Here is a 72,089-nt window from a genome sequence, read left to right as displayed (position 1 = left end):
ACCTGGACTGTACTGGTCCATTCTGCAACCAGTTTTGCGGTCGCAAAAGCACTTTCCCGATCGAATAATTATTCTGCAATCGTAGAATTTGTCGCAAAATCTCATTTTTCCAGCCTTTGGTAATTTGGCCATAACTTCTTGTAGAAGTGTCCAAATGCTAAAAGGTTTGAAGCGTTCGAAACTAGACTCAAAGGGATTTAATTTGATAGGTATATCATCTCCTAAGTAGTTATAGTTCGGTAGCAACATACATTTGAAGTAGGATCTTGTGCGTACTCACTTGAAACTTTATCCCATAATAACATTTTCAACTTAGCCTTGGGGCTCTTCTTAGACCACAAACCATTCTTAATGCACATCATACATATATTATCATGATCAATTGATATCATTCATGTAATAGTCCTTCTCTACACAAAAAATAATATAATTAGCGCACATCAACTTTCTTAATAGAGCTTAAGTACTTCGAAATTTTACGGGGTGTTACAATACTTAGAACTAGAGGCCCTTGAATTCTAACTAGTCCCTAAATATGTGGAACGAGGGGGTGCGCTAGCCGGTGGATGGGCTAGATACCTCGGGTATCATTTTCTCTAACCACCTCGAAACTCACCAGAAGGACCCGAAGATCTCGCTCTCTTACTATGGATCCTATCATGCTCACGATCAGCCCTCTGCTTTTCCTTATGCTCCTCTACACCTTGAGTGTATACCTGAATACGAGAAATATCCATGCCTGGCTGAAGTGAAACCAACAGACAGTCATTAGGCAGGTACGACTCCAACCCCATCACGAACTGGTGAACCCGATCTACCATCATATCTACAATAGTGGGAGCATACCTTGACAAAGAATCAAACTGAAGGTTGTACTCCCGAACACTCATATTACCCTGGTGAAGTGTCAGGAACCTATAAACTCTGGCCCGTCTAAGTTCTGGTGGCAGATAATGACGAAGAAAAGCCTCTGTATACTCCTGCCATACCCTTGGAGGGGCATCCTCACCTCTGGACAACTCCCAACACTCGTACCAATTAACTGCGACATCCTGAAGTCTATAGGAAGCTAGCTCAACTGACTCATTTAGATCAGCTCCAGTGAATACCTGAGGGTCCTCGTTTGGATCAGCTCCAGTGAATACTGGAGGGTCCAAATTAATAAAACCATGAACCCTCGCACTGATGGCCCTGTCTGCATGACCAATACCTACCTCCTGACACCGAGATTGTGCGGCTACTAATCGAGTCAATAGCTAAATAACATCTCTCACCTCCTGACGTGGTGCATCTAGCTGAGGAGATGGGTGTACAGGGCCAGGCGCTGGAGCTGGTGCCCCTCGGAGCTCCTCTGGAGAAGGCGTGGTATGTGAAGTTTGAGATGGAATCTCACTATGAGACTCTCCCTGATCCCTAGTAACTCGTGATGCTCGACTAGTAGTTTCATCAGCCACGGACTTGCCCTTCTGGGCGGCTGTAGCCTTTGTAGGGATCGCTGAAAACATAACATATCATTAGGAAAATGAATCCTTATATTGCACGATCTAAGCTAAGAAGGGAGGATAACATCATATATGTCATGTAGCCTCTTGTTTATAAATGTGGTGCACAACACACTCATAAACAAGACTCTACTAGACACGGTCTGTAGACAACCCTAGGACATAACTTCTTTGATACCACTTTTGTCATGACACGAACCCATGGGAAATGACGAATGCCCGCAGGTACAGGTAGATAGGCTGACGGCCCCCCTTCTTAGGATCCTTGTTCAACGAGAGTTGGTGTGCTCCATTTGATCCGTAGTTACTTTTGGGTTTTGGTACGATATGTTTGTATACATATATCGGTATGAGGGCCTAGTCTTATCCTTTATACAGTTGTACACTCTATTAGAGGTCTGTACATAGTTGGATAGTATGTGGCTTTGTCGGCTTCTAGTTTTGGATATATAGTTGTCTATAGTAGCCTTGTCAGCTCGCCCTACCGTATTCCGCATGTATATGTATATATGTATTTTTTAGACATGTTTTCCTCATGTATGTTATTCACGTGATTCAGCAGTTTATTGATAGATGTTATTCATGACCTACCCATAATTCATGTTTATATCTTAGACGCATGCTTAGGGGTGTACGACAGGTAGGACTCGGGCATTCGTCATATCATCTCAGCCTTAATGGGCAAAATCATCAACGTATACCAACTAATTAGGTGGTGCTGCGCATAAAATGCCGTAACCTTTCCTCATACCCCATATACATATTTATATATGAATATAATGCCATCTGATCATGGGTCAATGTGCATGTATAAATGAATGTAATGAATAGTAAGTCGATAAGATCACTCGGAATGTCATAAAATCAATATCCCTTCGGATAAATTTTATCAACTACATATTTTTCTGAGACCCACGAACAGAAGATATAATAATAAGACACATGGGGAATCAAGAACATAGGTACCCCTAGTGCTTCTATGAATAGAGGCATTTATGAAAGTTGTGCGTTTGCTCGTTTCATTTGTATCATAGGGATCATGCCAAAAGGAAAGAAGGGATAGCCTTAATATACCGGAGCTGATTCTCTTGGCAATCCCTTTAACACATGCCAACCGTGACAAAACACGTAACGACGAGATCGAAGTAGGGAAAAATTTGTATGATATTATTGAGAAAGATTGTACCGTACTCCCTTAGAATCGCAATCTCACGTTGCTATAGTATTATGCAGTTTCATATGAATTCCATTTTGTGACTTCATCCGTTACTTAGCAAACAAGCCCATCCCACTTAATGATGTAGGAAGATCTCTTAAAATTGTGGGTTGTGGGTCCCACTTTTGTGGATTACTTTTGCCCAAAAATCCCCTAAATATGCCACGTAGTCACATGAACCAAGAGTCACCATTTGGTCTTTAGCAATTATAATCCCCTTGCTGCCACGTGGGGTGATGTTTTCACCAAAGAATTATGTCACTAATATCTAATTAATTTATTAATTTTTAACTAAAATTAATAATTAACCCCTTACCAACATAATTAGGTATTATCCTAATTTATTTAAAATACAAATCAATTTTAACATACATTATATATCTTACTATCATGGTCATGTGGTAGCTTGTATGGCACTAGTCCATAAATATGGGGTATTATAGCTTGGACCGTATTTTATCCCAAACTGAGAACCTTCAACAAAACTCATTTTCTTTGATTTGTTTACCCTTTAACCTTCACGGTACTTACTTATCACCTGTTATAAATAGCATAAATATTTATAACCTCAAAAATAATCGCATTCCCGAGCCCACGTCGATTAACTTATGACGAAACTTTAACATACAAAAATGCGAAATGTAACAATAATAGAACTCAAAGAGTATGGCATGATGGACAAAAAAGCCTAAGTGTCGGATAGAAGAACTTAGAAGGGTGTTGCATGTTAAGCATGAATACTATAGCAGAACCTAAATACAGAGTAACAGAACTCAGGAGAATATAACATGATGAATCATGAAGACTTATAGCCGAACATTAAGTGGAACAGAACTCAGAATACAGCATGATGAGCATGAAGATTATAACAGAACAATAAGTGGATGTCACAACCCAAACAGATGGGCCGCGACGGGCACCCAGTACCTTACTCAACCGAGTACCAATCATAACATATCTTTCATATCATTCCATCATAGGTAAATAAACCGGAGTAAAGCATGAAGGAATAAACTTATACATATGACATGCTGGCCTATAAGACCCAAAACGATCACTCGTACACTGAACATAGGCCGATAAGGCCATACAACCTTTCATATACATGTCATCTATCTACAAGCCTCTAAGAATACATAATTGTCATAAAGGTTGGGACAGAGCCCTGCCATACCAAACAATACACATCTAAATCATATTGACCAAGCAAGCAACTCCGGAACAAATAGAGTGCACCAACATCTTCCACTGAGCTGATCGCCTACTTGGAGGACTCTCGACGTGTCTATCGAGACCCATGGGCATGAAACGCAGAGTCCCCAGGCAAAAGGTACGTCAGTACAAATAATGTACTGAGTATGTGAGGAATGAAAATCAGTAAATAATAGACGTGAGAGAAACATAGAGTAAAAGACTCGACATGTACGTCTTCATAGCTCTGTGAATCATTTCATTTTTATAATGTCATGCATATGCGTATAAATGTCATACCATGCATTGGTATATGCGTTCATAATATCATCAAGCCTCTGAGGGCATCCCATCATATCATTTCGGCCACTGTGGGCAAATTATTAATGTATACCAGTTAATCAGGTAGTGGTGTGTATATAACGCCGTAACCTTTTCCCATATCCCATATACATATAATATACGCGTATATAACGCCATCTGGTCATGGGTCAATATACATGTATAAATGCATGAAATGCATAAGAAATACGTTAATAAGATTTTCTCAGAATGTCATAAAAATAATATGCCTATCGGATAAATTTTATCAAATGCGTATTTTTCCGAGACCCATGAACAGAAGATATAATAATAATTCACATGGGAAATCAAGAATATAGACACCCCTAATATTTCTATGAATAGAGTCATTTATAGAAATTGTGCATTTGCTCGTTTCGTTCGTGTAGTATAGATCATGCCAAAAGAAAGAAGGGATAGCCTTAACATACTTGAGCCGATTCTCTTGACAATCCCTCCAACACATGTCAATTGCGACAACACGTAACGGCGGGTCGAAGTAGGGGAAAATTCATATGATATTCTTGAGAAAGATTATACCGTGCTCCCTTAGAATCGCAAAATCCCGTTGCTACTATGCTAAGAAGTCTCGGATGAATTCTTGTTGAAGTGATTCATGTTACTATCATATAGGTTCTTTGATGAAATTTCATTGCTGGAGATCATTACTTAGAATATGGGAGGAGGTGAGCGTTTCTATTTGTGAATTTTGATCATAAAGTTACAAGTCTTTTGTTGAATTTTAATAAGCCTTTTATGTCTTAGCCAAGAGGCCCTCTAAAGGTGCCACCTATCTTCATGACATATTAGTCACATTAGGCTTGATGAGAACATTACACATGTTGCCTCGCTAATTATTAATCCTTATCCAACAAGTATCCACTTAATTCCTTAATTAATTTGTTAATCTCTCATTAACCAATAATTACCCAATTATCCACATAATTAGGAATTATCTCAAATTACATAAAATACTACTCACTTTTAACACACTTTGTACACCTTATTATTATGGTCATGTGGTACCTTATATGGTACAAGTCCATAAATACCGGGTATTTTAGCTCGGGCCGTATTTTATCCCAAAATGTTAAACTTCGATGAAATTCATTTTCTTTGATTTGCTTACCCTTTCACCTTTACGAATTTACTCATCACTTGTTTGAAATAGCATAATGCTTATAATCTCAAAATAATCTCATTTCTGAGCTTCCATCAATTTATTTATGGCATAGTTTCACGTACGAAAATATGGGGTGTAACATCATTTCCCCCTTTGGAACATTCGTCCTCGAATGTTGACTGATGCATTTATCATTTTCATAAATTATGTCTTCCAAATACTTTAATATTCTCCTTACCATTTAGGCAAATGTTCTTTGAATAAATCCAAAGGCCAGGGCATTCCCCCTTTAAGTCTCTTTCTCACACCACGGTCTGTGGTCGAAATTCTTCCAATCTCGTATGTTTTGCTACCTTCTGCCATGCAGCCTGTAGAACATTTTCCTTTGCTCGGTACTTTGTCGAACTTACGAATATTGCTTTATCTTATTTCATAGACCTGGCTATCCATTTGTAAGATTTTACTGCATCTAGGTAGGTCATACTGTACCATAACTATTACTTCGATTTATCGTTGCTGAGGTCTACTACCAAACTTCAGGTTACTTTCGTTGCTTATCCCATATGTATATATCTAAGTCCTTTAATGCTTCCTCTTACTATTCATCTTAAGAATGACGGCCTAATCTCACCACATACTTTGTGACTTTTGTCCATCCATTATTGATTCACCTCAATATTGATCTACCATATACCACTAATAAATTAAAACCGCTTATGTAATCACTAGGGCGCACGTTGCATCGTGGAATATTTGAAGTGATTTTCCTGATCCACTTGGGGTGATACGATATTATACTTCCATAACCATTTTTCATAATATTCCATTGTGGTTTACCTTACGTGGGTATTTTAATCCTATACACTTCATGAAATTATTACTCAATCGAAGGCCCAAACGTTAACCTTTATTTATCACAATTACACCCTTATTCTATTCCCAGGGCAGCATTCCATCTCTTTTAAACGCTGCTAGTCTTAGACTCCTTTGCGTTTATTCAGGCTATACTGAGCTTTCTATAACTTAGAGAAACCATCAGCTCTCTTGTTTTCATGGGCTTAATCCTAAGGACATATCCATTCTCATCCCCTTTGTAACACCCCGAAATTTTTTGAAGTATTTCAGTGTAAAGCCCCATAATTATTGTAAGTGAATTCAAGGTTTCGTGGTGCAAGAGTAGGCTTACGTGTTTGAGGATGGTATAAGATATTTTTACGGTTTGGACTTTTTGGGTTGAACAATGTACCGGAAAGTAAAGGAAAATATTTGGTGGAAAAGTGCGTTTATGCGGCCCATAATCACTCTGCGGACCGCATAATGGCCGCAGAGTGAAGCAATAAGTTTTGCCAACTTGAGGTCCGTTTTGCTGTCGATTATGCGACCGCATATCGGTCACATAATCCCTCTTGGCTTTTCGCAGAGGGAGTTCTGCAGTGCATTATGCGACCGCAGAATGAGTATGCGGACCGCATACTGGTCGCATACCTGGGCCGAAAGTTCAGTCCCCTGAGGGCCATTTCTGCGGTCACTTTGCGGACCGCATAACCATTATGCGGTCGCATATGAGACCACAGACCTGTGTCGGGGCACCCATTTTCTTAATTTAAAATCGAACCCCCATTCCGTTAAAACACGCCTTTAGTATATTTTGAAGCTCATTTCTGATATTTCTAGTGTGAAAGGGAGAGGGTTCTAGAGGGAGGGCCTAATTTTCATCAATTGATCTTCAACCATCACTCAAATCCTTGGAAATATTCAAGTAGAGCACCAAAATTCTTCACCCTAAAAGGTAAGGCTTCATCACCCCAACTCTTAATTTCAAACATAGCTATAATGGGGTATTAGTGTGATACTTCATGTTTATGAGGGTGGTTCATCTTGCATGCATGTGATAAAGAGCGTGGGAAAAATAAAAAGTGAACTAGAACCATGAACGTTTTCCTAATTTTGGGTTAAATTAGTATATTGCTAAAATAGATTGAGGTTGCTAAGGGTTCCGGATAATTATAGAGTCTAAAGAAGTGCGATTGAGGTATGTTGGCTAAACATTCTCTCTTGGAATTGAATTCCATAATGTTTCTGTAAGTTTCAAAGTGTGGGTTACGTATTAAAAGGTTATGGCTATGAGTCGTTTTTCAATGAAAGATAGAATTGTCTAAAAGCTTTTGTACTAAATTCATGCCCATTAGTGGTTGCTTTAACTAATGCTTTGATTTATAAATATATCCAGTGTGATTCGAGTTCTATATACTCATTTATGGGGGAGAGTATTGCAAGAGTAAATGGTGTATTGACTGTTTATGATTTTTCATGTGTGTTTCTATTGTTGGTTGGTATGCTTCATTCTTTGGGAAGAAACCATTTGTGCTTGAAGTTTCCATTTCAAATGGATTTGAAGTATATGATTTCTAAAATATCCTATATGTTGATACTTGACAGTGATCTTTGAAATTGAAAGAGGTGAAAATGTGGAATATGAAATACGGCCATCATGCCAGGAATAAAGAATCTTGTGAATGGCCTAATGAGCCAAGGAAATATTGTCGTTGTGAATGACTAGAAATACTAAAGAGAATTCATACAATGTGAAAGATGTTGAGGTGAGTACAATTGTATTTATGATATTTCTGTTTGCAAATCAAATCAAAACTATTTTTGAGAGAATCATTAGCAATACCAAGGAAGGGTGGGTCATAAGGCCCACACCTGAAACTACACGTGCCGGTGTAGCGGTGGATTGTGATATTATTACCCTTAATTGGGATGAAACTGGAACCTTTGTGGATTGGAAAAGTCAACCTGCACGGCATAAGTGGGAAGGCGGCCTAGCCGATTGGGCGTGATCGGACTCCGTGTTAACAAAGACGGTGGTATATCGGTGCTAATGATCTCCCAACCAAAATTATATATGAAGTTCGTATTTTGAAAATTATTATGTTTTAAATGGACGTTTGGATATTGTTGATTGTGACTTGCTGTTTCTATGTGTTGCCTTTTCTTATATGGGCATTCTATTTTGAAAGAGGATTTTTAGCTATACATACTAGTGCTATTCGACAGTACTAACATCCATTTTTCCGGGGGCGCCGCATCTTTAATGGATGCAGGTGGTTCTTCAGCAAGCGGCATTGATCAGTGATAGCAGTACACTCTTTTCAGCTGATTTGGTGAGCCCCACTTCATTTCAAGGTCATGTATCTTTTGTTTCACATGTATAATGTTTTGAGGTATAGTCGGGGCCTTGCCGCCGGCATTTCCATATTACTCTTCTATTGTACTTAGAGGCTCCGTAGACAGGTTGTGGGTTATGGTTGACGTTGGGAATTGAACTAGAAATGTTGGTACTTGGAAATTATAGTTTTCATTAATTCTATAAACTCATAATATTTTGGAAATTAAGAATGAAGCTACTAATGGGAATGAAAAGGAAGTTGTTAATAAAATCTTTTCAGTGATTGATTAATGGAGTACATCTCCTCTTTATTCATGGATGAGTGTGGGTAGAAGGAAGTCTAATAGGCTTGCTCGGTCGGGTTCTCTCGGTTGAGCGCCGGTCGCGCTCCCTGAGTTTGGGGCATGACAACCTTCTCACTCACCCTTTCTTATCCTTACTCCTGTCTTCCTAAAACCTTGTCGCTTTACCATACTTTAGCTTGGGACCTACACATATCTAGTTATACTACTCGCAACCTTTTTTCAACTTGCTTGCACCATAGATTTCCTTGTATTATTTTGGAACATCAAGCGAGACATCACATCATCTCAAACTCTTCTTTACTCACTTAACTAGGCCTCTCGGTACCTAGAAACCATAGGCTGGAAGATATCTGCCACTGACGACGCCGCTATCATTCCTGGATACTGAATCCTAGCACCTCTAGCCTTCTATCCGAAGTATGGACTATTCACAACCTTCTGCATTTGAGTATCTCGTACGTTGTTCACCTTTACCTTACTTACCTTAAAATCTCGCATTACATCTTCTATCTCTTTTATGACTTCCCTTCCATATAGGTATGATTCACATCCACAACTTGAAGCTATATTATAATACTTTCACCTTTAGTGCATACACAATCCGGTAAGAGCTTCATACTGACTTCTTATGAGGCTGCTACTCTTTTAACTGGCTTTATCATAGAGCCGTTATAGAATATGGCTACTGTACTATCTCACTTGTACCTCTGATATTAACAGTGATCCTGCAATATTCTCAATCATGATTTCCATAATTTTCTAGGTCCAGTAATCAGACTCCTGATTTACTTAGTTGATGTAACTCTTTGGTTTCCTCTTTCCTCTTATCAGCCTTTATGCAGGCTTAAGCTATCTTCCAATTTGTGGCTCATGGTATCAGTTATTACTTATAGCCTTTTTTGGGCGCTATGAAATATCTATGATATAATTCTTTAAAAATTCAATCATGTGTTTATGACCTGGGCTCAATTCTTTCTTTTAACTCATACCGGAGTCTTCTACGGCTGTATGATTGTCAACATATATGCTGCATGGATAATACTCCGAAACTTAAGTGCGCTCATAACGTAACTAACTCTGGATCATTGCTCGAAAATTCCTATTTGTTCCCTCTCAGCTTTCTTTAAACGTAAGCTATTACTTCTTCTAGTCGTTCTGCCACTTGTTGAGTGCATACTTAGCTTATCTTAGTGCCCACACATTTTGGAATTCCATACAACTCATATGATCTTGAATATCACTTCTAATTTTACTCCCCGATCAATAGCCATGGTAGGCGCCACCTTCTTATGGAGTGCATACAATGTTGTTGTGAGACTGTTGTTACATGAGCATTTCTTCTTTAGGTCACTGTGCTTAGGTTGAAGCCTTCTTCCTTATTTCCCAGGCTAGTTTTTCATTGTAGTAATTAGGGAGACCTTCTGGCTCTTGTAAAGTTACAAGCTGGCTGTATCGTTTACCCGACAGAATTTTTGATGTTCGTACTTACCTATAATAATCCTTAGTTTACGCTCATGTGCTTGTAGGGTTGCCTCTGAACTTGATATTTTGACTGTCTTCCCAGTGCCATTCTCTTTTATTTCAGTAACTTTCATACGGTACCTTTAACTACCCTAACTCTTGTCTGAATATTTCTCAAGGGTCACGATGTCGTATCTGCGAGACTGAATTTCCATGTTGGGGTCACTATGTTTATCTTGCATGATCTGGTGATTTGTCTGTAACCTCTTGTCTAGCCATAACTAGACTCTTCCTGAATCAACTACTAACTGCTCGTTGGTCCATTCCCATATTAATATTCTGCGTAATCTTTCTTGGGTTATTTTATTTGTCTTAACTTACATCTCGCACTGGCTCCTTATCTATTAATAACATCTTGGGCATGAATCCTTACTTCCTCTCCTTGACATCATGTTTGCGTAATGTCTTGTAATCGTTGCATATATGTAGGATTTGAACGAGTGCAATCTGATCCCTTTATCATTTTTATCGCATTCTCCCTTTACTATTCCGTAGTTACTAAAACCACTTAATTCCGACTTAATACCACATTACTCCATATTCGCCTCTTTACGGGAGTACTAAGAATTGGAGCTACGTCGATCTACGTATCGATGTTTTACCTTTTCATCTTTGGCATATTTTCACATTATCGATGATCCTTACTCTCCTCGCGGTAATCCTTCTATACCAAGGATAATGAAATTCCTCACTTGCGAGGGTGACACTTAGTGTAACTGGCAAACATAGTCCCTTAAGCTTAACTTTACTCACCTTGCTTGCTTTAGGGAAGCGTCTTCCTGAATGACCTTTAAGGGGTATTCTTCTGTCATCCATTCTATTATCGTCGGGACGCAATCTCTGAAATTCTCATGATGACGACTATTACTTAGTCCCTAGTTAATGTTTAGTTTATCTTGTTCATCAGTCCATGCTGATTTCTTATTACTCTGGGGTCTAACTTTTCCTTTTGGTAATCATGTTGGAGTCACGAACTTATTACTCGAAATGAGGATATGACTTTATGGCCTATACTCTTTTGTTGTCTCAAGGCATGTCACCTCTCGTATTTTTATTCACTTGACTATAGACTCTGTAATACTGTCATCTTTTTGATCTACCGTTGTCATACATGTATCACATCATACTCATAATGCTTCATTAACTCTCTTCTTATTTCACTGCCAACATCTCTGTCTATCACTTTATTCTGAAAACTCGAACAAGATATTCTTTTTCTTTTTAGCTCCATCCATTGGTTCTTCAGGTTGCCTAACATTCTCTCTTTACTAGGGACGGGAGCCATACTAAGGTAATATTTATCCCTTCAGGATTCCAGTGCCTATCTTTGAACATTCTAATATTCATATCTAGTTGTACTATTCTAGAGTGCATCATCTGAGTGTCTCACAAGGAGATCTATTAGCACATTTGCATTATCCTTCGGAAATGTCAACTAACGCAAATAATCCATTCACCATTTTGGGTTACCCTAACCCCAGCTAGATCCTGATATCCTGCCTTCTCTTATACTACTTCTGCTAGCTTCCATAGTGCATAACTGAGATCGGTGTGGCCAATTGTACATACCTTTGTTATTGTTGAAGGTAACTCAAAAGGCTTATATTCCTCAGCCTGAATTGTAAATACTGATAATCTTCATTAGCTGGGTACCTCGTACCCTTTTTCACCTTACTTCTTTTACTTATTGAAACTTATATCTACCTCCTGAATCTCTCATTGTTTTTCACCATATGGATAGATATTTTTACCTTAAGGCTCCTTATCAAGAAGCTTACACACATGTTCTACTGAAAACTTCACATTTACTCATCATAAGAATCATGAAAAATCGAGTTCCTCTGACTCAACTCTTCCACAGCTATATGTCTTACCAGCCATCTTTTTGGATGTAGGCATTGTCGTATTATGAATAAGATAGAGTTTAGGAAATTGAGTTCTTACAACATAGCTCTACCACACGATCTAGAATAAGAAGAAAGAGTGACAGTCCTAAATGCCCTGTAGCCTCTTGCTTATAAGTGCGGTGCACAACACACCCATAAACAAGACTGTACTAGACACGGCTTGTAGACTCCCTAGGACAGAACTGCTCTGATACCACTTTTGTCACGACCCAAACAGATAGGCCGCGATGGGCACCCGGTACCTTACTCAACCGAGTACCAATCATAAGGTATCTTTCATATCATTCCATCATAGGTAAATGAACTGGAGTAAAGCATGAGGGAATGAACTTATACATATGACATACTGGCCTATATGACCCAAAACGATCACTCGTACACTGAACATAGGCCGACAAGGCCATACAACCTTTCATATATATGACATCTGTCTACAAACCTCTAAGAATACATAATTGTCATAAAGGTTGGGACAGAGCCCCGCCATACCAAACAATACACATCTAAATCATATCGACCAAACAAGCAACTCCGGAACAAATAGAGTGAACCAACATCTTCCGCTGAGCTGAGAGGTAACCCGGCCAAGCAAGCCTCCCTGGTGCCTACCAACAAAACTCTCCCACAATTAATTCCAGAATAATAGGAAGAGATAGTAAATCGAGAGGATAAAATGTACAATGCCAATTTCATTAATTAGGAAATTTCATTTATAGATGGAAAAATAACACAAGTTCATAGTTTGTAGGTGAGATCAACTGACAAGAACAATGCTTATAGTTTTCCCCCATTCAAAACATGACCCACAGTATGTCTACGGAGCATGGGCTGGTGAACAAGATAGACTAAACATGACTTAGGGACTGAGTGATTGGATAATAGTCATCATCATAAGAATTTCAAATTTTGTTCCGGCGATAATAGAGTGGCCAATAGAAGAAGATTCATGAGAAATTCAGGGAATGGTCATTCAGGAAGACGCTTCCCTAAAGCAACCAAGGTGAGTAAAGTTAAGCTTAAGGGACTGGATGTGCCAGTTACACTAAGTGTCACCCTCGCGGGTGAGGAATTTTGTTATCCTTGGTACTGAAGGATTACCGCGAGGCGAGTAAGGATCATCGATGATATGAAAAGATGCCAAAGATGAGAGGGTAAAACATCTACACGTAGATCAACGTAGCACTAAATCTTAGTGCTCCCCTAAAGGGAGGAATTTGGTGGTGATGTGGCATTAGGTCAGAATTAAGTGGTTCTAGTAACTATGGAAATGGTAAAGGAGGAATGTGATAAGAATGAGAAAGGGATAAGATTGCACTTATTCAAGTCCTGCAAATACGCTACGATTCCAGAATATTATGCAAACACGACATCAAGAAGAGGAGGTAAGGGTTCCTGCCTGAGATGTTATTGATAGATAAGAAGCCAGTGTGAGACGTAAGTTAAGATAAAGGAAATGACCCATGAAAGATTACGCAGAATATTGATATGAGAATGAGCCAATGAGTAGTTAGTAGTTGATTCAGGAAGAGCCTAGTTATGGCTAGACAGGAGGATACAGACAAATTAATAGATCGTGTAAGAGAAACGGAGTGAACCCCACATAGGGAATTCAGTCTCGCATATATGACATCGTGACCTTGAGAAATATTCGGATAGGAGTTGGGGTAGTTAAAGATACCGTATGAATGTTAAAGTAAGACAGTCAAAACTTCAGTTCGGGAGCAACCGTACAAGCATATAAGTATGGAGGTAAGTAACTAAGAAATTTTATATGTGAGTACGAACATCAAATATTTCGTCGAGTATACGATATAATAAGCTCACAGCCTTGCAGGAATCAGAGGGTCCTCCCTAAGTACTACAATGAAAGACTAGCGGAGGAAATAAGGAAGAAGGCTTTAACCAAGCACAGTCACCTAAAGAGGAAATAGTCATGTAATAACAGTCTCACAACAACATTGTATGCACTCTATCAGCAGGTGGCACCTATCGTGGCTAATGAACGGGAAGAAGAAAAAATATATATATATCAAAATCAAAAGGTGATATTAAAGATCATATGGGTTGTATGGAATTCCAATATGTGTGGGCACTAAAATAAGCTAAGTATGCACGCAACAAGGAGTCAGAACGACCAGGAAAAGCAATTGCTTGCATTTAAAGAAAGTCGAGAAGGAATGAAAGGAATTATTCGATCAATGATCCATATATAATTACATAATGAATGTACCTAAGATTTCAGAGTATTACCCATGCGGCATAGATGTTGACAGTCATACAGCCGTAGAAGATTCCGGTATAGGTTAAAAGAAAGAATTGAACGCAGGTCATAGACAAAATATTTAATTGTTATAAGATTGTATCATGGATATTCCATAGTGTCCATGAAGGGCTAGAGTAATAACTACTGCCATGAGCCGCAGATCGGAAGAGAACTTAAGCCTACATAAAGGTTGATTAGAAGTAATAGGAAACTAAAGAGTTACAACAACGAAGTAAATCAGGAGTCTGATTATTCGACCTAGAAAATTATAGAAATTGTGCTTGAGAACATGGCAGAATCACTCTTAATATCAGAGGTGCAAGAGAGATAATGCAACAACCATATTCTATAATGGCTCTATAAGGAAGCTAGTTAGAAGAAGTACCAACCTCATAAGAAGTCCGTATGAAGCTCCCACCGGATTGTGCATATACCAGAGGTGCAAGTATTATAATAAAGCCTCAAGTTATGGATGTGAATTATACCTATGTGAAAGGAAAATCATGAAAGAGATACAAGACGTGATGCAAGATTTTAAGGTAAGTAAAGTAAAGGTGAACAACGTATGCGATACTTAAATGTAGGAGGTTGCGAATAGTCCATGCTTGGGATAGAAGGATAAAAGCGCAGGGATTCAGTATCCAAGAATGATAGCAGCGTGATCAGTGGCATGACTTCCAGCCTATGGTTTCCAGTTATCGAGGAGGTTAATTAAGAAAGTACAAAAGAGTTAGAGACAATATGATGTAGCGCTCGATGTTCCAAAAATAACGTAAGGAAATCTTTGGTGCAGGCAAGTTGAAAAGAGGTTGTGAGTAGTATAAATGGATATGTGTAAGTGGAAAACTAAAGTATGGTAAAGCGACAAGGTTTTAGGAAGTCAGTAATAAGGATAAGAAAGGGCGAGTGAGAAGGTGACGAGAATGGATAGGTCCTCACGATTAAGCCCATGAAAACAAGAAGAGCTGATGGTTTCTCTAAGTTATACAAAGCTCAGTATAGCCTGAATGAACTGAAAGGAGTCTAAGACTAATGGCATTTAGAAGAAATGGAATGCTGCCCTGGTAGTAGAATGAGGGTGTAATTGTGATGGATAAAGAATAACGTTTGGGCCTTCGATTGAGTAATGGCTTGAAGAGGATTTCACGAATTGTACGGGATTAAAATACCCACGTAAGGTGAATCACATTGGGATACTATGAAATACGGTTATTGAAGTATAGTATCGCCCCTATGTGGATCAATCTAATTACTCCAGATATTCCTAATGAGACGTGAGCCCTAGCGGTAGTGTTACATAAGAGGCCAAGTTATCGGTATTAAGATGAATCAACAATGGATGGACAAAGGTCACAAAGTATGAGATGAGATTAGGCCGTCATTATTAATATGAACAGTAATGAGGGGGCATTAAAGGACTTAGCTTATTACATATAGGATAAGCAACGAAAGTAACCTGGAGTTCGGTAGCAACCCTCAATAACAATAAATCAAAGTAAGAGTTATGGCAGTAAAGTCATACGGATGGATAAACGGATCTATGACAGAAGGTAGCAACAGTTACGAGATTAGAAGGATTCCGAATACAAGTCGTGGTGTGAGAAAGAATTTTAAATGGGGGAATACCCTGGCCCTTAGATTTATTCACAGAACAGTTGCTTATATGGCAAGGAAAGTAATAAAGTATTTAGAGGACAAAAGCTATGAAAATGATAAGTATATCAGTCAACATTCGAAGACGAATGTTCCAAAGGGGGAATGATGTTATATTCCGCATTTTCGTACGATAAAGTTTCGTCGTAAGATAATCGACGCAAGTTCGGGAATGAAATTATTTCGTGATTATAAGAATTATGCTATTTTAAACAAGTGATGAGTAAATTGGTGAAGGTGAAAGGGTAAGAAAACCGAAGAAAATGAATTTCGTTAAAGTTTGACATTTTGGGATAAAATATGGCCCGAGCTAAAATACCCGCTATTTATGGACTAGTACCATACAAGGTACTACATGACTATGATAGTAAGTTATACAAGGTATGTTAAAAGTGAGTAGTATTTTAAGTGGAGATAATTCTTATTTATGTGGGTAAGCTAATTATTGGGTAATAGGACATTACCTAGTTAATTAATAATTAGTGGTTGTCTTTGGTTAAAGACTAAAGTCTTTGGATAAAGACTAAAGTCTTTGGATAAGGTTAAATAACCTCACATGGAAACAAGACATGTAAATCAAAGTGACTCTTACATTCATTAAATAGGTGGCATGAATCAAAAACGTGTCTTTGAGAAAGGGATAGCTGGCGGCAATGTTTAAAGAATGTAACATAGGAGTCATTTTAATTCTTTCTATTTACTTTAGATAGCAACGTCAATTAAGAGTGAGCTGCTTACAAATTTTCATTTCAAAATTCATTATTCATTAAGAGTTATTTGATGCAAAAGTTTTCATTTTATCCTACAAACTTTGCAAACGTGATTTGCTCCAACATTCATATGAAATGGATTAATACTTAGCAACGTGAGATTTTGCGATTCTAAGGGAGTACGGTGCAACCTTTTCCAAGAATATTACGCAAATTTTTCCCTACTTCAGGTATGTTAAGGCTAAGCCCTTTCTTCATTTTGGCATGATATCGTAATTGCACGAGTTTGATAACGAGGCATAAAGAAAATTTCATATACCAAAATTTACGTATATTTTCCTAGTCTTGTAAGTTACAATATTCTCCTTAGTGGGACTTCATATTAAATTGAGTATTTCCTTTTTACAGTCAAGAGAGCGGAGAGTCTATATATACAATATTATAATATTTTCATTACCATCGAGCTATAATCGATGGACAGGCCCCTATTGGACAACCTCTGATCAGATGGTAAATTATATACCGAGCCTACTATAGCCGAGCACCTATGAGCGAGCCTAGTTGGCCGAGATACAGAGCCTAGTATGGCCGGGCGCCTATGAGCGAGCCTACTACGACATATCAATTATATATATATCGAGCCTTATAAGGCCGGACAACTATTTTACGTATTATATTGAGACAGTTGAGTCAGTATCAACAGGAAAGCATATCTTCAGATTATCATTGACTTTCAGTTGCTTTCAGTTATTATATTATCAGTTCAGTTTCAGTTTCAGTATAGTTCCTTACATACTTGGTATATTATTTCGTACTGACCTCCCTTTTTTGGGGGTGCTGCATTTCATGCGTGCAGGTTCAGATAGATAGACGGGTAGACCTCCTTATTAGGTGTTGCCCAAGTTCAGCTTGATCGGTAAGCTCCATACCCTTCGGATTTGCCGGGTCTGGTGCTTTACATACATCTTTGTATATATATATGCTATGAGTAGGTCGGAGCCTTGTTTGGATCACAGTATATCCATTAGTAGAGGCTTGAAGATATATCCTGTTAGTTAATGCAGTATGTTGGGCTTCAAGGCCTTTTATGTACATTTTGTTGGATTGTCAACTGTAGTAGTTATGACGGCCTTTTCGGCCTAAATTTTTATTGATATATAGTCAGTATTCGCAATTGTCTTGCAATGTGGCCCATGGCCAAAGTATGACATTATATGTTCAGAGTCCCGTACTCGCAAGTTGGTGCGCGAGGATAGGTAAGGCACCGAGTGCTGGTCTCGCCCCCAGGTTCGGGGCATGACAAAAAGGCTACAATTGCAATTCCTAATTAAATTACAAGTGACTATTTCCTAAATCAATTACAGCGCAAAGACTAGCCCATTCCGGAAAATAACCAGTCGAAACACCCCATTTCATTCCATCTTGGAAATCAGGGTCACTCTCCCTAAACCAATCATAACCTGCCACGTCACTCGCCTCTCTCACTCACAAAGAAAGCATAATTAATCCGGACCGTTGATCTATCAGATCAACGGCCCACGTTTTATCCCCATTTTTTCCTTTAATTGTAGTACCTCAACAGACTCAATCTCAGCTGTCCAAATCCAACCATCCAATGGCCATGACTTTATCACATTTTAATTTTTTAATGCCCAAATATTCAGGGTCGTTGATCAGTAGATCCAACGGCCGAGATCCCATCTCTCTCTAATAAACCTAAAGACCAACCCAATACCCCAAAACCCAAAAATCATTTCCTCCTGCACCGCCGCCTCTCTTTCCCCTTCCTCAGTCTTTTCTCTCAGCCTCACAACCCGTCAATCACCCAAAACATTGCACTAATCCGTGCAAGGTCACAAATTCACCAAAGATTCATCTCTTTTGCCTTCTTTTGCTGTGACTCTCGCTATACTTTTTTTCTTTCATCATTAGAAACTTAAACCCCCAAATCTGAATCCTAACCCCCAAAGATGAAATCTCAAATCATTTGTGGTTTTCAAATCCTTGGCATGCATGGCATCCGTTATGTCTTTGTACTACGATAGTCATCACTTTGTTTCTATTTTCATCATTTAATCTCAAAAGCCCTAATGTCGAAATCATAGACCGAAGTATGAAATCTCAAATCATCTGAGATATTCTTGTGTTCTTTCAAATCAAGGCGCATAGGAGCCTCCTCAGAACATCATTATGACTATTCAAGGTCCAGAGGTCCAAATACAATGACCTCTGGACATTGGGGCTCTACCTTATGGGTTTCGCCTTCAACGGTCGACCCTCTCCCCTCTCGGGTAAAATCCATCACCAATTTCACCTTTGTCTCTCTCATTTTTACTCGCCTATGCTTGCATGATCCAGTGGTCATCATCTTCCACCACTGAATTTCAATTCTGCTGAAACCCTAAGCCATTAATGGCACTATAAATAGGGCTTTCAATGTTCTCATCTAAGACACAACAAAAAAAGACCTAACATCTTCAACCTACAGAGCTAACACACTCAATAGACACAAAAAGCTATCATGAAATTACTTTAAAAAATCTCACTTTTAGTTTTGAGTAGTAAATTGAACTAGGGTTCTAATTAGTTTCTGATTCCTCTTGGATTATGAGTATTGCATTTATCGGGTGAGTTCTTGATTCTATAAGGATAAACAAGAGCCTTTTGTTTGGTTTGCCGCTCAAGAGGATGTCAGTATACCTCCATCCTCTCTCTCTCTCTCTCTTAATTGCTTTATTTTAAAATCATGAACGTGTTATTGTTTTCCTAATTATCTACTTAGTCTATAATGATTATTCAGTCTTTAAGTGTTTATTTTGTTCACCATGACTTGTTAATTATCTATGATAAGTTGTTGTGTTTATCTAATGTTAATTAGGTAGCTCTATGACTTTAATGACCTCAATTTTTATATTAAACAGCCTATGTGTTTGTGTTGCTTAACCCACCTTGATGATTTCTCACATCTGCCTAAGATCACAGACCTTACTCTAATGTTCTGTTATAATCTTCATGTTCATCATGATGTATTTTGAGTTATGTTCCATTTAATGATCTGTTGTAAGTCTTCATGATTCAACACCTTTATAAGTTCTGCTATCCTATATTTAGGCTTTTCTGTCCATTATGCCATACTCTTTGAGTTCTGTTTTGCTACACTTAAGGTTGTTGTTGCAGCCTTCATGCCCATCATGCTATATCCTTTGAGTTCTGTTATGCTGCACTTAGGGTTGTTGTTGCAATCTTCATGTTTATCATGCCATATTCTTTTGGGTTCTATCACTCTAAACTTGGGATGTTGTTAGATAACTTTAGCTATGGTATATATGAAAATACATAGGATAACCCTGCCTCGCTAGGTTAAGGCTTATGAAACCTGAGTGTTCAAATGCTTTCATAAATGCTTGTTAGTCCTTAAGTATCCTTTGAATCCTCATCATTAATGTTTTACATCCTTGTCTAACTTTTAGCTTGTAAATAGTCCTACTGGGATGAATTTTCCTTTGAATATCAGTGGTATTTGTCATGATCAGTCTATCTCATGTGAGTTAGACTATAGTTGTGCTTGTTGTGGTTAAATGTTGATTATTTATGTAATCTGAATATGACTCCATCATGTTTAGCTATTCAACCCAGTCTGTGTAGCTGATTTAAGTCAGTTAAATGTGACGTTTCCCCGATCCTTAACCCCTAATGATACTGACAACCTAAGTCATCAATGTGTGGGACTTATCTTGTCTTGTGAGGTCATAATCTTGATTGAAATCTCTGTATGTGTGGAAGTTTGGCATGAATCTTTGTTTATCCCTCATGACTTCATAATCTAAACACAGTTTTGGAAACTATATTTCAGTCCTTCCTTTCCCTTGTTAATCTGGATTGGATCTGGTTAAAAGAAACCTTCTATTATTACTGATTGAGTGTAATAACTTGCTTGTGTCATTGTCTGAATCTGTACTAAGGATCCCAAGGGTTTCAGATAATGTCATTAACCTAGGTGTATGCTCATGATAGTGCCTGGTGCCAAACTAATATATGATCAATGTTAAGGCATTAGTATCTGTATCCTAAAGCTGTTACAATTTCAAACTATGTGCCTTATTTGTCTTTGAGATGTATGATTCTTGTTGTCTGATTTTTAGCAATAACATCATAAGTGTACCTGTTGTTATATATGCTTAGAAGTCTGATTTTCAAATTCTGTTCAAATTTGTGCTTCACTTACTTAATGCTGAAGTATATGGACTCTTTCTATGTGTCTATTTCTGTATTATTCTACTAAGGAAAGTAGGCTTCTGTGGTAGGAAATGTCATAGTAGTTGGTTTGCATTGAAAGGGCCTCATTGGCATTCAAACCTATAGGGAAGAGTTAGTCGTTGGCGGTTAAAGGTATTTGGGAGTAGAGTTTAACTCTAGGTTGGGATGCTCTCCCCGACATAATGATTGCCCTGGGCCTTGAGACCCTTGGGAACTTTGAAGTGTCGGGGGATTCAAAGAGGGCATCGGCCTTGAGTAGAACTCTCTTCTTAGCCTTTAATTCATTGACACTTATTACTCTCTTCGGGTTTGGTGTTTAATGGCAATGAAAGGTATTCAGTGTGGATCATTCACTATACACAACCTCCACATTAGCATGATTCCCTTAGCATTTAGATACTGTCAGTAACCTCTTCTTTTAATCTTTGCTTAGTATGATTCCTTTAGCATTTAAACACTCTCATTGATTTCTCTTTAGTCTTTGTTTATGAATTTTATATATGGATATGTATATAATACTGTTATTCTTATGACATTCTGTTTTATTTTTGGGCATGTACAATGATTTGGGCCTGTTGAGTTCTTTAATAACTCAGGCCCAAGTCCAGCTCTACAATGGCCCAAGAGTTTGACGTCGCTCGTCATTGTTACTGCTGTGCCTGCCTTTTGAGGCCCAAACCTCCCAGAGTCACTTCTTTCCCTCCACTTCATTACTTACTGTTTTTGTTATTCTTCAGTTGCACTATATCATTGTTCATTGCTGTTTTTCCTGTTGTTATATCTCATTATGTATATGACAACTATCCATTGGATTGAATGTTTGTCCTTATCTTTTAATTCATAAAATAACTTAGGAAAGCCTTAAAGAAATTAGGATTTAAAAGAAGCCTTAATTAGCAATTAATTCTATAACCACTAATAACGAGCTTGTTATCAATTCATTATGCCTCGTTAACCTTCTCCTTAAAGATTTTTGAAGCCCAAAGGCTTAACAAAGGTGGCATCCCTTTTTTCAAAGAGAAACAGAATTGTCGCGATTTAATCTTCCAAAAAGGGAATCAAATATTTTGAAGGATTAAGATGCCGTTGCCCTAAAACAAAGGCTTTCAAACAGTTTTCTACTTCAAAACCAAGTTATATCTTAGGATCTTTTTCATAACACTCTCACCACAATAGAATAACATGAACGTCCATAATTAAGGAAACAAAAGTGCTTTAATTTTGCTTCCACTTCACATTTATACAAATGTTCCATCTTTTAAAGTTCTTTTTTCCAATTATATATATACTAACACTAATTTCCCAAAGGCTTTTTATTTAAATCCATCTTTTAAAACTATACTCTTCCTTTATAGATATTATATCCTAATATTATGGTAAGTTGTACTCTTTTGAACACTAGTTAAAGCTTAGTAAAAACAGTTAGTCCAAATCTAGTCTAAGTCTTATGGAGCTACCTAATGTAGATTTTAAGGGGTGCCTAACACCTTCCCCTTAGAAGAACAAGAACACTTACCCATAATCTCATCGGTTAGTAGACCAATAAGGAATAAAACTTTTAGTAACTAAATAGGTACCCTAGTATACCTTTAAATATTAGATGGTTGCTCTCTTTCATCGACAACTGAGAAACCAAAAGTTGAATCTTATTTTGACTAGTGTAAAATAGGGAGCAACAACATGGCGACTATGCTGGGGATACACACATAGGTTCTGGCTTAGCAGACTTAGACTGAATTTGGCACTTAGATGTGTTTGTATATTGTTTTAATTATAGCCAAATTTTTAATTACATGCTTACCTATTTTATTTGCTCTTTATGCCTATGCTTATTGTTGCTACACCCTTATATGTTACTGTTTTGCATATACTATCATCACATTCCTTCCTATCGAGTCTTGACCGTACACTATCACACACAATGGCATGTGAGGGTTGTCTTTTACACCCCTCCGAACCTTCTTTCCAAAACTCTCTAGTTTTAGAGAATGGCTTTGTAAGGTCAACTGACATACTTTCTCCTCGTCTTCAGTCCAACTGAAAAGTAGGAAACACTATACTCTAGCAAAAATAGGTCATATTGCATAAACCTTGGGTGATCTAGTCCTTGGCATCGACACATAGTTAGGAAAGCCACCCTAATGTCAACGGGTCATGCACCCAACGACATAACTTATTTGGAAAAACGTATAAACCTGATGAGACACTTAAAGATCCGAAGAAAACACTTAACAAAGCCTTCTTTACCCACTTCAGAAAATGAAAATCAACCAAGACATCCCCGAGATTAACATGGTGTTGGGAGCGCCACACAAGTTGAAGCAACGGTGGAAGAACATTCGCTGGGAACACGAAGATGAGATTCGGACACACCTGGGGGCACTGACCGCTTTGCTAAACATTCAAGCAGACATGGTGCTCCCTCGCCTGCTGATAGAGTTATAGGATCCGGCTAAGGTGGTGTTCAAGTTTCCCGACTGTGAGTTAGTACCGACATTGGAAGAAGTTACTAGTTTCACGGAGCTGCCATTCATAGGAAGGAAGCCAATACTACCAGTCACTATGTCTGGTTACATGTTCTTGACTGCTTTGGCCCTGGATAACAGTCGGGGTCTGAGAAATATCAAGGACAGATGGGTTAGCCTCGACCAGTTGTTCGACAGATTTGGACATTGCGAAAGCTATGAGTGGTATTCGGAAGAGTTTCAGTGTGATCAAGCAACATGGTAGAGTCTCAAGCCTATCACCTTCTTAGTGGCACTATTGGGATTATTGGTCTTCCCGCAGAGGAGGGGTTAGATCAATATCAACTTATTACCCGTGGTTCTAGCGATCATATGTGGCAACCTTCAAGCTACTTCGGTGCCGATGGTGCTAGTTGAGATTCCGAGGGCTTTAACCGCATGTGCACGAGGGTATGATTTCTTTAAGGGTTGTAACTTGCTACTTTAGATCTGGGCCACAGAATATTTCTTCCAGCGAGAGGCCACCATTGACTACCTTATGGGAGTCAGCAATATGATACGCATCTACAACAAGAGGATGAGACATTTGGTCTCCCCATATGGGCAAGAAGAGTGGAAGGAAATGCTGACTAATCTAAATGGAGAATGGGTCAACTGGAAGCTATCATGGTTAAGTGGGAGGGCAATCTTAAGGACTCCTCATAAATACTTCATTGAGCTGATCGGACTTGAGGGCATCCAACCACACTCACCCTTGCGGGTTCTCAGAAAGTTCGAGACGTTCCAGGATGTGCCTCTTTGGACGAGGACAGCGTTATACGAAGATGAGTAAAACAAACATATTCCAATCCTAGGATAAGAAGGCTCCAAGGCGAGTGGAACGATCTGGTTACAATGCCAATGGGTCAAACCTCGTAGTGCACTCTGGAGTATTATGTCTGAATAAGCGAGGAAGATGATCTAGGTCGACCAAGTAGAGACGGTATAGCCTGGCTGGAGGACGCATTGGCTTCTTTGCAATCTTTCATGAGATTCTGCCACATTACCTTGTGACTACTTCAATGCACCGTCAAGTGGTCCCAGGATCTATCGATCAAATATTGCCACCTGCTGAAGATGATGACCGGGTAGTGAAGTGCATCAAGATAGAGTTTGGGACAGAGCCGGAAGAAGATCCAGAAGAAGAGTCTGAGTTCAACGATGACAAGGAGGAGTTTGAAGAAGACCAGGAGGGAGAACCAAAAGAAGAAGAGGAGATGGGAAACGATTCCGGGGATGGTTATTAGAAGTTGGTTGATTTCCCCTTCTTTCCCATTTTGTACCCTTATCCCAGTTTTTCTTACTTTCCTAAAGGGCAAGTTGTTTAAGCCCATGCAGTTCTATGAATATCAGAAATAGCGATGTAATCGTTGTTCCCACTTATCTCAGTCCGAAAATTATCAATGAAAACAAACTTGCTTCGGATCTAAATGTGTCAAGTGTAATTGTTTGTCAAACATCCGCGATTTAGGCCTACCTCCAGCAATGAGAGGTCCCACGAAACCTAGGAAAATGTTCTAGACTTAATGCATGAATTAATTGCTTTGTGTGATTTCTTGCTTGTATAAATGAAAAAACTGACTCCTACTTCTTTTCCTTTTATTTCTTCTTGTTTTTTTACTTTATTATTACTCCCCAAAAGAAAGTTGGCTTGTGTCGACCCGAAACTTGCGGAACCACCGCATAATCTAAGATCAAAGGGTAAGATGTCAACTACAGAAAATCCGACTGAACATGCTCTGATCATAGCCGATAGCCCAGGGTGATGGGGGAAAGGACGATACAAGGAATGATGAACACGTGGCTAGGATGGCCCAGGAGATGGAGTCTTTAAGGGAGAAAGTACAGCATATCAGGGAACTAGCACATCTGGTCGTGACAACGCTTCCTCAACCAGCTTGCTTTCCTACTTTGGATTCAATTTATGACCACTTTCCTTCCACATCATGCCAAATAAGCAACACCCCAACTTTACTCCCCACCACTCAAGTCATACATCCAGTAACCCCCGCAAACCCACTAAATCCCCCTATCCACACTCCCTACGTACCACAGGACGTTCAAATACCACAAAACCCGGCTATCTCTACCAACTCACCTCACACCCCTCCTCGTGACGGAGTCACTTTTACCACTCACCCAAATCAGCACATACCTGTGGCACATACCGCCGCCCATGAGTGATATGTTCCTCCTGTATAAGTCATTTCTGAGCCTATCTTTACAGCGCCTGTCACTGTCAGGGTGCCTAATGAGTTTGACCAATACACCAAGATGGAGAGGGAAGCCAGGGGTAAGGAAGAGGAGTCAGTATTTGAGCAGCTGCAAATCTTGATCAAACAAATGAAGAACCTTCAAGTCACCCGTGTAAGTGAATGTTTGGACTATGAAGATATGTGTATCCATCCGGATGTAGATATGCCAGCATGGTATAAGCCTCCAAAGTGCGATATCTTCGATGGGATGGGTGATCCCCACGCGCATTTGAGAGCACATTGTGACAAGTTAGTCGGAGTGGGGAGGAACAAGAAGCTAAGAACGAAGTTATTTATAAGGAGCCTGACGGGAGAAGCACTTACCTGGTATACTCGACAGGATCCACGAAACTGGAAAACTTGGCAAGATATGGGGGAGGACTTCATGAATCGCTTTCGATTCAACACAAAGATCACTCCTGATAGCTTCGCACTGGTAAACCTGCAGAAAAAGCCATCCGAGTCATTCCAAGAATATGCACTTCGGTGGAGGTCAGAGGCCGCCAGGGCACAACCTCTGCTGGACGACAGTGAATTAACCAAGTATTTCATCAGAGCCTAAGAAGGGATATACTTCGAAAAAATGATGGGAATGATAGGACAGAAATTCCCCGAGCAAGTCAAAATGGGAGATTTCTTATAAGAAGGTATAAAATATGGTAAAGTACAATCCATGGAAATACTGCAAGCGGCCAGCAAGGCAATCCAATCAGGGTCAATCTGTGGCGGAAACAAGAAGAAAGAGGAGGTCTCACCAGTCATCCCTTACTATCAACCCAACTCACATCACGGAAACACTTCATATCCCCAAACAACCATTCACCACCACCCACTTACGCTCCAGTCTATAGCACCCAACCATATTACCACCCCCAACCCCAATACAACACAAACCCACAATGACCATATGCTCCCGTCCAAACCACTACCCACCAAAACCGACCCACTTATGCACCATGCCCTCGTCCTAACTTTGAAGAGAGGGGTCCTAGAAATTATACCCCGATTGCTGAGCCTCTGGCCCAATTGTTCGAGAGATTGAGAAGAGAAGGATTGATACATCCAGTGGAAGGAAGGGTTCCTAAGTATCCCTCCAAGTATTTTGATATAAGTAAAAGGTGCGTGTACTATTCCAATGCGCCTGGGATGATACTGGAGATTGTTTTAAGCTAAAAAATGAGATTGAAACACTAATCAAGAGTGAAGACATTCAGTTCACTCCGACACCGCCCAATGTGAAGCGTAACCCGCTGCAAATCACCGAAACTAGGGAGTCAACATGATCACATTGGACAAAGAATATGATTTGAAAGGAACGATTGTCACAATAATAAATACAGAGGCCGCGAGGATCCCACTTTAAAGGACTCCAATGATTACAGTACAAGTGAGACCTACAGTGACAATTCAGACTTATCAGCGACAACCCGTCGTTGCTACATGGGACGAAGAGAGTCGGGAATACAAAACTGTCCCATGGACGTACCAGCAGAAGGGGAAGGCCAAGATGACAAACTCTACCGCAGAGGCATGGTATGACTAGGTTCGGGAGATGCTACGCTCCCGAAGATGCAAATCGAGGGAACTTGGGAACATAGCAGATTCAAAGAAGGAACATAAAAGACCCATAAGCCACCAAATTTTGGAAGAGAATGTCGACCGAAGAGTACTCCGTGGAGGAGCAGCTGAAGAAAACTCCTGCACAGATACCAATGATGGACTTGCTGATGAGCTCCGACAATCATAAGGATACCCTGTTGAAAGTACTAACCTGGGTAAGTGTACCAAGCAACACCACCAGTGAGGTGCTGGCCGCGAAAATTGGGAAAATGGTCGAAGTAAATATGATCACTTTCAGAAGAGACGAACTTCCCATCCATGGCGCGAGTCACAACAAATCTCTTCATATCACTGTCAAATGTGGGGACAAAGTGGTGTCCCAAGTACTGGTCGATGGGGGGTCTGGAGTCAACATTTGTTCGCTATCTTCTTTACGGGAGTTGGGAATCCATTTGAGGGAAGTCAAGGAAAGCCACATGAGGGTAAGGGCCTTTGATGATTCGCATAAGGATGTTATCAGAGAAATTTATTTAGCTTTGAAGATTGGGCCGTTTGAATTTCCCATATTATTTCAAGTAATGGATATTTCTTATTCATATAACTTGCTGCTGGGAAGGCCTTGGATACACATGGCAAGGGTCGTCCCATCCACTCTACACCAATGCATGAAATTTTAGTGGGGATGTCAGGAGATCGTGGTCCATGGTGAATGGGGCCAATCAGCTTTTTTGGAGCATGTTGTCCCGTTTATTAAAGGACTGGACGAAGTAGCCTTCCATGCAGTGGAAATCATGCAGACCACCAAATTGGAAGAGACTGAACAAAACTTGATAATGCAGTCACCGTATAGATCAAAGATGGCTATGCAGAAGATAATGAAATATTGATACAGACCAGGAACATGGTTGGGAGCCAGGTCGGACGGGATCATAGAGCCAATTGAATCGAATGGGAAGAAAAGAAAGGCCGAAATAAAATATTAGCCTCCGGTGGGTAAAGCTCATACTGGAAGCTCCGGGAAAAGGTTTTTGTGCCAGAGCATATTTCAAGTCCGGACCAGTGTACAGTACCAGAAGATGATATCATCAATGGGATTGGAAAGCTGTTCGTGAATATGATTGAAGAATGTTGTGAAGGGACTAACACCAAGACACCGACCATAAGGGATGCTGAACCAGGGAAAGAACTGTGGAATTGAATTGCCAGTCCATCTTTGGTTTGCCGGGAGTCTTGGTAGTATGGAACTGTAAATGTTTTCTTTTTGAAGAGTTCACGGTCAATTGAGGCTTGCACCGTGTCTGTACCTTTTTTTCATTTTCCTCTTTTGAACGCTTAGACGTTCCTCTTTGATGAAATAAAAAGAATTATTTTCTTAAAATATTGCAACTTTATTTACCGATTCGTTTATACTTAGTTTATCTTTTCAGTAATCAAAATGCTAAAAACCCACATTTCGCGATTGTGGCATGTCACAAAACCGTCGAGCAAAACGATCTAGATTATGAGGAGAGTATGATGCCAGACAATCTCTCACGGGAGATCGAACAGTTGGAGATTCAAAAAAAGCCCAACCTTGAAGAAACAGAATTGGTCAACCTCGAAAATGATGAAGACGTGAAAGAAACCTGAATCAACATTCATTTAGAAGTCGAGCAGAAGGAAAAACTGGTTGAGCTCCTTCGACAATACATCTATGTGTTCAAGTGGTCATCTGATGATATGCTGGGATTAAGTACCAACATTGTCTCGCATCGATTGCCCACGGATCCTACCAGACCGACAGTCAAGCGGAAACCCAGAAAATTCAAAACCTGGTTTAAGTTTGATGATAAAGAAGGAAGTGACCAAGCAGATAGAGGTGAACATGGTAAGGGTCACCAATTATGCCAACTGGTTGGAAAATACTGTCCTAGTACCCAAGAAAGACAGAAAGATCAGGATATGCGTGGATTACCAAGATCTCAACAAACCTACTCCAAAGGACAACTTCCCTTTACCATATATCCACATCCTCACCGTCAACTGCGCGAAGCATGAACTACAGTCGTTTGTGGATTTTTTGCTAGGTACCACAAAATCATGATGCACGAGTAAGATGCAGAAAAGACAGTCTTCACCACACCTTTGGGAGTTTACTGCTATAGAATCATGTCATTCGGTCTCAAGAACGCCAATGCCACCTACATGAGGACCATGACGACCCTTTTCCACGACATGATTCATAAGGAGATCGAATTGTATATGGATTATGTCATCATCAAGTCTCGTCCACATCATCATCAAATTGTAAGAAAGATGTGATGAGTTTCCTGGGTAGACTAAATTACATCAGTCGTTTCATAGCCCAGTCCATGATAATCTGTGAACCTATTTTCAAGTTGCTGAGAAAGGATGTTGCCACAAAATGGATAGAAGAGTACTAGAAAGACATCGACAAAATCAAGGAATTTCTGTCAAATACACTAGTGTTGGTTCCCCCCGAGCCCGGGAAGCCATTGTTACTATATCTGTCTGTAAGACCCCATAAAATTTTGCAAAAGAAAATAATATTTCGTGGCGCCGAATTGGTTTTACGTATTTACGTGTTGGTTTTACGGGCTCAGACCATTTGGGTTGAACAATGCACGGGAAAGTAAAGAAAATTTTTTGGCGGAAAAGCGCGTTTATGCGGTCCATTATGTGACCGCATAATCACTCTGCGGGCCGCATAATGGCCGCAGAAGTGAGCAGGAGAGGACCATTCTGGAAGCAGCTATGCGGTCGACTATGCGACCGCATAACTGTTATGCGGCGCACTATGCGACTGCATAACAGTTATGCAGACCGCGTAGTGACCACATTCACAGACAGATTTTTGATCATTCGTGTCAGCAATTATGCAACCGATATGCGGTCGTACATGCGACCGCAAACCTTGTTCCTGAGCTCTATTTTTGGGTTTTTAAAATTCGACCCTATTTCATTAAATACATTCTTTGGGCCATTTTTGAGCTATAATTTGATATTTTAGAGTGAGAGAAAATGCCCTAGAGTAAGAATTTGTTCTTCAATAATTGTTCTTCAATTCTTGCCCATGTTTTGGAAGATTAAGAAGGGAAACTCACTAGGTCTTCATCCTAGAGGTAAGATTCTATACCCTAACCCTCACTTTCGAATTTTGTGTAGAAATGGATAATTAGCAAGATAATTTCTGGGCAGGAGGGTTGTTTATTTACATGCATGTGTTATAAAAGGGCGTAGGAAGATTGTTGAGCTAAAAATGGTAAAGATTGGGTTTTGGGATGATGGAATTCTCCATAAAAGGACCTTGGAACCTTAATGCACACTTGTTATATTTCTACAATAGATTGAAGTTGCTAAAAATTCCGGAATATTTTAGAGTTTAAGGAAGCTCAATTGAGGTATGTTGGCTAAACTCTTCTCTTAGAATTGCATTCCACGATATTCATGTAATTTATGTACGACCCGAGGGGTTTGTATTGAAAGATATACGTTCCGAGTAAGTTATTGTGCCTTAGACTTTTAATTGCTCACATGTGTATTACACACCTTGATTTGAATTGTTGTTGTTGGTGATGATGATGATGTTTGAAAGTAAAAATGTGAGCATGAAATACTAAATACGGCTAACATGCCAAGAATGATTTTATAATTATGGCCACTAGTGCCAATGAAATGAAAAGATGGGAAAGGAGTATGAAATGTGATGATTGATATAAAAAGGTTGATGTCTCTATTAAGACAGCCTAGACGATCGGGTTGTGATCGGACACCATGCTGCACACATGGTGGTAATTGAGCTGGAAATTGTAACTAAAATGGTAATTATGGTTGATGTCCCTAATGGATAGCCTAGCTGATCGGGTCGTGATCAGACTCTGTGTTAAAGACGGTGGTATTGATATTGAGAGTAATTGTGGTTGATGTCTCTAATGAGATAGCCTAGCTGATCGGGTCGTGATCGGACTCTATGCTGAGAGTACGGTGGTATTGGTATCGTGGATAATGGTATTGTTAACAATGGTATATCGATACTAAAAATCTCCTAATGTGAGATATGGAAATTACTTTGAACAATGCCTTCATCCTAAATTGAGGTTTGATGTTGATTAAAGCTTTCATTGATAATATGAAAATCTTGTTTGTACTATTTGTCATTCTATTGAGAGGGTGTTTAGTTATGCATACTAGTGCTATTCGACGGTACTAACGTCCCTTTTGCCGGGGGTGCTGCATATTTAAATGGATGCAGGTGTTCAACAGCAGGAGATGTTGATCAGTGATAGCAGTACACCTCCTTCCGAGCAGACTTGGTGAGCCCCACTTCATCCTGGGGTCATGTATCTTTTGTTCTTTGTGTATTTTGTTTGAGGTATAGCCTAGGCCTTGTTGCGGGCATTATCATTGTACTCTTCTTTATCTATAGAGGCTCCGTAGACATAATGTGGTTTGTGTATTGGTGTTGGGAAAGACTAACTATGTTATATTGTGGTTGTATTATTTGTCCATTTGAGACTTTAAAAATGATGAAACTATTGGTAATGAATTGGTATTGTAGACATGAACACATTTTTGTCTAATTAATGAGAATATGTATTATGTCCATTGTGGATGAGTTTGGGTAGAATGAAATTTAACAGGCTTGCTCGGTCAAGTTCACTCGGTTGAGCACCGGTCGTGCTCCTCGGTTTTGGGGAGTGACACTATCAGTCTTGGATAACGCCTTCGGTTGTGTGTTGGGCCAACATGACAAAATTGGGTGAATGGAGCAGGCCATCTACTACTTAAGAAAGAAATTCACCCCGTGTGAGGCCAAATATACTTTGATAGAACGCACTTGTTGTGCTCTGACTTGGATCGCCCACAAACTGAGGCATTACATGTCAGCATACACTACACTTCTTGATATCTTGGCTTGACCCGCTCAAGTACATCTTCCAGAAGCCGATGCCGACTGGAAAGCTTTCTAAAAAGAAAATTCTCCTTAGCGAATTTGACATTGTGTACATAACTCAAAAGGCTATCAAGGGTCAAGATTTAGCCGACCACCTCGCAGAGAATCCGGTGGACGGGGATTATGAGCCACTCACTAAGTATTTTCCCGATGAGGAAGTATTATTTGCTGGAGAAGATAACGCAGAATCATACCCTGGATAGCGAATGTTTTTCGATGGAGCTGCAAACTTTAAAGGAGTCGAAATTAGGGCAGTCCTATTTTCGTAGTCCGGACAACAATATCCAGCATCGACAAAGATAAGATTTTATTGTGCCAATAATATGGTTGAATACGAAGCGTGCATCCTTGGGATCAGAAAGGCAGTCAATATGAACATCAAAGAACTGTTGGTCATAGGGGTTTTCGATCTATTGATACACCAAGTCCAAGGGGAATAGTCCGCTAAAAATGTCAAGATCCCTCCATATCTGCATTGTGTGAAAGAGCTATGCAAGAAGTTCACGAAGACTGAGTTCAAGCACGACCCTAGGATTCAAAACGAGTTCGCCAACACCCTTGCAACTCTATCATCCATGATTCAGCATACAGACAAGAACTACATCGACCTATTGAGGTAGATATTAGGGATCAACACGTCTATTTCTTTCATGTAGATGAAGAGTCAGATGGTAAACCATGGTATCATGACATCAGGAAATTCCTTGCAACTAGAGAATACCCGAAGAATGCCACTAATCGTCATAAACAAACCCTTAGGAGGTTGGCGAATCACTTTTTCCTTAACGGGGAAGTCCTGTACAGGAGGACCCCAGACTTAGGTTTGATGAGATGTGTAGATGACACAAAGGCGACACAAAGGCAACCAGGTTATTGGAAGAAATACACACAGGAACATGTGGGCCCCACATGAATGTGTTCACATAAGCCAAGAAGATCTTGAGTACTGGAGATGACTATGAAAAGCAATAGTGTCCGCTACATACAGAAGTGTCACCAGTGCCTGTTTCACAGGGAATTCATCCGGGTTCGGCCGAATGAGTTGAATGTGATGGGTTCATTATGGCCATTTGCCACTCGGGGCATAGACGTGATTGGACCAATAGAGCCCGCTGCGTCAAATGGGCATCGCTTCATCTTCGTAGCCATCGACTACTTTACTAAATGGGTTGAAGCATCCACCTACAAGGCTGTCACAAAGAAGGTAGTGGAGGATTTTGTCCGAAACAACATCGTCTATAGATTTGGGATACCTGAGTCAAGCATAACTAACAATGCCGCTAACCTCAACAGCGACCTCATGAGTGAAATATGCGAGAAGTTCAAAATCGTCCACCGTAACTCCACAACCTACAGACCACAAATGAACGAGGCAATTGAGGTAGCCAACAAGAATATCAAGAGGATTCTATGAAAGATAGTGGACAATCATAAGCAATGGCACGAACACTATCCTTCGCCTTACTGGGTTATTGGACCACCATGAGAAAATCCACTGGGGCAATGCCATACATACTAGTATACAGCACTGAAGTTGTCATACCCGTATAAATTGAGATACCATCTTTAAGGGTCATTCAAGAGGCGAAGTTGGACGACGCATAAAGGATACGGGTAAGACAAGAGCAACTCATGCTCATCGACGAGAAGAGAATGAATGCAGTATGCCATGGTCTGCTATATTAGAACAGGATGGCTAGTTCATTCAACAAAAGAGTGAAGCCTCGCCAGTTCATACTGGGGCAGTTGGTCCTGAAAAAAATCTTTCCCCGCCAAGAAGAAGCTAAAGGAAAGTTCAAATCAAATTGGCAAGGTCCTTACGTGGTTCACCGAGCGTTGTTGGGCGAAGCCCTAATCTTGGCAGAAATAGATGGTAGCATGAACACAGAGCCCATCAACTTAGACGTAATCAAGAGATACTATGTTTGAAGACAAATAGAGTTAGGTGCTTGCTGTAACAAAACTACGTTCAACCCGACTTCCCTTGTTGAGACCTACGCAGTGTTTGGTTCCTCTCCCCCTTTCTTTTATAATAGAAAATCCAAACATCATTTTTTGTATGTTATTCTGAAACTATGCCGACTTAATTTCCTCAAAAGGAATACGTAGGTAATCCTCTTCGGATTCAGTCGTCTTTTGTAATTGAACTACGTTCTGGTCTGATTCCATTTTTACACGTAGGTAGTCTGAGTCAGACTCAGCAATTTCGTTTCATTCTTTAATCTCATCATTTTTGCATCTATTGTAATCGAACTACGTCTTGACTTGATTCCATTTGGATACGTAGGCTGTCTCAGTCAGGCTCGTTCATCTTCATCATTTTTGTCATCATACACGAACTACATTCAGACCTGATTCTGTTTTTGATACGTAGGCAACCTGAAATGGTTCGGTCACAACCTTAGGAAAAACCTTTGTAATGCATTAGTTTGAATTAGGATGTAGTTGCAACGGCAAGCAGGCGCATTGTCAAGCATCAAGAAAGAGTGACATCAACGTGACAGAGTTTTCATGAAGAGACATTCACGTGTGGAGAACTTTTTGTAACATGTCATAATCTATAACGACATCATTTGTCTTAAAAAACAAAGCTTTTCAAAATTGTTTTTCTAATGATATAGTAATTTGTTCTACCTACCGAACTTCTTGGCGTAACCATATCAAAGGCCGGGGAAAACCAACACTGTGGTCGACACAAACAAATTTCCCCGCTCCCACTAAGAATTTTTCATTGAGTGCCGGGTCAATAGAAAGCAAGGAAACACTGAGACCACACTGAGGCAAATGACGGACCCGCCACTTTCCTAAGATTATCTCACTTTACACCATTACTTGAATTTTTCTGGTACAACTAAAGCTTATCTTTGAATCCTTTGTAGGTACATCGGAGAGTGACTGTTGATACGCAATGCCTGGTCAACCAATTGGAGCACCTTGTACAAAACAAACCACTGGCCTCACTAATTGAAGCCCTGTATATATCAAGCCGCCTGATCAACCTAGTTGGAGCACCTTGTATAGACGAGCTGTAGGTTTCACCAATTGAAGTCCTTGTATATAGCAAACCATTAGCTTAATCGGTCAGAGTGCCCTCTACAAATCAAACGTCGACTTTTCCAATCGAAACCTTGTATATAGCAAACTGTTCATTTTGCCAACGGAACAATCCGCACCGCCGCTCCATCACAACGGAGGCTAGAATAGGCAGTTGCAAACCTCGTCACCGACGTTCTGCCAATCGATAGCTGCAACATAGTTTCGCAGTTTAAAGTATATCGTAGGGATGCTTTTCTTTCCTTTACTATTACCTTGAATGTTTTGACGCTTTGCTCATGCAGCTTCAGGCATGAGTACGGTTTAAGTCAATCACTCACAAGCGGAGATTACTTTACATCTTAGTGCAAAGCTTTCCCAACAAGCGGAGACGCACTCTAAAAAACAAGCTCTCCCAACAAGCGGAGACGCACTCTACAAGTCAAGATCTCCCAACAAGCGGAGACACTTTTCAATGCTCTGACAACTGCGGAATGGTACACAACCCGGCTAACAAATCGAGTCAAGTTCAAGTATCTCATCATCCCGATCCCTAAAAATGGCTCGCCGGCAGCCAGACATCATCATTCCTGCATCATTTACATCACATCATAATATATTCTTCATTGTAATATACGGGTATGTGTGTATTTCATTATTTGTAGCAACAAATATCGCAACGTGGAACTCTTCCTAAGAAGCAAACGAAACTACAATGCTATAAGGGACAACAAACTCATTAGCAGGCCAAGGATCCATGTTCTGGCACAAAACGACCAGTGGAATTCCAGAATCTTCAAATCCTTCAAGTCAAGCTGCAAACTTCAAGCCATCGCGAGTGCCCAATCATCCGTCTCGTCATATCGTCATATTACGACACTGGGGAAATTCCTGCGAGTATCGCTTCCTCAAAATCTTTACTCTAGAACTACATGAGGCTTGATCCTCGTTAAGCCTGAGGTATGTAAGCAATTCAAAGCTAGAATTCATCCCCAACTTCCAAAAAATCTTCCTGAAATCTTCCTTAACTCTCCCTAAATCATGCAATCTGTAATCTTCCTTAAATCCATATGTCACGCCTGCAATGTATGCCTAAAGTCGGGTCAAAATTTGCTTTGGTTTAATTTCTTTGACCGCAAACTCTTTCATCGTTTCTGGTCAAAGAGGGGCAGCCGTTGACGGCTAATTTTGGCCCTCCCTTTTAAAATTAATTTATTTATACTTAATCATTTACACTGAATGTTTTGAAAGTATTTTCTATCAATAAATACTTTTTTTACAAAATTAACTATGTATTAGTAGTTTTGAAATTAATTACTTAGTATCAGTATTATGTAATTACAAATATACTTATCAATTTTAGATTATTAAAATAACATACACCGCATAGGTTTTATAATTAATTTAACTAATTATTTCTCAATTTTAGTTAAATAGGTCACTATGTTAATAATTGAAAGTTAGTATCATAATTTAGAAGATAAAGTATTTTTCAAATAATTACAATAATTAGTAGTATATTTAATAATTATAATTTTATTACATTATATTGGAGATTAATTAAGTTTAATTAAATCAATTTTAAAGAGGTTAAAACTAAAAGGCTACAATTGTAATTCCTAATTAAAATATAAGTGGCTATTTCCTAAATCAATTCCAGCCCAATCTGGAAAATACCGAGTCCAAACACCCCATCTCTTTCCATCTTGGCAATCTGGGCCACTCTCCCTAAACCAATCATAACCTGCCAAGTCACTCGCCTATCTCACTCACAAAGAAAGCGCAATGAATCTGGACCATTGATCTATTAGATCAACGGCCCACCAACATTTTATCTCCATTTTTTCCTTTAATTTTAGTACCTCACTAGACTCAATCTCAGCCGTCCAAATCCAACCATCCAATGGTCATGACTTTAGCAAATTTTAATTACTTAATGCCCAAATTATCAGGGCCGTTAATCAGTAGATCCAATGGCGCAGATCCCATCTCCATCTCTTAAACCTAAAAACCAATCTCAATACCCCAAAACCCTAAAATCATTTCCTCCTGCACCGCCGATCATCTCTTGTGCCTTCTTTAGCCGTGTTTCTCGCTGAACTTTTCTTCTTTCATGATGAGAAACTTATACCCCCAAATCCAAACCCTAACCCCCAAAGATGAAACCTCAAATCTTCTATGGTTTACAAATCCTTGGTAGGCATGGCATCCGTTATGTCACTGTACTACGAAGCTCATCACTTTCTTTCCAATTTCATCATTTAATCCCAGAAGGCCCTATTCGAGGCACATGGGAGCCTCCTCATAACCTCTTTATGACTATTCGAGGTTCAGAGGTCAAATACAATGACCTCTGGACATTAGGGCTTTACCTGATGGGTTTCGCCTTCAACGGTCATCCCTCTCCCCTCTTAGGTAAAATCCCTCACCAATTTCACCTTTGTCTCTCTAATTTTTACTCCCATATGCTTGCATCATCCAGTAGTCATCATTTTCCACTACTTAATTTGAATTCTGCTGAAACCCTAAACAATTAATGGCACCATAAACAGGGCTTTCAATGTTCTCACCCAAGACACAACAAAAAAAGACCTAACATCTTCAACCTACAGAGCTAACAAACTCAATAGACATAGAAAGCTATCACAAAATTACTTAAAAATTTTGCTTTTAGTTTTGAGTAGTAAATTGAGCTAGGGTTCTAATTAGTTTTTGATTTCTCTCTGATTCAAAGTATTGCACTGGTCAGGTGAGTTCTTGATTCTATACGGCTAAACAAGAGCCTTTTGTTTGGATTGCTGCTCAAGAGGAGGTCAATATACATCCATCCCCTCTCTCTTAATTGCTTCATTTGAAAATCATGAACGTGTTATTGTTTTCCTGATTAACTACTTAGTTTATAATGATTATTCACCCTTTAATTGTTTAGTTTGGTTCACCATTACTTGTTAATGATCTATGATAAGTTGTTGTGTTTATCTAATGTTAATTAGGTAGTTGTGTGACCTCAATTTATGTATTGAACAACCTATGTGTTTGAGTTGCTTAACCTGCCTTGATAATTTCTCACATCTGCCTAAGATTTCAAACCTTACTCTAATGTTCTGTTATAATCTTCATGCTCATCATGTTGTATTTTGAGTTCTATTCCACTGTTACACCCAATGTTTTCGTACGTGAAAGTACGCCATAAATAAATTGATGGAAGCTCGGAAATGAAATTATTTTGAGATTATAAGCATTATGCTATTTCAAACAAGTGATGAGTAAATTTGTGAAGGTGAAAGGGTAAGAAAATAAATTTCGTTGAAGTTTAACATTTTGGGATAAAATATAGACCGAGCTAAAATACCCGGTATTTATGGACTAGTACCATACAAGGTACCACATGACCATAATAGTAAGGTGTACAAAGTGTGTTAAAAGTAATTAGTATTTTAAGTAATTTGAGATAATTTTTAATTATGTGGATAATTGGATAATTATTGGTTAATGGGGGATTAACATATTAATTAAGGAATTAAGTGGGTACTTGTTGGATAAGGATTAATAATTAGCATGGCAGCATGTGTAATGTTCTCATCAAGCCTAATGTGACTAATATAGCATGGAGATAGGTAGCACCTTTAGAGGGCCTCTTGGCTAAGACATAAAAGGCTTCTTAAAATTCAACAAAAGACTTGTAACATTATGATCAAAATTCACAAATAGATATGCTAACCTCCTCCCATTTTCCAAGTAATGATCTCCAGCAATAAAATTTCATCAAAGAACCTATGTGATAGTAACGTGAATCACTTCAACAAGAATTCATCAGAGATTTCTCAGCGTAGTAGCAACGGGATTTTGCAATTCTAAGGAAGCACGGTATAATCTTTCTCAAGAATATCATACAGATTTTCCACTACTTTGACCCACCGCTATATGTTGTCGCAATTGACGTGTGTTAGAGGGATTGTCAAGAGAATCGGCTCAGGTATGTTAAGGCTATCCCTTCTTTCTTTTGGCATGATCTATACGACACGAACGAAACAAGCAAATGAACAATTTTTATAAATGATTCTATTCATAGAAATATTAGGGGTCTATATTCTTGATTCCCCATGTGAATTACTATTATATCTCCTATTCATGGGTCTCAGAAAAATACGTATTTGATAAAACTTATCCGACAGGCATATTATTTTTATGACATTCTAAGAAAATCTTATTAACGTATTTCTTAGTCATTTCATGCATTTATACATGTACATTGACCCATGACCAGATGGCGTTATATACACGTATATTATATATATACGGGATATGGGAAAAGGTTACGGCGTTATACACGCACCAGTACCTGATCAGCTTGTTACACCCTATATTTTCGTACGTAAAAATGCGTCGTACGGAAACTAATGTAGGACCAAAAATGAGATAATATTTAAAAGTATATAAAGTAAGTTAATCATATTACCTCTGAGGTTACAAATATTAAAGATCATGAACAACAAGTACAAAGAGGGTTGGACAGTTCAGAAGCTAAAGCAATTAAATAAAACAATGTTTCGTCGAAAGTCGACAAGTTGGGAATGTTATAACATGTACCTTTGGGGTGATACTAGGGTGATTAACATGATAAGGAGATTATGTTATGATTTATATTAGTCGTATGACATCCGTGTGTTACGTTTTAATGTCAAGCGAGTTGTGGAACAAAAGTCGATGAAAGTCATCACAAGTTACACTCATAAGTTTTACTGAAATTTTGGGTCAAATGTAACTGCGATTTTCTCCCAATATACTTAGAGTTATGGGGTGTTCCACCCATCAAATTAAAGATCTATGAGTCTATTTTCCAACGCATTAAACCGTTTGTCAATACGACATTGGAGTAGAATGATATGGGCATTTGTGCGATACTGCGCAAGCTGCTAGGTGACAAGTAGGTGTGTCACCTACTTGCTTAAATGAAAGCCCAAAAATGGGCCATTTCGGGTCGTCCAAAGAGGCCTTTTAAGGGCCTATTTTCTTCATATATAAGACTTAAAATAGAGCGTAATAACCAGACATATGCTCTGCAAAGAATCCTTCCAAAAATTTCCCACAAACCCTAATTAATTTTCTCTCCCTTTCAAGTTCCAATTGGAGGTAAAACCTAGAGTTTGAAGAACCAAGATAAGAGCTGAGTTATCCAACAAATAAGGTGAGTTTACTTCTCTCTTTCATCCAATTTTTCTTCTGTAAATTCATGGTAAGTCATTCTATACTTGTAAGAACTCACGGGACGGTGATCGGAAGCCGTGAGTTCGAGTTATTCACTTGTAGCGGACTGTTTTGTGGACTGTTTTGTGTTGCTGTTGGGCTGCGTGTTTTACTACTATTTTGTGGAGTTTTGGAGGAGGAAGGGGGTTTATAAACACCATATAAATGTAGGGTGGTTGGCTGGTCGTTCGTCATAACATTTTCGGGTCGTTTGACACTACTACGGTGGTCGTTTTGTGTACGAAGAGATTGGGGTGTGTTGGGCTGTTTTGTAGTATTTGATGGTGTATATAGGGCTGGAAAATGATGTATATATGTTGTTATTGTTCTGTTCTTGTATTGTTGGTGTTATCTTGAATTTGGAGGAAGTAAGGATTATAGGGGAGATGCTGCCCGTTTTAATACAAAATAAGTTTGTCGTTCGTTGTGCGATAGTTGTACCTTTCGTAACTTAACGATAGTATTATTATCGTTCTTGTAGATTAAGGTGCAAAGAGGTGAGTTCAACTTGGTGATTGGAAAGATTGTGATAAGGTATGTTAAGGCTAAGCCTTCCTTCATTTTGGCATGATCTCGTAGCTACATGTGTTAGTAATGAGACAAAAAGAGAAGTTCATATTCATGAATTTATTCACACTATTCTAGTCTCATAAGTTACAATATTATTCCTTATCGAGATTCTATATTCAATTTAGTATTGTCTTCTTCCAGTCAAGAGAGCAACAAGCCTATATATACAGTATTACAGTATTTTCATTACCATCGAGCTATAATCGATGGGCAGGCCCCTATTGGGCAACCTCTGATCAGATGGAAAGTTATATACCGAGCCTACTGTGGCCGAGCGCCTATGAGCGAGCCCAACATGGTCGAGATACATAGCCTAGTATGGCCGAGCGCCTATGAGCGAGCCTACTATGGCACAGCAGTTATATATACCGAGCCTTATAAGGCCGTACAATTATTTTACTTACTACATTGAAGGAGTTGAGTCAGTATCAGCAGGTAAGTATATCTCCAGATCATCTTTGACTCCCAGTTACTTCCAGTTATTATATTATCAGTTCAGTTTTGATTTTCAGTTATGTTATTGCCTTGCATACTCGGTACATTATTTCGTACTGACGTCCCTTTTCCGGGGACGCTGCATTTCATGCATGCAGGTTCAGATAGACAGACGAGTAGATCTCCTCAGTAGGTGTTTCCCGAGTTCAGCCTGATCGGTAAGCTCCACGCCTTTCGGAGTTGCCAGGTCTAGAGTGTTGTGTACATCTTATGTATATCTGTATATATGTTATGGGTAGGTCGGGGCCCTGTTCCGATCATAGTACATCTATCAGTAGAGGCTTGTAGACATATCCTGTTGGTTAGTGCAGTATGTTGGGTTTGTAGGCCTGGTATGTATAATTTGGTGGTTTGTCAGCTGTAGTAGCTATGACGGCCTTTTCAGCCTAGCTTTATATTGATGTTTAGTTAGTGCTAGTTTCCATTCAGTTTTATATTTTGCTTCGCAAATTGTCTTGCAAGGTGGCCCCATGGCCAAAGTATGACATTATGTGTTCAGAGTCCCTTAGTCGCAATTTGGTACGCCAGGTTAGGTGAGGCACCGGGTGCTTGTCTCGCTCCTAGGTTCGGGGCGTGACAAACTTGGTATCAGAGCAGTTCTATCCTAGGGAGTCTACAAGCCGTGTCTAGTAGAGTCTTGTTTATAGATGTGTTGTGCACCACATTATATAAGCAGGGCACTACAGGGCATTTAGGAGTTGGTTACCCTTCTTTGAAATCTAAATCGTGCTATAGAACTGAGTTATAGGAAATTTGAATTAAACTTATGTGTTGGTGTTTGCATGCACAGATGACGGTGACTAGGAAGACTACGGCTAGCCAGAGGAGAGATACAGCAGTAGGTGAGGGGACCAGCAGGGTACCCCCAGTAGATGGGGCCCAGTCTGAGGCTCAAGGTGAGACCCCTACTCAGCCATTACCGGCTCCTCCACCAACTACGGAGATTCCTAGGGAAACCGCACATCCAGTTCCCCCTCCACTTCCATCAGATCAGGACTTGAGGAGTGCGGTGCATTTGTTGACACAGTTGGTAGCTACCCAGCAACAGGCTAGGGCATCAGCTAGTGCAGGAACTTCTGAGGGGTCTGGGAGTTCAAGGGTCCGAGAGTTTATTGCTTTGAGTCCCCCAGAGTTCACGGGGACAGATCAGAGGGAGGACCCACAGGATTTCATAGATCAGCTTCACAGGATCTTTCGTGTTATACATGCCACGGAGAAAGAGGCAGTTGAGCTAGCAGCTTTTCGACTCCGAGATATAGCCATCCTTTGGTACGAGAGATGGGAGAGGTCCAGGGGACGTGATGCACCTCCAGCTATTTGGGAGAATTTTTCAGATGCCTTCCTTGACCAGTACTTACCACGGGAGATCCGACAGGCTCGAGTCGATCAGTTTCTAGCCCTCAAGCAGGGTAATATGAGTGTTCGAGAGTATAGTCTCCATTTTGACTCATTGGCCAGATATGCACCATCCATAGTTGCTACTATGCGGGACAGGATTCACAGGTTTATAGCAGGGTTAGCCCCAGAGTTAACTGAGGCATGTGCCACCGCTGCATTGCAGGATAGTATGGATATCTCCCGGATTCAGGCATTCGCCCAGAATATAGAAAGGGGTAGGCGTCGGCAGCAGGGTACAGAGAGGGCTGAGCAAGGGCAACGTAAGAGGATGAGATTTCCCAGGTCTCAGGAGCAATATCAGGGTAGTTATAGGACCCAGTACTTCGGACGGCCACCTAGGCCTCCGCCACCTCAGTTACAGGGTTACAGGTATGACCGCTATACTCAGTCAGGACCAGGTGAGAGCTCATGGGCGTCGGGTTTGCAGCGACAGCGAGGATCTGCGCAGACATGGTCATTTCCTCCACGGTGTGACATCTGTGGTAGAGGACACTTGGGCCAATGCCGAGCAGGTTCTGATGCTTGTTATACATGTGGGCGTCCAGGGCATATGATGCGGGATTGCCCAAATAGAGATTCGGGGGGAATGGCACAACCAGCGAGTTCAGCAACAGGATCATCTATGTCCGTGCATCCTTCAGGGCGCGAGTCTCAGTCTTCGGCTGGTAGAGGTCGAGGCAGAGGTAGAGGTTCCAGTTCAAGTGGTAATCAGAACCGTATCTATGCTTTAGCGGGTCGACAGAACCATGAGTCTTCACCAGATGTTGTGACAGGTATATTAACCATTTGCTCTCACGATGCTTATGCTTTGATAGACCCAGGATCTACTTTATCGTATATTACCCCATTTGTCGCGAGGAAGTTTGGTATAGTGCCTGAAATACTAAGTGATCCTTTTGCGGTATCTACACTGGTCGGAGAATCGATTATTGCTAGACGGGTTTACCGAGGTTGTACGGTGACAATTTGTAGTCGTCAGACCTCAGCTGACCTAGTTGAGCTAGAGATGATGGATTTTGATGCTATCATGGGCATGGACTGGTTGGCAGCTTGCTATGCCACAGTTGATTGCTGAGCAAAGGCAGCCAAATTTCATTTTCCAGGTGAGCCAGTCCTTGAATGGGTAGGTAATACACCAACACCCAGAGGTAGGTTTATTTCCTATCTGAAGGCGAGGAAAATGATCGCAAAAGGGTGCATTTATCATATTGTGCGAGTTAGAGATGCAGATGCTGAGATACCTACACTTCAGTCTATTCCCGTAGTCAAAGAGTATGCAGATGTGTTTCCAGATGAGCTTCCAGGTATTCCTCCAGAGCGAGAGATTGATTTTAGCATCGATTTGCTTCCAGGAACTCAACCAATATCCGTCCCTCCGTATAGAATGGCACCTGGCGAATTGAAGGAGTTGAAGGAGCAGTTAAAAGATTTGCTGGACCAAGGGGGGAGTGATGTTACACCCTATATTTTCGTACGTAAAAATGCGTCGTAAGCAAACTAATGTAGGACCAAAAATGAGATAATATTTAAAAGTATATAAAGTAAGTTAATCATGTTACCTCTGAGGTTACAAATATTGAAGATCATGAACAACAAGTACAAAGAGGGTTGGACAGTTCAGAAGCTAAAGCAATTAAATAAAATAATGTTTCGTCGAAAGTCGACAAGTTGGGAATGTTATAACATGTACCTTTGGGGTGAGACTAGGGTGATTAACATGATAAGGAGATTATGTTATGATTTATATTAGTCGTATGACATCCGTGTGTTACGTTTTAATGTCAAGCGAGTTGTGGAACAAAAGTCGATGAAAGTCATCACAAGTTACACTCATAAGTTTTACTGAAATTTTGGGTCAAATGTAACTGCGATTTTCTCCCAATATACTTAGATTTATGGGGTGTTCCACCCATCAAATTAAATATCTATGAGTCTATTTTCCAACGCATTAAACCGTTTGTCAATACGACATTGGAGTAGAATGATATGGGCATTTGTGCGATACTGCGCAAGCTGCTAGGTGACAAGTAGGTGTGTCACCTACTTGCTTAAAAGAAAGCCCAAAAATGGGCCATTTCGGGTCGTCCAAAGAGGCCTTTTAAGGGCCTATTTTCTTCATATATAAGACTTAAAATAGAGCATAATAACCAGACATATGCTCTGCAAAGAATCCTCCCAAAAATTTTCCACAAACCCTAATTGATTTTCTCTCCCTTTCAAGTTCCAATTGGAGGTAAAACCTAGAATTTGAAGAACCAAGATAAGAGATGAGTTATCCAACAAATAAGGTGAGTTTAATTCTCTCTTTCATCCAATTTTTCTTCTGTAAATTCATGGTAAGTCGTTCTATACTTGTAAGAACTCACGGGACGGTGATCGGAAGCCGTGAGTTCGAGTTATTCACTTGTAGCGGACTGTTTTGTGGACTGTTTTGTGTTGCTGTTGGGCTGCGTGTTTTACTACTATTTTGTGGAGTTTTGGAGGAGGAAGGGGGTTTATAAACACCATATAAATGTAGGGTGGTTGGCTGGTCGTTCGTCATAACATTTTCGGGTCGTTTGACACTACTACGGTGGTCGTTTTGTGTACGAAGAGATTGGGGTGTGTTGGGCTGTTTTGTAGTATTTGATGGTGTATATAGGGCTGGAAAATGATGTATATATGTTGTTATTGTTCTGTTCTTGTATTGTTGGTGTTATCTTGAATTTGGAGGAAGTAAGGATTATAGGGGAGATGCTGCCCGTTTTAATACAAAATAAGTTTGTCGTTCGTTGTGCGATAGTTGTACCTTTCGTAACTTAACGATAGTATTATTATCGTTCTTGTAGATTAAGGTGCAAAGAGGTGAGTTCAACTTGGTGATTGGAAAGATTGTGATAAGGTATGTTAAGGCTAAGCCTTCCTTCATTTTGGCATGATCTCGTAGCTACATGTGTTAGTAATGAGACAAAAAGAGAAGTTCATATTCATGAATTTATTCACACTATTCTAGTCTCATAAGTTACAATATTATTCCTTATCGAGATTCTATATTCAATTTAGTATTGTCTTCTTCCAGTCAAGAGAGCAACAAGCCTATATATACAGTATTACAGTATTTTCATTACCATCGAGCTATAATCGATGGGCAGGCCCCTATTGGGCAACCTCTGATCAGATGGAAAGTTATATACCGAGCCTACTGTGGCCGAGCACCTATGAGCGAGCCCAGCATGGTCGAGATACATAGCCTAGTATGGCCGAGCGCCTATGAGCGAGCCTACTATGGCACAACAGTTATATATACCGAGCCTTATAAGGCCGTACAATTATTTTACTTACTACATTGAAGGAGTTGAGTCAGTATCAGCAGGTAAGTATATCTCCAGATCATCTTTGACTCCCAGTTACTTCCAGTTATTATATTATCAGTTCAGTTTCGATTTTCAGTTATGTTATTGCCTTACATACTCGGTACATTATTTCGTACTGACGTCCCTTTTCCGGGGACGCTGCATTTCATGCATGCAGGTTCAGATAGACAGACGAGTAGATCTCCTCAGTAGGTGTTTCCCGAGTTCAGCCTGATCGGTAAGCTCCACGCCTTTCGGAGTTGCCAGGTCTAGAGTGTTGTGTACATCTTATGTATATCTGTATATATGTTATGGGTAGGTCGGGGCCCTGTTCCGATCATAGTACATCTATCAGTAGAGGCTTGTAGACATATCCTGTTGGTTAGTGCAGTATGTTGGGTTTGTAGGCCTGGTATGTATAATTTGGTGGTTTGTCAGCTGTAGTAGCTATGACGGCCTTTTCAGCCTAGTTTTATATTGATGTTTAGTTAGCGCTAGTTTCCATTCAGTTTTATATTTTGCTTCGTAAATTGTCTTGCATGTTGGCCCCATGGCCAAAGTATGACATTATGTGTTCAGAGTCCCTTAGTCGCAATTTGATACGCCAGGTTAGGTGAGGCACCGGGTGCTTGTCTCGCTCCTAGGTTCGGGGTGTGACACAGCTAGTATACGTTGATGATTTGCCCACAGTGGCCGAAACGATATGATAGGATTCCCTCAGAGGCTTAATGATGTTATGAACGCATATACCAATGCGTGGTGTTACATTTATACGCATATGCATGACATTATTAACTTTGAAATGATTCATAGAGCTATGCAGACGTACATGTAGAGTCTTTTACTCCATGTTTCTTTCATGTCTATTATTTACTAATTTTCATTCCTTACATACTCGGTACATTCTTTGTACTGACGTCCCTTTTGCCTGGGGACGCTGCATTTCATGCCCGAAGGTCTCGATAGACAGGTTGAGTCTTAAATGGCCTGTAGCCTCCTGCTTATAAGTGTGGTGCACAACACAACCATAAACAAGACTCTACTAGACACAACTTGTAGACTCCCTAAGATAGAACTGCTCTGATACCACTTTTGTCACGCCCCAAAATTGGGGGCGAGACCGGCACTCGGTGCCTCAACTATCCTCACGTACCAACTTGCGACTAAAGGACTCTGAACATATAATGTCATACTTTGGCCATGGGCCACATTGCAAGACAATTGTGAATACTGACTAAATATCAATAAAAAGCTGGGCCGACAAGGCCGTCATAACTACTACAGCTGATAATCCAACAAAATGTACATAAAAGGCCTACAAGCCCAACATACTGCATTAACTGATAGGATATGTCTACAAGCCTGTACTGATGGATGTACTGTGATCGGAACAAGGCTTCGACCTACTCATAACCTATATATATATATATATATATATATATATATATATATATATATATATATATATACACAAAGATGTACGTAAAGCTCTAGACCCGACAACTCTGAAGGGTATGGAGCTTACCGATCAAGCTGAACTTGGACAACACCTAATAAGGAGCTCTACCCGTCTGTCTGTCTGAACCTGCACGCATGAAATACAGCGCCCCCAGAAAAGGGACGTCAGTACGAAATAATGTACCGAGTATGTAAGGCACTATACTGAAAGCTGAAACTGAACTGATATTATAATAACTAAAAACAATTGGAAGTCAATGATAATCTGAAGATATGCTTACCTGCTAATGCTGACTCAACTGTCTCAATATAGTACGTAAAATATATGTCCGGCCTTATAAGGCTCGGTATATATATAACTGCTATGCCGTAGTAGGCTCGCTCATAGGCGCTCGGCCATACTAGGCTCTGTATCTCGGCCAACTGGGCTCGTTCATAGGCGCTCGGCCACAGTAGGCTTGGTATATAACTTACCATCTGATCATAGGTTGCCCAATAGGGGCCTGCCCATCGATTATAGCTCGATGGTATTGAAACTATTGTAATACTGTATATATAGACTCTCTGCTCTCTTGACTGGAAAAAGGAAATACTTAATTGAATATGAAGTCTCTTTCTTCTTACTCTAGATCGTGTGGTAGAGCTCCATTGTAAGAACTCAATTTCCTAAACTCTATTTTAGTCATAATACGATGATACCTACCTCCAGAAAGATGGTTGGTACAGATATAGCTATGGAAGAATTGAGTTAGAGAAACTCGAGTTTGCATCATTCCTATGATGGATAAATGTGAGGTCTTCAACAGAACATGTGTGTACCTTACGTGTAAGCTTCTTGATAAGGAGCTTTAAGGCAAGAATATCTATCCACCTCTATGGTGAAAGGAAATGAGAGGTTGAGAAGATAGATACAAGCTTCAACAAGTAAAAGGAGCAAGATGATAAGAGTACGAGGTACCCAGTTAATGAAGATTACCGGTATTTTCAACTCCGGCAGAAAAGTAAGCATTGTGACTTACCTTCAACAGTAACGGACGAATGTAGAATTGGCCACACCCATATCAGTTATACCTTATTGGGGGCTAACATGTGTAGTTTAAGAAAAGGACAGGATATTAGGATCCGACTGGGGTTAGAGTAACCCAAAATGGTAAATGGATTGTTTGTGTTAGTTGGCATTTCTGAAGGATATTACAAAGGTGCTAATAGATCTCCTTCTGAGACACCCAGATGGTGCACTCAAGAATATTACAATTAGATGTGGTACGGAAATCCTAGAAGGGATAAATATTACTTTAGTATGGCTCGCGTCCCTAGTAGAGCGAGAACGTTAAGCAAACCAAAGAGCCACTGGATGGAGCAAGGGGAGCTAAAAGCAAAATAATGTCTTGCTCGAGTTTTCAGAATAAAGTGATAGACATAAATGTTAGCGGGAAACAAGAAAAGAGTTAATGAAGCATTATGAGTAAGATATGATACATGGATAACAACGGTGGATCAAAAAGATGACAGTATTACAAAGTCTATAGTCAATTGAAGGAAAAGACGAGAGGTGACAGGCCTTGAGACAACAAAAGAGTATATGCCATAAAGTCATATCCTCATTTCAAGTAATAAGTTCGTAACTCCAACGCGACTACCGGAAGGAAAAGTTAAACTCCAGAACAACATTAGAATAGTATGAAAATGCCGGTGACAAGGCCCCCGCTATACCTCAAAATGATATACAAATGTGAACTTTGGATAAAGACTAAAGTCTTTGGATAAGGTTAAATAACCTCACGTGGCAGCAAGACATGTAAATCAAAGTGAAGCTTACATTCATTAAATAGGTGGCATGAATCAAAAATGTGTCTTTGAGAAAGGGATAGCTGGCGGCAGTGTTTAAAGAAAGTGTCCCATTACCCAATATTTAACTAATTACCCACATAAATAAGAATTATCTCCACTTACTTAAAATACTACTCACTTTGAACATACCTTATATAACTTACTATCACGGCCATGTAGTACCTTGTATGGCACTAGTCCATAAATACCGGGTATTTTAGCTCGGGCCATATTTTATCCCAAAATGTCAAACTTTGACGAAATTCATTTTCTTCGGTTTGCTTACCCTCTCACCTTCACCAATTTACTCATCACTTGTTTAAAATAGCACAATGCTTATAATCACGAAATAATTTCATTCCCAAACTTGCGTCGATTAATTTACGACGAAACTTTATCGTACGAAAATGCGGGATGTAACACTTTTAGTTTTAACCGCTTTTAAAATTGATTTAATTAAACTTAATTAATTTTGAATAAAATATAGTAAAATTATAATTATCAAATATACTACTAAGTATTGTAAATATTTTTAAAATACTTTATCTTCTATATTATGACACTAATTTTGAATTATTAACATAGTGACCTATTTAACTAAAATTGAGAATTAATTTATTAAATTAATTATAAAACCTATGTGGTGTATTTTATTTTAATAATCTAAAAATGATAAGTATATTTGTAATTACATAATACTGATACTATGGTATTAATTTCAAAACTACTAATACCTATTTAATTTTGTAAAATAAGTATTTATTGATAGAAAATACTTTCAAAACATTCATCGTAAATAATTAAGTATAAATTAATTAACTTTAAAAGGGACGGTCAAAATTGGCCGTCAACATCTCAAACCACCGAATGGAATGCAAATGCTCAAAACGACCAGTTGGGTCGTTACATTCTCTCCCACTTAAAGATTCATTCGTCCTCAAACATAGCAAGGGTCATTTCAAAGCCATCAACTCACAGTATAAACTCAGCAAACACATACCCATGGGTGGTCCCACGTCACCACAATCTATATAAACCTGACTACCCAACTGAACTGAAGATCCTCCCTTCAACCATAGTCCATAAACCTTGGAACCAAGTCTCCAACATCCAAAAAATTATTATAACACCCGATTCTCGCATCTGTACACTATATAAGTCTGAACAAGTTGTATCATGCCATAACCATATTCCAAGATATTTTCAGTTGATAAACCACATAACTCAGATACTCCTAGCAATACCTTTCGACCACAATAGCTTCTCATTAACAAATCTGGTAATAGCGACATACCCCATATCAAATAAAACCTTGTTCTGAACCTTCGTACACTACCAAGATGAAAGAAACATGTAGAAACTCACAACCACTCATCAGATCAACAAGTCATGGAGCTCTCTCTCGCCCGCCAAGAACCATAGCCAAATACTGAGATGACTAATGACGTTATTCTTCCAAACATACCATAATCAAATCCAATAGCACTCCTTCCCTTTCCACTAGCCTCACATCACCCAATAAAAGCTGCTCGACCAACATGCCACACCAATACAACCTAGAGCCACATACCATACAATCTGTGTGCCAAACAAGCAACAACTCGAATGTGACCAATGATGAAAGGAGAATCAAATGAGAGAACCGACCCGCAAGATCAACCTATGAACCCATCTCATAGAGGAGAAACTAAACACACAAAATAAACACAAACAACCATATCCCAACATCACTCCGCTGCATCATGCAGCCTGACCCAACATACCGATCTACATGGAATGCCCATCGAGCTGTAATGTTTACCATCAACAAACACTTGTGTATCAAAAGCAAGCATGCCAAGAGCATGACCATAACCATGAAGAAACAGATAGCACAATATACCACAGAGAGAAAGACCACAATCAAGGCTCAACCCAAAATTCTACACACCAAGAGCCATCTTGCTCGAATTTTGCAACATAGCCCAAACAAAACCGTATCATGTGTGTAATTAGTTAACAGTTTCACAACCCATCGAAGCATAGGAGAGCAACACATGGAACATGCTAGAACACAAATAAGATCAACTCTAACCGATGTCACACCCCTCAACGCTAGTTGTGCGGATTAAACAAACTTGATTTGATGTAGAACACACATTCTTATTAGGCCCACTAATTGGCCCCCAAATCAACTCCGATCTTCAAAGAATATGTAAATAATCTTCCAAAAGCCCACAATAACCTATCCATAACACATACCATCAGTCGTCTAACTCTACCATATCTTCATAGTCTGCAACCAAGGAACAATCTGCCTCTGAGAACTTCCAATCTTCAAATCCCTAGAATACAAAAATCTCCATATCTGATCACAACTCCACCACTTAAATAACTAACACATCTCTCGTACACGATCATTTCATGAGAAACACTCCAATGAGTCTTCTATTCCACGTAGCAAAATCTGAACATCGATAGTCAACAACCCGGTGATTACTGCAATACTAGTCAAGCATCCACAAGTCACAACACAATGCACCTTCAGAAATACGCACCCTTCTTAGGAGATACCAGATAATGTGGACATTAGTCTAAATATCTGAAATCATCCATGATTTCTAGAACTCGTGACCTTCACTTTGAAATTGGATTGCAAACTTGTACATGCCTACCTCAATCCTACACGTCATATCGCCTCTATCATGCCATCCCTTGAAAACACGAGAATCCCATTATCAACTGTGAATCACAAATAGGATAGACAGTGCATCACCCGAGAACCTTCCACTTGACCCCATCAAAAAGAATATCACATCACGTACCAAACTCCCCATGCTTGTAGAAAATATCTGTCCCAAGCCATAGCTGAAATCATCGAGAACCTTTCAAAACACATTAGCACAAAACCAAGCCATTAGAACCGAATCACTATAAGTCAACTAAGTCACACAAGTCGCCAAACCCAGGTGTATTACAACAAAACACCGGTAAAGCCTCACCACAACAAAACAATCGATCACTTCTATTATTATGCTGATCCAAACCACTACCAAGATGACCCATTTCTTAAAGTTCCTCTCGACTTGCCTTCAAGTTAACACTTCTCCTTGCCAGTATACCATGATCCTTAACCAAAACTCACCACAAGAGATCCTATCATGAAACCACATCGTCCTAAGGCCCATAAGTCATTGTATTCCTTCTTAAACACCGAATAGTACCTCCACAGAGATACCCACTCTGAAGAAACCTTTCGTGAATCTGAAGCTATTTTTTTTAACCTCTCTAATATTGAAACGTAGAATCACTAATGATATAGGACTACTTCAAGTCCCGGCACCACCCAAAATCTCATGTCTTAGCCATATAAAAATCTAGGAAATCCTCAAATACCACATTTGAATCTTGAACTCATTAGAACATTCTCGAGAGTCATTCATTTTGGTCTAATCTCCAATGCACCGCCAATACGAGTCGAATGGCTTGTGCTCCACTAGCACACAACAAACAGAGAAGTGACACGACCTTTAAGCAACCGAATCAATCCCTTATTCTTGAACAATACATCCACCATGAACAACATACCCGAATCATTTCAAGTTTTTCATATGCCCAAAAAATATAGTACATCATGCACTTGGCCATTTCCTTCCCCGCACTTACTTCGAAGTTAGCCCCTTTCAAGTCATAATCGATCCACAAATATGCCTCAGACCAAAACTAATATAACACATGACCATACAATCTGATCGTCGATAGCAGATTCCTCAAGTTGCCTCGAAGCCATAGAACATAAAAAATGATAACCCACAATACACTTACTCTATAACTGCCATAATATCGCACTATAATTCAACCAAATCCTTCATACTCTTATGTAGCACCGGTCATGAAATAACTCAAATCATCTGCTAAGTGCATATTCACCCTCGCGACAGTCATGCGAACTCACTCAAGCAATCTGAACTTAAATTGTAGCACGTATAACCCATTAATAGTAAGAAAATGCTTCACAAAAACATAATAAGTATCACACAAACTCAGAACATCTCGTACGAGATAAACCCCACTTGTTTAACCTCAAACTGGCATCTCTCTCCGCCCTATCATGGTCAAAACCACTGTGCAATGGCTAAATCCTCCCGAGTCTAAATTTGTCAATAGGACATAAGAATCTACTTCACTCCATAAATGTACAACTGAAAGATCCCTCAACACACTTGAAACATGAGACGGTACAACACATCAAGACGGAAATCAAGTATCCATAGTTCTTTATGCCCCAAGCAAATTCTTCTCGGCACATCCAAATCATCTAAGCAAAGTCCTCTATTACATATTCTCATTATATATCTATCCAACCACTCACTGAGCCATCAATCCCACTCCTAGGGAAACTATAGAACACAAAAGTCCAAATGCACATACTCACACACTGAAACTACCCAGCCCAAGCTGTTGTATGAACCTGTCCTCAAGTCCTCCAGACTGGCCCATCTACACAACACAAAAAACACATATCGTGCCTCATCCATGACATCACAAGTCATTGATGCACAGTTGATACCAAGTGCTCTACATAACATACGTGAGGGTGGAAGGAAATCAAAGATATACGCTTCAAGCTGAATCAATGCCACACAATAAAGAAATAAGGATGGGATGTTTCCTAAATTCCCTGTAGCCTCTTGAAGATAAGTATGGACGTCATCATAGCGATCGGCAAGACTCTACTATACACTAGCTCATGACTTGTAGAACTTATGAACTTAGAGCTCTGATACTGACTTGTTAAGAACCAAACTTCACCTTGTCATGATTGTTTACCCATAAAATGGTACAGTTAAATTTATACGTGGTTTATACACAAGTGAATTAATTTGATCCAAAAATAATAGATGAATTAGACAGAAATATAAGACTTAGCCTTAAAATTGGAATAAATGGTTGATCTCTTATTTCCGGGCGTAGAGCTACCGGGTGCAATAAGAACAGTGCAAATAAGCAAGAAAGTAAATTGTTATTTGAGATTTTGATGAAGTATAGTATATGATTGTCAGAATATTTTTGTCCTTACAATTATGATAGATCTCACTATTTATAGTTACACCTAGAGAACAAGGTACTATGATTAAGATCTTCTTTAATGACAATTATGAGGGCCATTGAAGAATGTGTAACGGTGGGCAGTGAATGCCATATTCTCTATAACAGATCATGCACTTAATGTTGTAGAATATTCTTCGTTGAATGCTACCGAATGTCGACATTTATTTTGTCTTTATGAGTATCATTCTCTCTTATGACAAGCAGGATCATTTCCTTTGGGTTTGGCTATCTTCTGTCTTCAGTTCCACGTGTTGCTTTCTCATGCGATCATTAAATATGAACATATTTTACCCCATACAAATAGTCCCAAACTTTCCGGTGGCATAACTTTGTGTCACCGGGATGTTAGTATAGATACCCTTCTTGGCGGGAAATTCTCTGATACCCTCTAAAGAGTTTCTAACGGTTGATTAGACGCACATATCTCCGCATTTAATGCCCCGAACACGCATTATCCCACGATTCAGCATCACTTTTGCCAGTTATCGAGGTAATTATGGCCACAATTTTAGCCGCCTATTCCTTTGCCTATACGCATCAAACTTATTCATTTACACTTCATAATTCTCTAAACGTTTCTCAAAATTTCTTTACTCAACTTGTGCATTGTTCTTCAACATTTCTTTAACCTTTTTCTTGAGAAAAAACCTTCTTTCCTTTCTGATAAAGAATGGCCTCTTCTTCTAGAAACTCTAGTTCTTCAAAAAATAGAGGTAATGTTGATGATGCTTCTCCTCCTTTGCTGAGATCCATCATCCCAAAATGTCTTGTCACAACTAAATACATTGAAGAAAAGTGTCCTTCCGCTTACCCTCGTACGTGGTCTGTTAGCATATAAATTTTCCACTCGTCCTTCCAATATTCTTGATGTGAAGGAAGACTGCCATTGTCAAGATTTAGACATTATCGCTCCTGACCTGACAGAGAGGATAACCTTACCCAAGAAGGGTTTTACATATTTTTATACGTATCCTTTCACTTTGAGGTCGTTCTCTTTGAGTGGAGATCTTGACTCTGTCATCGTGGAGTTCTGCAATCGCTACCAGGTATGCCTGGCACAAGTAAGTCCTTTTGTGTGGAGGATAGTCACTTGTCTATGGCATCCGTGCCAGGATACAGGATAAGAGCTAACCCTAGCTCGATTGATGAACCTTTTTCCCACCAAGATCTTCCTCGGGTAAATAATAAATTTCATCAAGCGTGGCCACCATGCTCTGCTATCTAGCATGGATGATGAAAATGACCGTGGGTGGATGAAACAGTTCGTTGCAGTCGCTACCAGTGACATCATTCCGCCCACATCTTTGTCCTTTCTGAAATTATGGAGCCGCACTCGTAAGTTCACCACTTGTCTTTCCTTCTGTTAAAGATCATCCCATATTGTTATTACCCTTCTTCTTTCGCTTATTTCAGCGACTCGGTGGGTACCACCTAGGGATGAAGGCTTGGACCAGTGGGTCAAAAAAAATTGGATGTTACTACGCCCGAGATATGCACGTGGAAAGAGATGGCCCTCAAATATGGGTGGAAGGCCAAAAATCATGGTAAGTCGAACTCATCTTGTTTTAACCTTTTATATGAAAAAGTTGTTTAACCCTTCTCCTGTTGAATTCAGGTCTACCCCAGGCTCAGTTATTGCCCCTGAGGAGGACGTTTTGGATAATCTCCCTGATGCGGCGAGGCTGCTGGAAGAGGCTTTTACGCAAACAGGTGTCTCCAGGCCTGCTTCTAGTGCAGGTGCTACTTTTCGGAGTCCCCGGCCAGAGAACAAGCAACCAAAAAGTAAACGTTCTTCCGTGGCCGGGGGAAAGAATAAAAAGGAAAAGAGTACCGCTCCCAAATCTTCTGTCGAATAAAAAGGCATAGACCCCATGATGATTGACGATGATGGAGAAGCCAACGAGGAAGGGGATTATTTACAAAGAAGACGACCTTCCTTAGCTCAACAGACTGCTCAATCTCTTGCGTTAGTTACACCAACCGAGGATGATGCCTCGCAACTCGTGTGGGTGTATGAGATTGTGAAAAATACCAACTCCCGCTTCTGAATCCTAGTTGTCATGCCCGGTACCGTGAGGCTGAGTACTGTGTCCCTGCTGTCTTTGGTTGATGAGCAACCAATGACCAGCACTGCGCTTGTCGCAGCTACTTCTCATTCTTCAATGCCATCAAATTCATCTCCCTCTTCTCCAATTCTGCCATCGCCACCAACAACTACTACATCATTTCTGCCGGCTGCAGCTGCCCGGGAAGAGGATGCCCCTCTTACCCAGTTCCCAGTTCATGAGAACCTGGGAAAAATTATGCAACCCCCTCAGAAGATCCCCAATGGAGGAGGAGCTCCACCCTTTCAGTTTCAACCGGATGCAATTTATTGTCCCGGCAGGTGGAACTTGCAAACTACTGAAGCCCCTGGTTTCAGAGAAAGATGGGGAAAAATATACAAACTATTTTGGGAGAGTGTTTGTTGAACAATGCCATGCACAACATAGCGGCGGTATAGTCTTTGTTTTCTCTGTTGTTTCTTCTATTTGTATTATGGCAAGGTTTTGAATTTGCATTCTTGTTTTGCAAGCCAACTTCCTTGCTTTTGAAGGCCTCTAAAGGTTGATTTGCGATAAGGATGAACTTACCTCCGAGCGGAATCAACTTTTGGTCGAGCAAAATCAAGCTGTTGTGCGCCTCTTGAAACTGGAAGTACGAGCTGCTGAAGCTACCAAATTGGAGGCTAGGTTGCAGTAGAGTTTCAGATTTTGAGTTTAAGGCCGCCTCCAAATTATTCAATCTTTCAACGGAGGAAGCCTCACGATCGGATGCAGCAAGAACAACATTTGGACTTCAACCCATTTGGCCTTAGTTTCTTCAAATTTTGCCCTTAATGGGACAACCTCTTAGCTAAGGACAACCTTGGCATCTTGCTCCATCCGGGGCCAGTAGTGTCCTGCCCTAATTAACTTCAGCACCAAGGAATCTGCGCCCGATTGATCTATTACTCTCAGGTAGTAATAAATGCAGGGATCAATTCAATTACACAACTATCTATGCCCCACGGTGGGTACCAAACTGTTTACCCATAAAAAGGTAGAGTTGAATTTATACGTGGTTTATAGACAAGTGATTTAATTTAATCCAAAAATAATAAATGAATTAGTCAGAAATATAAGACTTAGCCTTAAAATTGGAATAAACAGCAAATATCTTGGTTCCGGGCGCAGTGCAAATAAGCATAAAAGTAAAATGTTATTTGAGCTTTTGATGAAGTATAGTATATGCTTGTCAAAAAATTCGTGTCATTACAATGGTGATAGAGCTCACTATTTATAGTTACATCCGGGGAAGAAGGTCCTAGGATTAAGCTCCTCTTTTATGACAATTATGAGGGCCATTGAAGAATGTGTAATGGTGGGCAGTGAATGCCATATTCTTTGTAACTATTCATGCACTTCATGCTGTAGAATATTTTTCATTGAATGCTACCAAATAGCGGCATTTATTTTGTCTTTATGAATATCATTCTTTCCAATGACAAGCGGGATCATTGCTTTCGTGTTTGGCTATCTTTTGTCTTTGATTCCACATGTCGCTTTCTCATGCAATCATTAAATATAAATATATTTTACCCTATACAATGATGGCACCCAACACAACCCGCTAGGTAAGCCAAACATAAGTCAACTCAAATCTAATGAAAATAATAAGAAATCCATTAGCGAAATAACTAAATTTCCATACAACAACCTAAGGATTAGTAGTACAAGTCATGAGACACTAAGATTTTGATTTACAAAGCTGGAATGAAAATAAATACAACATATGTTTAGAATATACATAAACAGAATACAAATAAAAAACTACCACGGATAAATTCTATATCAGGAAAGCAGATACATCTTCAATGCCAGCTTCCGCCATCCACAAAAAACTTAGCTCTAAGATATGCATGCAAGGTGCAGAAGTTTAGTAGGAGTACAACCGACCCTATGTACTCAGCAAGTATCATAACTAACGTCGGCGAGGTAATAATGGTAAGAATTATTAATGATAGTCGCTAATAACCTTTTCAACCCATAAATCTCACAAGTACACAGAAATGTTATTATCAAGTAATAATTCACAGATAAAGTCATCCCCGTACACCTCAGATAAAGTGCCTGGTTTGGTATCAATTAACAATCCAGTATATAGAGAAGATATGCGTGAAACCTCAATTGATCCTTCAACAATTGCATAAAGAGAAAATAGACATGATTAAACAAGTCAAGTCACAAGGATTCACATATAGAGAAGATATGTATCATGACTAATCTTATAAAGTAAGGTAGCAAATAGAGAAATATGCATAAAGGCATGTATACACCCAGAGCTAGAAAACAGAGAAGCGATGCAGCAAAATCATGTATACATTCAAGGAAATTGCAAGTGGAGATAAAATGCATTAACCAAAACAAATATTGACTAGTTTTCCTCAGAAATACAATAACCAAACCAAAGCACTGCTCAGCTTTCCTCATACTGCGTGCACACCATCAAGAGAGAAACATGAGACAACTCACGTGACATAAATATCAACCACACAACGTACTCATGTGCTAATAATCAAAACCGCGGGGAGTATTCACGTGTTAATAATCACAACTTGACGGTTAATTCACGTGCTAATAATAACAACTGCATGGTGTATTCATGAGCTAAAAATCACAACCACACGACTTATTCATGTGCTACCAGTCTAATCCATATCACACAGGAAGCAAATATACAAGAATACATGTACATGAACAATGGATATCAAAATTCATACTCGTGGACTGTTATAAGTGACATGCTAAAGTGTATGCATGTGCGAAGTGTGCTACCACAGCTCAAGTCTGGCAATTACAACACAAAAGTATCAATTATCATGTTGAATTAGGAGATTAACTTCTATGTAACCTCACAAATGGTTCAAATAGGTCACAAAAAGGTATAAGCATAAGAAACATAATAGCATGAAGCTTAGCAATCAAGTCAAGGAAATTCATAGCCTGAGCACTACATCGAGCATGAATAATACCTTGACGCATGCAAATGGGCTCAACCTCACACATGTGCGTAACCCATAGCACGTAGCTATCATAAATAACTCAGAAAACTAGTGTCTCAACCAAGTTTAGGTAAGATACTTACGTACAACTAGTCAAATCTCTACTCTAGAAGCACCATCCCACATGAGTCAACCTTCGAACGGTCCGAAACTAGCCACAAGCAACTCAAAAGCCTCAAATAATGCCATATTAATCAAATACTAAATACTAAAAGTCAACCCCAGGCCCGCACCATGAAACCTGACAAAAGTCTAAAATTCAAACAACCCATTAAAATATGAGTCCAACCATACAAGTGTCATCCAAATCCGACTCTGAAACTGTAAGGCCCCGTAAAATTTGGAAAAAATAAAAAATAATAATAATGTTAATAATGTTTCGTGGTGCCGAATTGGTTTTACGTGTTGTGTATTATAATGTTAATAATGTTGGGTTGAACAATACATCGGATAGTAAAGGAAAATGTTTGGCAGCAAAATGCATTTCTGCGGTCTATTATGCGACCGCAGAATCACTCTTCGGGCAGCCTAATGGCCGCAGAAGTGAGGCAGGAGAGGGTCAGTCTAGAAGCAAATATGCGGTCGACTATGCGACCACATAACTGTTATGCGGTACATTATGCGACCGCATACCAGTTATGCGGACCGCATACATAGACAGTTCTTTTGGTCGTATTGGTTGGTAATTATGCGACCGATATGCGGTCCGCATATTAGTTATGTGATCGCAGAACCTGTTCCGGAGCTTCATTTTTGGGGTTTAAAACCTGACCCTATTTCGTTAAAACAAACCCCATGGACCATTTTGAGCATAGTTTCTTATATTTTTAGAGTGAGAGAGAGGGTCCTAGAGGGAGAAGTGATCTTCATCAAATTGTTCTTCAATTCTCACCTAAATCTTGAAGATTATCAATAGAGGAACCAAGGTCTTCTTCCTAAGAGGTAAGATTCTATCACCCAAACTCTTAATTTCAAAATGTAACTAGAATGGGCAATTAGTAAGGTAATTCATGGGGATGGGAGTGCTTACCTTGCATGCATGTATCCTTGTAGTATGTGGGAAGATTGTGAGCTAATAATGGTAGAGAGTGGGTTGGGAAATGATGGAATCTTCCACAAAAGTGCATTAAAACATTGATGCATACCTAGTGTTTGATAGTATGATCAAATAAGCTAAAACCATGTTCATCTTCATAATTTTTGGTTCAATTTTGTTATATTGCTTAAATAGATTGATGTTGCTAATATTCCGAAACATCTTAGAGTTTTAAGAAGCTTAATTGAAGTATGTTGGCTAAACCCCCTTCTTCTTAGAATCGAACCCCACGGTGATCATGTAAATGGAGTAAGCCCTTGATTATTATAGAATTGGCGATTTCTAACGTATTTGTGTTGAAGGATGTAAGTTTAATATTTATTCTAAATGCTTCATCATGTTATGTTGTCATTAAGGATGTGTTTAAAAAGGTGGAATATGTGTTGAAAATGTTAAGACTTCATGTCAAGATCGAAATAAAGGTTGTTATGCCAAATTGTATGAAAAGCCTCTATGTGCCTAAGATTCCAAAATTGCTCATACGTGAATTTAATGTTTTGAATGGGGAGCCTTATTGATTTTGATAATGATATTGAATGTGGAAAAAGGGGTCTGGAACTATGAAATACAACCAAGTGCCAAGAATGGCTTTGCAATTGTAATCACTAGTGTCAATGAATTGAAAGTACATGAGAGAAGTTCGATGTGAGATGATTGACTGAAAAGGGTAATGTCTCAAATGAGATGAACTAGCCGATCGGGCCGAGATCGGACTCCATGTAAGAACACGGTGGTATTGTGAATGAAATTGTGGTACTGTCTCCAATGAGATGGCCTAGCTGATCGGGCCGAGATCGGACTCCGTGTAAGAACACGGTGGTATTGTGAATGAAATTGTGGCAATGTCTCCAATGACGCGGCCTAGCCGATCGGGCCAAGATCGGACTCCGTGTAAGAATACGGAGGTATTGTGAATTGTGGAACATCGGTACTAAAGGTCACCCAACCTAGTAATACGGAAATTGTCTTGAAAATCTATATGATCCTTAACTTGTTGTTTTACTATTATTTGAAGCCCTTATTGAATTCTTGATTGTTCCTCTTGTATTATTATTCATTCTATTGAGTTGTTGTTTAGCTATACATACAAGTGCTATTCGACGGTACTAACGTCCCTTTAGCCGGGGGTGTTGCATCTTTAAATGGATGCAGGTGGTTATATAGCAGACAGTGCGAATCACAGATAGTGCTGCATCCTCTTCTCAACGGACTCGGTGAGCCCCATTTCATTCCGGGGTCCTGTATTGTACCTTTTGTTTATATTATGGTCACTTTTTGAGGTATAGCCGGGGCCTTGTTGCCGGCACCATCTTTACTCTCTTTTGTATCCTTAGAGGCTCCGTAGATACTATGTGGGTTGTATAAAGATATTGGGAATGTTAAACAAGTCATTTTGTGTTTGATCACTTGTTCCACTTGAACTTTAAGAAATGTGTATCTTGGGACTTAAAAGTGCAATGACTAATGAAATGATTTAGGATTGTATGAATAAGACTCCTGCTATATAATTACTGAAATCACGTCTTCTCTTGATCATGGGTTAATTGGGTAGAAAGTATCTAACAGGATTGCTCGGCCGGGTTCACTCGGTTGAGCGCTGGTCGCGCTTCCTGAGGATGGGGCATGACAGAAACAATGTTCAAATATCAAATATTCACCTTAGAAAAAGACTAGTCGAAAACAGCCAATTACTTTTTTAGATTAACTAATCAAATGATAAAATCAAAGATAGAATCATAAAAATTAATCAAAACCGAGTCAAGAACACTTACCCCAATCGAAGCGGTGAAAATCGCTCAATCCGAGCTCCCAATCTCAAAATATGATACGACGTTCGCAACGTCCGAAAATAGAATCTTATATGCACTGTCTAGGTGTACTCTACGCGATTGCGGTAGTACCTTTGAGATCGCGAAGCAAAATCTTCCTCCAGTCCAAAAATGCATTGTGAATGCGAGGCCTCCCTAGCGAATGCGGAGCTCCACACTACCCAGACCTTCGCGAATGCGGAGCTCCACACTACCCAGACCTTCGCGAACGCGTCGCTACCCATGCGAACACGATAGCCAAATCACCTAGCTCCCTCGTTGAACTGCGATCGCGATCTACCTCTACAAACACGAAGATCAAATCTATCAAGTCCAATTTCTTTATCCGCGAACGAGATGAACAATAAAACGAACTGAGCAAACATACAACGCAATCGCGTCTCTACACCTGCAATTATGAAGTTCTACTGGAGCACCAGAAAACCAACAACTCATGCAAACTCTGAAATGGTCCGAAATCAATTCGAAACACACCCGAGGCCCTCGGCACCCTTTCCAAACATACAGAAAAGTCCCAAACCATTACACGGACCTATTCGAGGCCTAAAATCCCACAAAATAACATCAAAACCATGAATCGCACGTTAATTCAAGCTTAATGAACTATTTTACGTTTCTAAATTCCAAACGTTTGCCGAACTCCTCCAAAAAACTCGGAATCACCTATGTTTTTGCACAGAACTTCTAAATGAAATAAAAAACCTATTCCAACTACCGGAATAGAAATCTAATCTCGATAACATTGAAGTCAAGTCCCGGTCAAACCTATAAACTTTCCAAACCTTCAAATTGCCAACTTCGGCCAAATAAAGCCGACACCTTATAGTAACATCCAATTACGAATAAGGGCTTGCGCCCAAGTCTAAAATCACCATACGGACTTAAAAAAATCATCAAAACTTTGATTCAAGATCAAATATACAAAAGTCAAACTTGGTCAACTCTTCCAATTTAAAGCTTCTAAAATGAGACTCATTCTTCCAAATCAATCCCGAACCGCTCGAAAAACAAAACTGACCATACACACAGGTCATAATACATCATATGAAGCTACTAACAATATCAAACCATCAAACGGAATGCAAATGCTCAAAACGAGCGGTCGGGTCATTACAATAACACGTTATCAACAAGGTTTCAAGACATTTATCTTAAGTTGTGAAGGTTGACCAAAATTTGACTTTTGTGCAGACAAACCTGGAATAGTGCTTTGATGGTTTTGATAGGTTTGTATGGTGACACTGGACTTAGGTGTATGTCCGAATTTGGATTTGGAGGTTCCCAGATTAATTCGATTCTGTTTGACGAAAGTTGGAAATTTGAATGTTTGGAAGGTTCATAGGTTTAACCAGGAGTTGAATTTGATGGTATCAATTTTGTATTGTGGTTCTGAGAGTTGGAATACGTTTGTTATGTTATTTGAAACTTGTGCACAAAATTTGAGGTCATTCCGAGTTGATTAGACATGTTTCATGATGAGTTTTAGGAAGTTGGAAGTTCATTAGTTCTTAGGCTTGAATTGAGGTGCAATTCATGGTTTTAATGTTCTTTTATGTGATTTGAGGCCTTGAGTAGGCCTGTGTTATGTTTTATGATTGGTTGGGATTATTGGACGGGGTCTCGGGTGTGTTTCAGATGAGTTTTGGATCATTGTCATGTTTTTTGGGCACACATGTTCTGGTGCTTTCACACCTGCAATGGATTAGGTGGAGGTGCGCGTCCGTAGAAGCAGATATTTGGGCCACATATTCAAAGTTGGGCTGGTGGAGGCTGAGTCTGCAGATGCGGTACTAGGAGCATACATGCGCCTGTGCATAAGCAAAGGATCTTCCATAGAAACGGATGCGCAGGTGCGATGGGGAGTCCGCAGAAGCGAATGGTCGGTAGATTAGTGACTTTCGCATCTGTGATGTATTTCTTGCAGATGCTTTATCACAAAAGCGTATTTTTTGTCTGCAAATGACGAACTATTGGACAGAATATTTATTTCAAAGGGTTTGTTGATTTCTCATTATTTAGAGTTGTGTAGTTCGGCTATGTTATGACCCAACACTACCAACCGGCTGTGATGGCACCTAACTCTCTTGCTAGGCAAGCCAAGCATAACAAAAAAGATATATCAATATTGAAAGGACAAAAGTGGTGCAAGTCTAGCGTCTCAACATAGCGTAATAATGTCAATACACGAGAAATTTCCCATAACTAGTAAATACAGAGTCATGAGCTCTAAAATATAAATCAAAGTTAAATAACAACACTATCTGAAAATAAAGACAATAGAACAAATGGAAAGAGACACCAAGACTGCTATTGGCATGCAGCTCTACCTCGTCTCTCGTACAGCTCAGCAAGCAAAGCTCCGCTATTAGTGACTTGGTCCGATACCTGGATCTGCACAATTAAGTACATAGTGTAGTTTGAGTACAACCGACCCCATGTACTCAACAAGTATCATAACTTACCTTAGCGAGGTAATAGAAGCAAGAATTATAAATGATACTCGTTATAACATCTACAGTTCATAAATTCAACAATTACAGAACAGTAATACGATCAAGTTAGAAATCTTAGCAAGAATTACCCTGGTGCACATAACCTCTAAATGTACTCTGCCCAGTTAATAATCCGACATATAAAGGAGATATGCAACTAAATCAGGTAAATAACCAAGGAAACTGCAAGTAAAGATGAAATGCAATAACCAAATCAAACACTGGCCAACTATTGCTCAGAATTTCTACAAGTGTACCAAACCACTGATAAGTTTTCCTCAATAATCGCGTGAACACAATCAATAAGGGACATGATAGGGTGACCCTAGGGGGAATGATCCATATTCATACACAACACAAACAACTCACGTGTTGCACGGATCACTCACGTAATAATAATATCAACCACACAGACAACTCACGTGCTGCACGGACAACTCACGTGCCAATAATATCAATATCTAGATATTCACGGACAACTCACGTGCCACATCAATTTCACAGACAACACATGTGCCAATACTCACCATCCGTCTGGCGTAGTCATAGGCTACCAGTATGTTATACCCCATGTTTTCGTACGTAAGAGTACGTCATAACTGGATTGATGTAAGCTCAGAAATGAGATCATTAAAAAGTTTATAAAGTAAGTTAATTATGTTACCGTGGAGGTTACAAATATTTAATATCATGAATGCCAAGTACCAAGAGGGTTGGAAGGCTGAGAAGCTAAATGAATTGAAGAGAATAAGTTTCGTCGAAAATCGACAAGTTGGGAGAATGTTATAACATGTACTTTTGTCATGGAACTAGGGTTCATAACATTATAAGGAGGTTATTTTATAATTTATTTTAGTCGTATGATAGTCTTGTGTTATGTCTTGAAGTCAAGCGAGATGTGGATCAAAAGCTGGCAAATGTCATCACAAGTTACATTCACAATATACTTAAAGTTACGGAGTGATCCCTTAAAAATGAAAGATCTATGAGTCTATTTTCTAATGCATTAAACCATTTGTTAATACGAAATCGGAGTAGAGAGATATATGCGTTTTTGCGAGACTGCTAGGTGACAAGTAGGTATGTCACCTACATGCTTAAATGAGAGGACTACATATGTCAAAAAAGGGGCCAGTTCGGGTAATCCAAAGAGACATTTTAAGGGCCTATTTCCTTCATATATCACACTGATAATAGGGCATAAAAACCATACATAAGACCCTACAAAAAACCTCCCAAAAAATTGAACATAAACCCTAATTGATTTTCTCTTCTTTTCAAGTTCTAGTTGGAGGAAAACCTAGGGTTTGAAGAACCAAGGTAGGAGCTGAGATATTCAACAAATAGGGTAAGTATACTACTCTCTTTCATCCATTTGTTTCTTCTGGAAATGTATGGAAAGTCATTCTATAAATGTAAGAACTCACCGGACGGTAATCGGAAGTTGTGAGTTCGAGTTATTCAACTTGTAGTGGACTGTTTTGTGTGATCTTTTGTGGTGCTGTTGGATTTCGTGTTTTGCTACTGTTTTAGGGAGTTTTGGAGGAGAAAGGGTGTGGAGAAAAACCACATAAATGCAGGGTGGTGGGCTGATCGTTCGTCATAACATTTTTGAGTTGTTTGACACTACTACGGTGGTCGTTTTGTGTATGAAGAGATTGGGGTGTGTTGGGCTGTTTTGTTGTATTTTGTGATGTATATAAGGTTGTAAAATAATTTATATATGTTGTTATTGTTGTGTTCTTTTTGTTGTTTGGGTTATGTCGAATTGGGAGGAAGTAAAAATTATAGGGGAAATGCTGCCCGTTTATTATAAAATAAGCTTGTCATTCGTTGTGCGATAGTCGCACCTTCCATAATGGAATTATAGTATTGTTATCATTGTTATAGATTAAGGTACAACGAGATGACTTTAACATGGTTATTGGACAGATTGTGATAATGTATGTTAAGGCTAAACCTTTCCTTCATTTTGGCATGATCTTGTAACTACATGTTTTTAATAAGGAGACATAAAGAGAAGTTCGTATTCCTGAATTTATTAACATTATCCTAGTCTCATAAGTTAGACTATTCTCCCTTATTGGGACTTTGTATTCAGTTAAGTATTGTCTTCTTTCAGTCAAGAGAGTAGAGGGTCTATATATATATTATTACAGTATTTCACCACCACTGACCTATAATCGGTGGACAGGCCTCTACTGGGCAACCTCTGATCAGATGGTAAGTTATATATCGAGCCTATTGTGCCTGAGCGCCTATGAGCAATCCCATAATGGCCGAGATACAGAGCCTAGTATGGCCAAGCGCCTATGAGAGAGACTACTATGGCAGAGCAGTTATACGTACCGAGCCTTATAGAGTCGGACAACTATTTTACTTACTATATTGAGAGAGTTGTGTCAGTATCAGCAGGTAAGCATATCTTCAAGATCATATTTGACTCCCGGTTACTTTCAGTTATTATATTATTGACGATCACCAAACACACACTTAAATATGATCGCTAGTCGAATATAGAATATAATATCGTATCCACAAGGATTGGATTTAAACTATGTTATTAGCCTCTACATTAATTGCTATCTAAGATGATCGACAAATTAGATTTGTGTGATTAAAACTAAAATTTACTAAAAGTCTAAACTATTGACTAATGGCAATCAACGCAAGCAATGAGTAATGAAAGCTATCAATGGGAGAAAATAAGGGGTTGATTGGATAGTTGCAAGATAACTATCTGGGATTTAACTCTAGTCGATTCACTTCTAAGGTTCAAATAAGTCTCTCGAATTCACTCTATTATTGGTTCAAACTTTCAATAGAAACTCCTCTCTCGATTAAGTCTCAACCCCACAATAAGAACTAAGTTAAGCTCGGTGAAGATATGCAAGAATTCGTAGTGGATTGGTCTTTAAGAGAACCTCTTTCAATTATCCTCCTAACTAGGTCTAAACAATAATTCAACTAGCCTCTTTTGATTACTAATAAGAATCAATGAATTTAACCAACAAGATAATGCAAAAACATCACAAGTTATGCCTCTTCGATTACATGAAAATGTGAAAATAGATACAACAATTAAAAAACACAAAGCGATTCAATACATAAAAACTGGAGTTAATATCCACAAACTGTCACGCCCCAAAAACCGAGGAGCGCGACCAGCGCTCAACCAAGTGAACCTGACCGAGCAAGCCTATTAGATTCCTTCTACCCAAACTCATTCATGAATAAAGAGAATATGTGTTTTCCTTAATTAAACAATAAAGTGGTCATGTCTGCAATTACCAATTTCTTAACAATAGTTTCATCATTTTTAAAGTCTCAAATGGACAAGTAATACAACCACAACATAATATAATTTGTCTTTCCTCAACACCAATACACAACCCACACTATGTCTATAGAGCCTCTATGGATAAAGAGGAGTACAATGATAATGCCGGCAACAAGGCTCCGGCTATACCTCAACCATAATACATAAAGATCAAAAGATAAATGACTCCGGGATGAAGTGGGCCTCACCACGTCAGCTGGGAAGAAGGTGTACTGCTATCACTGATCAATGTCTCCTGCTGTAGATCCACCTGCATCCATTTAAAGATGCAGCGCCCCCGGCAATAGGGACATTAGTACCATCGAATAGTAGTAGTATGAAAACTAAACACCAATTTAAGAATTTATAAATACAAGATAATTATGATGAACCAGTGCGGCAATAGAATAATATAGATAACCGTCTCAACCATAGCAAGCTTATTAAAAGCTATCAACAACATTTATAGGATTTAAGATGAGATCATATGTAACCATCTTCACACAAAGCGGCCCTGCCGCCTCACCCGATGTATGCAGGTGGAAGTGTACGTACAATACCACAACTCTAATCAAGCGGCCCTGCTGCCTCACCCCAATGTATGCGGGTGGATATATAACCACAGTACTAAGAACTTACACAAAGCGGCTATGCCGCCTCACCCCAATGTATGCGGGTGGTGGTGCCACAATAATACCAAAACCATACACAAAGCGGTCGTACCGCCTCACCCCAATGTAAGCGGGTGGAAGTGTAGTCCCACAATACCATAATTCCTACACAAAGCGGTCATGCCGCCTCACACCAATATATATGCGGGTGGAGGTGTATCACAATCACAATCTCTATACCACAATCCCCACACAAAGCGGTTATGCCGCCTCACCCCAATATATGCAGGTGGAGGTGTATCACAATTATAATCTCTACACAACTTGGCATAATAACTTTCACATAAATCACGACAAGAAATTATAACATGTGGATACATAATCCATAGTTTGGGACACATCCTCAATTTATAATGCAATATGATAAGAGCATTTGAAACACGAATTGAACATATATCTTCATCACAGAACTTATCGGGATACTCGATTTATAATCAAAATCTCTGAACTTACAAGGATAATGGGAATTCCAATTCTCAAAGAAGAGTTTAGCCAACATACCTCACTTGAGCTTCCTTACACTCTAAATGTTCCGAAATTTTTAGCAACTTCAATCTATTATAGAAATATACAAATTAAACCAAAATTAGGAAGATGATCATGGTTCTAGCTCATTTGAGCATTTTATCAAACACTAGATGTGCATTAAGGTTTCAAGATCCTTTTATGGAGGATTCCATCATCCCACAACCCAACCTTTATAATTTTTAGTGTAACAATCTTTCTACACCCTTTGATAACACATGCATATAAAATAACCAACCCTCTTCCCATAAATTATCTTGCTTATTATCCATTTCTACACAAAATTCAAAATTGAGGGTTAGGGTGTAGAATCTTACCTCTAGAATGAAGACCTAGTGAGTTTCCCTTCTCAATCTTCCAAAACTTGGGCAAGAATTGAAGAACAATTATTGGAGAACACCTTCTCACTCTAGGGCGCCCTCTCTCACTCTAAAATTTCAGATTATCTATCAAAAATGGCCCAAAACGTGTATTTAACGAAGTAGGGTTGGGTTTTAAAACCCAAAAATAAAGCTCCGGAATAGGTTCTGCGGACCGCATATCGGTCGCATATTGGTGTCCAAAGTTGGCCAAAATCTATCTGTGTATGCGGTCACTATGCGGTCCGCATAACTGTTATGCGATCGCATAATGCACCGCAAAACAGTTATGCGGTCGCATAATCGACAGCATAATTTCCCCGGACTGGCCCTTCTCCTGCTCACTTCTACAATCCTCAAACACGTAAGCCTAGTCCGACTTAGGATAATTGGTCCTCGAATGAGGGTCGAATTCTGTTATTTGCATCTTATGCAACTAAGTCTTTCATACCACACACCATCAACCCCAAATTTGACTAACTCCCTAAATTTCCAAAAATTTCGCCAGAATTTCCTTTGTAATTAGGCCTATCCACCTGTCAGAGAGCCCTAGAAACACATCCTAACAGTATATACATAATCCAACAATGTAACATAATACAAAACAACACCAATTGTGGCCTCACAAGCAATTATATTACCAGAACGGAACGCCCTTAACACCAAATGTACAAGTCATACATATTTCATAGGAATATCTCTTAGCATTTGCATAAGGCACAACTCATAATTACATGGTTATTCAAATAAATAAGGATACGTTTTCTTCATTTGTGCTTCGGCCTCCCACGTAGCCTCTTCAACATGTTGGTTTCGCCATAGCACTTTCACGGATGCAATTTCTTTGTTTCTCAACTTTCGTACTTCCCGATCAATAATAGAAACTGGAATCTCTTCATAAGTCAATTCTTCATTTACCTCAATAGTCTCAACCGGAACAATGAGTGTTGGATCTCCAACTACTTTCTTTAACATAGACACATGAAACACCGGGTGTACTAATGACATCTCAGGTGGTAGCTCAAGCTTGTACGCCACCTCACCGATCCTCTGAATGATTTTGTACGGTCTGACATACCTCGAACCCAATTTCCCTTTCTTACCAAATCGCATTACACCCATCATGGGGGAACCTTTTAAGAATACCCAATCATCTTCTTTGAACTCCAAATCCCTACGACGAACATCCGAATAGGATTTCTGACGACTCTGAGCAGTCTTCAACCGCTCCTTAATGATTTTAACTTTTTCCATAGCCCGATGCACGAGGTCTGGTACTATCAACTCTGCTTCCCCAATTTTGAACCACCCAATGGGAGATCTACATCTCCTACCATATAAAGCCTCGAATGGTGCCATTTGAATGCTAGCATGGTAGCTATTGTTGTATGCAAATTCTATGAGTGGTAAATAATCATCCCAGCTACCTTTGAAGTCTAGAACACAAGCGCGCAACATATCCTAAAGTGTTTGAATAGTCCTCTCTGCCTGCCCGTCAGTTTGCGGGTGAAAGGCTGTACTGAGATTCACCTGAGTACCCAAACCTTGCTGAAATTTCTTCCAAAAATTAGCAGTGAATTGTGCTCCCTGATCAGAAATGATGGAAACCGGGGTGCCATGCAACCTGACTATTTCTTTGATATACAACTGAGCATACTGCTCCGCTGTAGTGGTGGACTTAACCGGCAAAAAGTATGTTGACTTCGTGAGTCGATCCACAGTCACCCATATTGAGTCACACTTGCGCGGAGTGCGCGGTAATCCTACAACAAAGTCTATATTAATCATTTCCCATTTCCATATTGGAATTTCTATGTTCTGTACCA

Source organism: Nicotiana tomentosiformis, chromosome 11 (genome assembly GCF_000390325.3).
Source record: "Nicotiana tomentosiformis chromosome 11, ASM39032v3, whole genome shotgun sequence".
Lineage (NCBI taxonomy): Eukaryota > Viridiplantae > Streptophyta > Magnoliopsida > Solanales > Solanaceae > Nicotiana > Nicotiana tomentosiformis.
This window is presented reverse-complemented; position numbering follows the sequence as displayed.